The 69,998-nt window shown below is 55.9% G+C and overlaps 1 protein-coding gene and 1 pseudogene across 1 annotated transcript; both read left to right on the top strand.

Moving 5' to 3' along the window:
- Positions 1-18,601: 18,601 nt before the first annotated feature.
- On the top strand, positions 18,602-18,683 carry LOC129087823 (uncharacterized; annotated as a pseudogene).
- A 23,483-nt stretch (positions 18,684-42,166) lies between these two features.
- On the top strand, positions 42,167-47,622 carry BHLHE40 (basic helix-loop-helix family member e40). The gene is made up of 5 exons (XM_054594555.1): positions 42,167-42,511; positions 42,674-42,743; positions 43,011-43,118; positions 44,003-44,126; positions 45,366-47,622. The coding sequence occupies exons 1-5, from the start codon at positions 42,432-42,434 to the stop codon at positions 46,196-46,198; spliced, it is 1,215 nt and encodes a 404-aa protein (XP_054450530.1). The 5' UTR covers positions 42,167-42,431; the 3' UTR covers positions 46,199-47,622.
- Positions 47,623-69,998: the final 22,376 nt, after the last annotated feature.

Below are 69,998 nucleotides of genomic sequence, written 5' to 3'. Positions count from 1 at the left end.
TGACCCAGCCGCGGAGCAGCCACTCTGACAGCGATCACTATGAGTCATCAGCAGCCACGGAGAGCCGGAGAGCCGGGTCACACTTGGGGCTTTGTGGTTTGGAGCTGCCATCCTCCCGACAATTAGCACATTACAAGCTGAAGTGTGTCGGTCTGTCTCTGCTGTTGGGCCAAGTTTAAGGAAGGGATTTGTTTAAGGAAGGGGGAGAGAGAGAAGGGGAGTGAGCAGGGGGAGGCAGGTGGGGGAGAAAAGGGGGGGCGGGGGGGAGAGACGGGGATAAAAAGCGCAGAAGGACCCTAAGACCCCCCCCCAGAGCCTTCCCTAGCCAAGCAGGCCCGTGTCCTGCCCGCCTGGTCAGCCCCAGCGCCGCGCATGCCAGGGCTGGCTCTTCAACTTTCTTTAGAGACACCATTTCCCTGAGCTCCCAGGGCCAGTGACAGCCTGCTAGCGCCAGGCCACTCTCGGTGCCCGCCACCGTCCCCTTCTAGGACAGAACACAAAAGTCGGGAGACAAGGGCCGGTACAGAAAGCGCCCGTCCCCCGGCACCCCGGTCACGGACCAGCACACAGGAGACGCCGAGGGCCCCGGGCCGTGGCAGGCGGCCGTGGCCCCCCCGCGTGGCCGCCTGTCCAGGGCGCTGCTGTCTGACATCCGCCCGCCCTCCCACCGTTAAACCAAAGCGATGCCCGTCCCAACGTTGGTAGAAAGAACGCTGGCCCAGGACCCCCGGCAGTGCGCGGTACCCTCGGCTCCTGTCGGCCTGTGCCCGCGATAGCCCCTTCTGTTTGCAAAGCACTTGGCTCTCAGAAGTTGTACACAGCATCCTATGTTAACTCTGAAAGTCTCATCCCCCCTAAATTCTTGGAGAAGGCCCCTGCTCCGGTGTCCAGAAGCACTTCTCCTGAAAGCTTTCTGCAGACAATTACTCTTCGTCAGCCTCCTGTGAGGTGGCTCGTGTCTGTCACCCCCATTTGATTGCCAAGGAAACAGTGCGTTGAGCACTTTGCGGGGGGGCTGGGGGGGACCTGCCCTGAGTCAGGGACACGCAAGGGGCAGGGGCAGAACTCGCTGTTCCTGGTGGCCTCGCCTCCCTTTGAGCTACCGTAAAAGGACATTGGAGACTTCTGAGGAGCGGACGGAAGCCCGCCTGCTTTATTGGTTAAAAGTGACTTGGTGGCTGCATATATTAATGTTATTCATTGACGGACCGCCAAAAGCCATTCATTCACTAGATGCTCAGCCTAACAGGAACTATTTCCTTGATTTTCCACTGATTATAGCAAAGCACTTCCCTGTAAGCACGTGGGAGGACGGCTACCTCAGGCTCCGGAGTAAAAACGCGGCTTGTCCCTTTGGCCTCCGAGAGAGGACCCCTCCCTGACATACAGACCCCCCGTCGCGACCTCCCTGTGCAGCTGCCACCTCACGGCCCCCCCAGGCCACCCGGCCCCGACCCTGGCGGGAGGGCACGCACCCCTGCATCCTGCCCGACCCCTCGCCCCGCCCGTCTCTGTCCTGCTTGTCGTCGTCCAGGTTCATCAAGAGTCACCCCCCTAATGAGCCACTCCCTGCCTCGCCACCTCTCTGGGTCTCTTCCTTTGAGGGCCTTATCTGACACCAGCATGTTTCCACCCAGCTGGCTCGCCCTTAGGCCCCACTGCGTAGGTTTCCAGCTACTTACAGGCAAGGCAGGTTTCGGTCCTTCTCAAGATCGGGATGAAAACGCAGGGGTGGGCACGCTTTTGCTGCAAGGGCTGGGTCAGGAAGTGTCTTACGCTCCGCCAAGAGCAGTCCCGTGGACTCTCCTTTGCTTTTTCTGCTTCAGCCCTTTAATAACATACAAAGCATCCTTAGCTGCCGGGTCCGCGGGGGGCCCGGTTTGGTCCTCTGTCCTAATTTGCCTGACCTCTGGCTTAAGAGATGCTTCTCAGGTTGACCCCCATGGTCTTCAATTAGGTGGGAAACTACTTATTTTGTATTTGCAGAAATTTTGGTGTCATTGATCACTTTTTTTTACTGGTTTAAAAATACATAGCAACATTTGTAATAGAGAATGATTTATTCCCCTTCCTAACACTGCAAAAAGTCCGTGTGGGCGCACAGCCAAATGCGTTTTTATGCTCCTAACTTTTTGTACTTTACGGGGAAATCACATTCTTTTGGTTTTGTCCTAAAAATCCACATCATGAGAACGTGGGTGCGCCTGCACTCGTGCCCGAGAGAGCGCGAGCTTGCGAGGCCCCCCTCTGTGTCAGGGGAAGGGCCGAATTCTGCCACATGCGCGCTTTTTTAGGAAGTGGGATAATAAAACTAGCTCTTGCAGCCCTGATAAGATTGTTTTTTTAAGGTGTTGCAAAATCTTTCACTTGTTCCGTCAATGATTACTCCGAAGCAGGATCTTGGACAAGTTAATATTTCTAATGCCTGAAACTCGAGGAAGGAGCACAAAGAAATGATCCCTTCCAGGGCTCACTGACCTGGGCCGCTGCTCAGTACCCGCGCAAGGCTCCCCGCCCCCGGCCCCAGGAGCCCTTCAGAGGAACAAGCATTAAGTGTTTGGCAATTGCCCGCGTCACGTTTGTCAGCCATTGTCGTCCTCCCCGCCCCCCCGCCCCCGTTAACATATTAACCAAGTTGCAGTTCAGACGGTCGGTTTCCATATCAGCAGCTGTTTGATTTAATATCTTTTTCAGCAAAGGTGCCTTAGGGAGCCTTTCAGAAAACCTCGTGCTAAAATTTCAGCCTGTTTTTGCGAGGCAATCCAGCTGAGCGCGGCGTTGGTGGGTATTGCTGATAATTTGCCAGTGTGTGATTTAGGAAGCCTGTGAAAATGAAATAGTCTCAAAGATGTCACCTCTGAAAACCCCCAAACTTCAGTGGAATTTCATGGCACGTTGAAATGCACGTCGTGGTTTTATCAGCGAGCTGAGGGCTCACCTAGCTTGGGCAAGCACGTTTCACTGCCCCAGCTGGGTCCCCATGTGTGAGGGGGCGGGGGACAGGGCGCAGCCACCCAGCATGAGGTGACAGCATTAATTCCAGCAGATCCATGCTGCCCTTGGGCAGGGAAGCCATAATGTCTCAGATAGAAAGTTCTGTTAGCCGGGTGACCATTTAAGGAAGCAGAAAACAGCAAGAAGGAAGTCATAAAATTATCTTGCAAAAATACTCTCCAAAATTCAAGCTATTTGACACAGAATATATAGTCTAAGATAGTAGAGAATTTTACTGAAAATAACCTTACCCTATACAAGTAAATCTGATCCACAGTAAATTTTTAAAATGTCTTGTCTCATTAAAAGACTGAGCTTTAAAAAAACTGAATCTGAGAAAAAGTGGGCTTTAATGCTAGAAATAGCCACAATTTTTAAAAAATGTATCATTTGATGTTTACTTATACAGGGGCCGGCATAAATAACACCCCTTTTTTATTACAAAATCATAAGCATGTAATTCTGTAACATAACAGTATCACACTCAAGCACACCATATGACATTTTATGTGAAATGTTCACATTAAAACTATAAATTATTACACCCATACTGTTACGCTACCAATCACACTCAAGCAGGCATTGCTTCTGCCGGACGCTGGATTTTATATTTAGGAGGTGCCGTTTCCTATATCTACAGTGGCTTTTGAAGATGGAAGAATGCCACAAACTGAAGTTGTACTGAATTGATTTTTCTTTCTAAACTTTGAACAACCCTGGTGCTCAAATTGTGTTTGAACAAACCTAGCGGTATATGTTTGTTTGGTATGGTTTTGGAAGTAGGTGAGAGGTAACGGTAGAAAATACACCGTCTGCTTCGGGTTTTCATTCTTAGGCTCGTAGGGTCTGGATTCCGAGTCTCTCCTGAGCAATCATAGGAAATTGCCTCTTGTTTAGGTCGGAAATCATCAAATATTGGCAACTTTTTATAAGTGGTTGCTGGCTACGGCTTCTCTGTTACTTCTTTGTTACCCCTGTGACCCTCTGATCCTTGTCAACTGGCCGTGGGTAAATGGGGCCGTTTCAGGGTAAAAGTTTATTCTTGCATAATAGACTAAATAATAGTGCATCACAGATAGAAATAGGCGGTGGTAGATCATAGATACATAAACGATAGACCACAGAGAGTGGTAACTATATGCGATCTACTTTCTGGCTCCGGCCTCATGCGTCCACAGAAGGGTATTTTTAAAAATATTTTATTAATTTACTTTTAGAGAGAGGGGAAAGGAGGGAGACAGAAAGGGAGAGAAACATCGATGTCAGAAGGGTATTTTATTCCTTGCAGTGTTTTGGGAAAAATAACATAAACTCTCTCTTCCAAAGTAAACACTCTATGACAAGCACTCTTCAGCTGACCCCAGGGCAGGGGCTTTGAGCCTCCCCAGTGTTCCCCTTTATGAGCTGATCATAATGACAATCGCAGTCAACACTTATTGAATACCTTGCTAAGTGCCCGTGTCCGTAGAACATTCTTTACACTTCTCGCTTCCTCCTCAGAACAGCTCTATGAGGCAAGTATTAGTATCACAATGCTTCTTTTACAGATGAAATTTTGGGGAGAGCAAGACAGCTCAAAGCTAGCTTTTGAGCCTACACTGTATTTGATTAAGTGGAGGGAAGATGGAGAGAGAGACAAATCTTAGCCGGCCAGCCTGCAGACCCTCACGTCAGATTACAACCTTGGTGTCAAAATCTGGGAATATCTGTGGATGTGGATTGGTAGCAATCATACTTCTGATCTTGAACTTGAACTTTAAAATCTTACTTTGGGGCATAGCGGTATGACCCCAGGGCCTAACCTCTCAAGTCCGTCCTTATCCTTATCTCTAAAGTAACATCAAACGATCCAGCCCCCGAGGACATCCGCCATCCTCAGATGAAGGTGTATACAGAGCAGTGTGTCCTATTCCAGGGCTGGAGAGAATCACTCTTTGTTCTGCTTACATGTGGTAATCACTATTTTTTTTTTTAATATCACAAGTGAGATTTTTTTGTCACCATTAAGAGTCTGAATTTTAAACAGATTCTCGGACTCGGACTCGCCAGTTTGTTCACCTTCAGCACTTGTCTCGCTCCCAGAACTTTTCCAGAACTGCAGCCTCCACCAGGAAACTCCAGGAGCCTCCCCAGTTCAAACTGGGGCTTCCTCAGCATTTTGACTTCCCTAACAAAGGCACCGTGGCGCAGACAGGTAGACTGGCAAGCCTCTTCTATGTTCTCCAGTGCCACCTGGGGCCTAGCGCCCACGTCTCTCCAGTCACTTGTCTGTACCTCTTGGGGCGTGATTTCCTTCCTCTCCTTCCAGATTCGGTGGGCCTGTTGATGTGGAGCCTAAGAGGTCTCCCGAATCCAATTGTTGGGTCGTTTTTAATAAAAACCAACAGGGAAAATGAAGCAAGTACCCATCATGGGTGCTTGTCAAGTAGCCTTGACAGCCACACGAGCTTCCATCGCGGTCCCCCACTTTCGACCTGGAGCACGTTTTGTCACGGGTAAGGCCCATGTCGTGGGAATTAGGCGGGTTTTGCCTTGCATGTCCTCAATCATCCGCTTTAATTTTCTAAATGCAACTTCATCATTCCGCAGATCAGCGAGGCTCACAAAAACACAGCCCTTGAGACCATCAGATGCGACTTAGGTTCCTTGAGTTCTCGTGACTGGGGTTTTTCCAGCGTTTCTTGCACTGGGCACAGCTGGGGCTTTCCCATCACACGGCCCTTCCCTAGACGACGGGCCGGGGCTTCCTGCTTGACCACCGCCCTGCGGCCTTCGGCCGGGCGCTCGTTCCCGCCCGCCGCCGCGGGGGCTGCCCGGAGGGCCAAAGGGCTTGCCGCTTCTCACCTACAGGTTCGTGACACCCAGAATCCATAGAAGGCATTCCCACAGATCCGCTTTATAGGCTTAGAGTTTCTTTTCCTAAACTGTGTTCAACGAAAATAACAAATCTTTTGAATGTGAGATCCCTTGTAAAGGCACATGGAATTGCAGTAATTTACACCCCCTGCACATCCTCCATATTCTACATATTCTGCATATTCTACAGGGTCTGGCACAAATAACACACCTTTTTTATTAGAAAATCTTTTATTACAAAATTATAAACATCTAATTCTGTGACAAAACAATACGACACTCCAGCACATCCTGTGACATTTTAGGTGAGCTGTTTGCATTGAAACCATAAACGGCGACACCGTGCCGTTCCCCTCCCGAGCCCCCTCCGGCGGGCCCTGCCTGCACAGGGACGAGGGGAGAAAAACCAACGGAGCTACTGGCGCCCTCCAAGGAGCGCGCATCCACAGGGGCCTTGCTAAAAACCCTCATCAGCCGCAGGAAAACGATTTGCTTTTCTGAAGGTCTCACGTGCGTCGACAGAACAACTAGACAATGCTGCCTTAGTTCCCCAGGTTGTGGCGTCCTCCAAAGAAAGGAGAGCAGATTTGTAAAGCAATCGTTGAGACAGCTCTGAAGACAGTTGAGTCTGGGTTGGCAAGGCAAAAAGTCAAACAGCAGATCCAAACACAAGAAGAGAACTGTGACTAAAATAAAAGTGATGATATGTTCATGTAATATCAGCGTTCCAGTCTGTGTAAGTGAATTGAAGAACTTTCTTTGAAAGGTTCTGGTACTTTCTCACCAGTAATAAGATAGACCAAATAGCTTAAAACAATCTGTAGAGGTTGACTCAAGGCCCTGCTTTTAAAAACTGTTATCAAGGCAGATGAGGACTTAAAAACTGTCACAAAGCAGCGTTCGCAGACAGCGCTGACTCAGGCCATGCAGCCTGCGCCGCCCCTTCTGTGCCGGCTCCCCCCGTGCGCGCCTGCTGCCCCGTTTCAGAGGCCTTCCCCTCAGCGGGGAGCAAGGCTGCCCACACGGCGCAGCGGCCCGAAAAGGCGCCCGAAGGGAGGAGGGACTCCAGTGGGGAGGCCCCAAGACCCAGATGCCCCTACAACCCCACGACCACCTGCGCCGTGCGCCACCTGCTCGACTCTAGAGAGGCACCTGTCATGAAAACAGGGCATGGCAGCCATTCAAACGCACGTTTCTTTCCAAATCACTTTTCTCCAGATTAGCTAGTTTACAAAAGGATGTAACTGGTTAAGGAGAAAACAGGCTTGAATGAGCGCACCCTGGGAATGGGCTTCTGGGTGTCAGAGAAGCATTAACTCGAAGGAAGGCCAGAACAGGGGCTCCGGGTGGAAGAAGCAGCTGCCTGGGGCGCAGTCACTGAGGGCAGCAGACACCGACGTGGAGTGTGGGCATTTGCACTTCGCTTGGGTCAGGTAAATCTGCCCGTCCGCTCTGCGGGGCCCACGGGCCCTTGAAGGATGGACATTTGAAAAGTGGGTACTTGGACTTCAGGGTGCACTTGGATGCTTTCACTGGTGTGGCTGCAGAGAGTTCAGGGCGTTGGCTGCACAGGAGCCCGGCCCGCCTTCCGCCCTTCCCTCTGGCTGCGCCCAGGCTGCTGAGCAGAAGCCAGGTGCCCATCATTGGGTGGCAAATAGGGACTTTGCTCGGGCTTCTGGGAGGCTTAGAGTCTCTTTGTTTTTCCTTTCCTTTTTTCCCCCTCACTTCTGGCAACTAAGGAGAGCTATTGGGCATCTGCGTCCGGCGGTTCATGCTATTTCCTTATCCACACATATTTTTCCTTTCCCCAGACTCACTCCACTTTAGTTCTTAGCCGGAAGTTGTACCCGCGGAAACTGCTCCCAGCCCCCTGTGGAATGCAGCAAACAGGCAGGCACAAAGCACAGAAGAACGTTAATACAGTGGTCAGGAGAAGCGGAGGCAGACGTCACCCCCTAGGTCATTAGCCCTGGAGACTCCAGCTGAGTGAGTGAAGAGCTCGGGTACTCGGGGTACAGGCTCACCAACTCAGGGGAAGGAGGACCCATGGAAGCCCTGGGTGAAAGCGAGGTTGCGCGGGCGGCTATGCTACGAGTGCACGTCCCCTGGGCGTCACTTCCATTTCCTTCATCGAACTTCACAGTCATTCTTTGAGCGTTTTTCTTTAACTACAAAGCAAACACTGGAAGCCATTTTTTTAAAATGGGCTTCATTTGGCTAGATTGTTCCTACCAATCTCTCCTGGCATTTTCTATAATGTTTCATCACATTTGGATCATCGTTTTAGGAGAGATGGTAGAATGCAGTCTTCATCAATGGTTTCACTAGGCGGTTGTTGAATAAATCTAGCTAATTTTGTGGCTGTCTTGAATGCAGTTCTGCACCTCCCGGCTGGAAGAGTAGGGCTGCCTGGCTAACCTGTCCCTAACACACCTGAGGAAATCACTCAGCTGCGTCTGGCCCCTGATCTCGAAACCTAAGGGCATGCAGCAGCTCGTGATGATTGGTAGGGCTGTAGAATTCATTCACCCTCCGCTTCCCTAACCGGTAGCTCGTCTGATCCTCACAGCACCCCAAAAGGCATGCAGGGCAGTTGTTGGACAGGCAAGGAAATGGAGTTTCAGAGAGTAAGTCTGTGCTTAAGAACTTAGAGCCATTAAAACAGAACAGCTGAGACCAGAACAGCGCGCCAGCTCCAGAGATCCATCTTACTGTAATTTTAGCATCATACATGTCTGCGGGACTCTCCTGTCTCACGGAATATGTGAAAAAGGAGAAGAGCATCCCTTAGTGGGAATGTTGGAGTAGACACCAGGCTGAACCCGCTATTGGTCTGACCCCTCTTCGGTGAACTTCTGATCTTGTGAAAAATGTATCACCTGACTCCAGCAAATGCAGCTGATTGGCAGCTCCAGGGGGGCAGATGTTGGTGAGAACAGGCTGAAGCAGCACTACCTTGCTTTTTTGGGGGGGGCGGGTGTTGCTTAGCAACTGTTGCCCAGGTGGTTCCACTCTGTAGCATATGCTCAACCTTTCACTAAAGGTCTTATTTTTAAAAAAAATATATCCAAAATTTCTATTATGAGCTTCCTAAATCCCTGTTAAATGAAAATGCAGAATTTTCTTCCCTCTTCTCTGCTGACATTTCAAAATACCATTTTCCTATTTCACTTCCTACCTTTAGAGAAGAAACAATGTAATGCAACACAAAGAGGCCCGCTGGGAATTTGAGAAAACTGGGTCTTCCACCTTGCTCACCTCATTCTGTGACCGTGAGCAAGTCACTTGCCCCCTCGGGTCTATTTCTGCACAGGAAATCTAGGGGTTTTCCTATCTAAGCTTTGTGATCTCTTCTAACTCTCAAATCCTATGATTCATCTCCAACTCGGGTTTCTCTTACCCAACGTTTGCTATTTGTTCTGCCGGGTGTTTATTCATTCTTGTAAGCCTGGCTTGATTTTTAATTAGTAATCATTTTGCTCTTGCGCTTGAGGATAACGAGTCACAGGAGCCCATCCGGATGGCCTCTTCTTTGTTCTCCATGTGAACTTCATGTCATTGATCACAGACTAACAAGTGTTCTAAACATCACCGTGCTTAGCGCCTGCGTTAGCTTAGAAAGAGAAAAATCGACTCGTATTTTCTTAAACAATAAAAAAGACCTACCAACTCCTATAAGTAGAATTAAGCAATAGTGCCGGTTCAGGCCACGCCTCCCAGGGCCCGCCACCCATCTGTGATTTTGTTGACACTACCAGGCTTTGTTCACAACTTTTATCCTCAAACAGCAAGAGGAGGAGCGGCTCTCTGCCTCTAGGAGGACTATCTCGCCTGCCCTGGAGCCGGGGCGCTGGCCCCGAGAACCCTGAAAAACGCTCTGTTGCGTTTTTTCTAGTTGCCTTAGGCCCTTGTTGGCCTAAACTGGGTCACACAATCATTCCTGAACCCGCGAACGGCTGTGGCCTGAGCAGAGTGGTTGCAGACTTAGACGGAGGTGTCTGAACCAATCATGGCGGGGGCGGGGCTACGCTGAGGCACCGACCAGTCGGAGCCCCGCCCCAGAGCTGGAGTCCAGGCCCTGACCAGCGCCAGGGCTGTGCTCGGTGCGGGAGGGGATATTGGGGCGTCCACCCGGTCGTTCCTGCCCGCTCGGGCCCGAGGACGCGGGGCGGAGGCGGCCTGCTCGGAGCGCCGCGTGCCAGGCACGCACTGTGCGTTTGTCAAACTGCATCGATGTTCAGGTGGTGGCGAGGGCAGAGCCCAACACAGAAACAGCGCTCAGGTCTCCTTTCCGCTCCTGTCTCCTGTTCTCTTCGTGGCTGCTGTTCACGATCTCTAACTTTTCCCGCTGTTTATATTTTATCCCTCTTATTTTTAGCCATAGTTTTACTTAGTCTGATGATAACCAAATATTTCCTGAATAATAAGTCTCTGAATATGCATATTCTCTAAATATGAATATAAACCTATTTGCAAATCTAGCACTTAGAGTGTTGTTGGCAGGACTCTGAGAATCAGTTTTTCTTTCTTTTTTTTTAGTGGAAAAATGTACTACAGCAGAAGGATTTGTTTCCCACCAAGCACAACCAGCTTTTTTAATTTCAGGGATTTTGATACTTCTCTATGTGCTTAAATACTTATAAAATATTAAATAAGTAATAACAAATCAGCTCTTACCGATTATATAATCCTCTGCCACGGAAGAGGGAATTTTGGACAGACAGGCCCACCCAGGAAGGAGACGGGGTGGACACATTTTTTTTAGCCCTGTTGCTAAAGCGGGCCCGGGGCCCCTGGGTTTGCTCCGCTCTCCTCCCGTTCCAGGCCCTCGGGCAGCCCCGGGACAGGAGGGACACAGGGCACTGGGGTGTGGCAGGAGGTGACTAACAGGTGCATGATAAGGGATAGGATAGGAAGCCCCCTGCATAGGTTTAGTAGCAACTGTCCTCAAACACAAGACAGTGGCAACAGGCTGATCGGGGCAGGAAGCAGGGCCGCCCACTTCAGCGGCTCAGCCCAGCCCCTTACAAGGCCTTCCCGGGCCCGGGCATCTGTCGAGTTCAGCCTCATTAGATGCAGCCCCTGCCCCTGAGGAGGGGAGGTGGGCAAGGACACAGGCGGTTACAGTCCAGCTGGTCAAGTAGGCGGGGAGGGTGAGCCCAAGGTGCCACGAAGGCATGGAAGAGGGGCACGGGGGGAGGGCGCCCCTGCCGGAGCGCAGCCTGGCCGCCCTGGCCAGTGCCGTCTGGGGCTGGTCGAGGAAGGCTTCCGGGGGCAGGGGTGTCTGAGCTGAGATGGGAGCGGGGAAGGAGCGGGGAGGGCAGACGGGTGAGGAGCACCGCCACCGTTGCTGTCTCCGGTCGCCGGGCCGGCAAGGATGCAGGTACGCGCTGCTCAGACTCACGCAAACCTCGGGCCCTCAGGGTGCCAGCGGCTGCTTTATCCAAACCCAGCACCCTGAGTCTGGCGCATGTGCCGACACTGGAAAGTTTAGGGGAGGGGAGTTTACACTCAGAATGTGTCTTGGGGGTCCTAAGACAGACCGCCACTGTGAGCAGAACAGAGACAGTCCCCTACAATAAATAGTAAGTCCTTCCTAAGGTCCCCAGAGTTCATGTTTGGCAGCCCTAAGTACCTCTGAAATAGTAGAAGAAATAGATTGGTGACTATCAAAATAACTTCGCCAACTATGTGAACTTCGAGAAGCTGCCCTAATGCAGGAGGCTTCCTCTACACAGGCTTTAATAGCAGCCGTTGGATCTCAGCAAAATCCAGTCCGTGGACCAAGGTTCAATGTACACTGAGGGATGTCTTGCCAGATATGAAATGAGAGCATAAAAACACTGGCATTTTTAAAATGTGTTAAATTCACATAATTTTTGAAGCCAGTCCTTGTCACGCCACATCATTATTAGAAAATCTGGAATCGGATTCCGTTGAATCACTGGTTACCAGGTCTGTAACGTACATCACAGCCCGGCCCGTCTCCTCTGGGCTTACAAACCGCTGGCGCTGGGCTCTCAGGCTGCACACTTGAAAAGATAAGTTGCGGACTGCGAAGTCATTCCCAGAACCATTTGTGAGATAAGTGCTGGTAGTTTCAGCAGCCCCCTTGAAGAAGGGACAACTATTACGGAATAAACCCTTCCCCCAGATGAAAGCTTCCTCCGGCGTTTATCAGAGCTTCCACAAGAGCAGGTGAAGGGGTGTTTTGGGCAGATAGTGTGCGAGGGATGTCCTCTGGGCTTGTAAGCGTTTGTTTCTGTCGTCGTTAGTTTGTCTTCATGAACCTGAAGAGGCAGCTCTGTCTCCGCTATAGACGTCACGTGTGGGACGTCTCTGTGACACTTTTTCACTGTAAACTCTGTGCCTAAGCAAAACCCTCCCCCTATTTCAACTACATGGGTCAGAGTTTTGTTGCGGCCCTTACGATGAACACAAGTTCCCCACTTTACCTTTGGCAAGACAGAATTGTTTCAAATCTTTATTTTTGCAAGATGAGCTTCTTTGCAGGCCAGTAAGTGAATTGTGCTCCCCTTTGCGGCGGCCGCTAGTGGTAGACGTGCAGGGAGAGGTGAGCTCCGCTCATCAGCGAGCGCGAGCGCCCCATCTCTGTCCTTCCCTGTCCATGCCCCCTCTGGTGAAGCACGCTCTTCTCACCGCCTATATGACCAAAGACGTGGACAGTTACGTTTTTATAACAGAAGCCAGGCTTGTTGGCTGGGTTCGCGAGGTGGGTGAGTTAGTAAGAGTCACTGAGGAAGGCGTGTGTCAAAACATCATCCTTGCTGTCCAAACCCTGTTTGGACAAACTTGTGCTGCCACCGTCCGCTCTGCTGCTGTCGCTGCTAGACGGACAGCATTCGTAGGTGGGAGGCTCTGCCAAGATCAGCAGGCCCGGGAGAGGAGGCCGCTGCGGAGCACAGCCGTTGCCACTGCCGTTTAGAACATGTGAAGCAGTGCGCTCAGAACCAGCCGATCCATACCGTTTTCTGAAGCCACTCATCGAAACCAAACAAAAGCATTTTTGCACCTGTGTGCTTTTCAAACGACTTATGCAAGTATAATGCGTATTGAGAGCTCCACATGCTGATTATGGCAAGACTTAGAAATAAATGGAAGTTTCTGGCATAAGTCTTTTCTCCTGAGCTGGCCCCTTTATGTCTTTTTGTAGCCAGTACCTTGCTGTGTATCCATAGAGGAAGTGTGAGTCATTACTGAGATTTTGTTCAGAGAAGTCCGGTTATAATTTTTTGTGTTGTAGACACGATCCTATGAAGGCTGCCGCAGCTAAGATACTTAAATTCAGTGCGAGAACAGGGAGCACTCATTTGTCTCCTCAGTATCAAGACAAGTCCATCAACAGGGTGGGGTTAGCACTCACACACACGTGCATGGCTCATGCGCACAACACCCCCCGCCCCAGATACATGGCAGCAAAGTGCCCCGTGAATGGTTCCAAAAAACGTGTCTGGCCCGGGATGGAATTTGCCAAAAAAGGGAAATGCAGCCCTTTTTGACCGAGTCAGGGTTTTGACATCTACACGAGGGAAGGCCTGCGATTTCTTTGCCTTCCCCAGGGGCTGCTGCGTCCCTGAGGAACAGGTGATCAGACCTGGGACACCCAGCACGTTAGTTCCTCAGGGCGGCCGGAACACAGCGCCGCAGGCTGGGGTGGCAAAGCTGCGGACACAGATGTCCCCCCGTCCAGGAGGGCAGAGCCCCAAGGTCAAGGTGTCGGCAGGGCGGGCTCCTCCTGAGGTGGAGAGGGGCCTGCTCTGTGTCCCCCTCCCAGAGCCTCCTCGGCCCATCGGTGCCTCGCCGCCACCTCTGCCTTCACCTTCACGCGGCGATCTCCCTGTGAGTCTCTGTGTCCGAAGGTCCCCTCTTTATGAGGACACCAGTCGTCCTGGATTAAGACCCACCCAAATGACCTCATTTTAACTTGATTGATTACATCTGCGATGACCCTAGTTCCAAGTAAGGTCACATTCTGAGGTCCTGGTGGTTAGGGCTTGAGCCTAATAATTTTGTGTGGGGAACACAATTCAACCCGTAGGACTGAGAAAAAGTGACCTGGGCACCCAACAGTTTTCTTGGGTGGTGGAAAATGAAGGAAACAGCAATAAAATAAAACATAATAATAAAAACAGAAAAGTCCACTCATCAAGATGAGGATCCAGGTTCCAGGAACACTGGTGGGGCACCCGCATGGAGTCGGCATTCCCTCATCCTGGGATTCACAGAAATTCCCAAGCGTTTTGATTTCTGAGAGGAATGAAGCTCCCATGCTGCCTCACAAATGCAAACTAATAATGTCCACAGAGTGGAGGGAACAATACCACAGAGTCGCAAACTGTCAGAGTAACCAGGAGCTCAAAAGACCCCCCACCCCGCCCCGGGCATGGATGAAGAGGCTGGAACCCAGGGCAGCTGCGTGAGTTAAGGGCGTGGGGCTGGTCAGCAGCAGATTGGAGACTGGAACGTTGACCCCTGATTCTGATTTCTAACCCCACGGCCTCCCAGCATTCCCAGGGAAAGCAGCTGACGTGCCGGACTCCTCCAGGCTGTAGACGTCACCCGGTCCAGCGCGGGCTGGCTTCTGAGCTGCTATTTGTCCTCCGGGTCGTCTGAGCCACTAGCTGGAGATGAGGCACACGAGGAAGGAAGGAAGCAAGTGGATTCTGGGCCCTACGCCTCCAAATCCAAGTCTTGGACATCCACTCGCAGTGAAAGGAGCGGCTGCTTCAGAGCCTGGAGGGGAGCGTCCTGGGGGGCACACGTGGAACCGGGATGGAGCAGAGCGCCCGCGGTGGGAGGCAGAATTGCCTGCCAAGTGCTCTGCCGCAGGTATTTAACCGGGACCAGCCGCACCTGCAGGGCCGCCCTCGGCTCCACAGACAGGCCTGGGAGCCAAAGGACAGAAACGACCGTGCCAGGAGGAGGCGCGCTGGAAACCTAGGATGGGGGACGTTCCGAAAGTCCACTTGCTTAGGCCCTTCAAAAACTCAGCAGTATTTTTAAAAATATATATGTGGGGACTGTTATACAGAAAAGAGACTTAAGAGAGATGACCACCAAAATGCAGTGTGTAGACTTTGATTGAATCTTAGGGGTTTTTTTAAGACCGTTTAAAAAGATATTTCAGAGACAAATAGGGAAATTTGAATGCGGGCCAGATATTTGATGGCATTTAGGGATAAATTGTTAAATTTGTGTATGATAATGGTGTAATTAAGAGAACATCCTCCTTCTTATGGGTGAAATGTGAAGTATGCAATTTCATATGATTCAGCAAATATATCATCATAAAGATGACAAAGATTAACAATTGGATAAATCTAGGTAGTTATTATTTGAGTTTCCTCGTACAATTCTTTCAACTCTTCTTTGTGTGAAGAAATAGGGTTAAGTCCATATTTCTTTGCTGGAGTATTCCCATAACAAAAGTAAGAAAATGATGTGAATGAAAATATAGGCCCTATTTCCTCTGACCACTTTTATTGTACCCTACACAAGAGTAGGGCTCAAGTAAATGTTTTCTGGTTTTGAATTCCTATGACCAATATTGGTGATAGTTAAATTGTCCTTCAGTAGGAGATGAATTAAATAAATTATGGTCCACACATACAATGCAAAACTAAGCAGCCACTTAAAATAATAAGGAAAGTATATAAGTACCCATTTAGAAAGATATCCAAGATATATTGTTAGGTAAAAAAATGAAAGGCAAAGACCAGTGTGTATTGGCTAACAGGTTAAAATGTATATATCTGTATTCCTATATAATTGTATCTTTATTTCTTTCTAATACATAACTCATCTCTAAAGAACACAGAAACCTGTTATACCTATGAAACCCCCCGCCCGGCCAAGAATGAGACACGGGTGCTGCTCCTGCACCTCAGTCAGCGCTGCACCGGAGGCTCTGGCCACCGCATTCGGGCAAGAAAAAGGAATAAAAGGCACAGGGATTTGAAAGGAAGAAGTAAAGCTACCTCTGTTCACAGGTGACGTGATCACATGCAGGGCGGGCAAAAGTAGGTGTATAGTTGTGAATATGCAAACCAGAGTTTATTCTTGCACTGCTATTTATTAGTTACCGCATTATTTCTTTGTATTACAACTGTAAAACTTTAACCCACCTCATATTTTGAACTTCATTTAAAAAAGCTCCCTGAAAACTATTAAGAGCAAAGTTGCAGAATGCAAGATCAATATGAAAAAACATCCTTTGTATTTCCATACACTGGTAGTGAACACTCACTAGGAAGGCTATAAAAAAAATAACATAAAATAACAAGTGTCGACGAGGATGCAGGGAAATGGAACCTCCATCTGTTATGGGGGGAGGGGGTAGATGTAAATGGCGCAGCCACTGTATGGACATCTTCACAGGTTTCTACAGAGTAACAATTGTGATATGACCCAGCCATTCCCCAGGGGCGCACGGTCTCTCTCGGCCGAGTACATGTGCACGCGCGAGCAGTTTCCAGAATCACTGAAGTCCGATGAAAACACGCTGCTTGATGTGGCCAGGCCACCCCCAGACCCGCCGAGGCAGCCTCTCAGCCGCCCTCTGGGCAGGCCCCACACACGGCGCGGGCACTTGTCAGCCACCGCCTGGTGAACCCGCTGCAGCCCAAAGTGTTGGGAGGCGGGAGAGGAGGGGGCGCCTTCCTTGTGTCCTCATACCTGGAGCTTCTACCTTATTCCAAGGGGTCGGCGGTTTTTAGGGGCCCCTTCCCAGGACACGCCTGCCCTGTGGCTCACCTTCCCCCCTCCAGGGGAGCGATCCCTCGGGGTAGAGCAGGGCAGCGCGGGAGGCCGACGCCAGCTGCATCTAACGCCTAGCCGTGGGCCGCAGTGTGGGCAGGCCTTCAGGCCCGGGCCCGCCGCAAGGCCGGTGCAGGCTGGCCGCGGGGCGGGCGGGGGCGGCACCCTGGGCGCTGGCCCACAGTGGCCGGTGGCCGGAGGCTGCGAGGGGCCCGCGTGCGTGTCGGGAGAGGGGCGTCTCGGGAGGTGTCGGAGTGTTCGTTAGGGAGTCTACGTCACAAGCCGCCCTAAGGCTTGGTGGCTCACAACATGGTTTATTATGTTTCACGGTTTGTTGTTGCTCTGGGCGTCCCGCTGGTCTCACGTCAGCTCCCTCGTGGCTGCCGTCAGCGGTGGGTCAGCCGGGGCTGGGCTCGGCTGGCCACTGGGGGGCCGGGCTCTCCCCTCGGCGGGCCTTCCGGGCCAGGGGCCTTCTCCGTGTGGCGCTTACGTTCTTCCCAGAGGCAAAGGCCAAAGCTGCAAGGCCACCTGCGGACCCTGAACGCGCAGGCTATCACTTCTGGTACCTTCGGCTGGTCCGCGGAAGTCACTCTAGGCCAGCCGAGACAGGGTGGGGCAGGCCCCACCTTTTGACGGGAGTACCTCTAAAGTCTTTCCCCTGTGTTTCAGTCTACCACAGGGAGCACCGTGAAGACCCCAGGCACCCAGCGGAGGGGCGCCGGCCGGGGCGCGGGGCAGAGAAGGCCGCTGAGAGGGCGTTCAGAGACGCGAAGGTAAGTGCCACCTATTTCAAGTCTTCCTTGGACCCTCGGACCCTTGTACCTATTTCAAGTCTTCCTTGGACCCTCAGACCCTTGTACCTATTTCAAGTCTTCCTTGGAAGGAGGGAAGATCCGGGGGGCACACCGCCCCATCTTTCACTGAAGCTGCCGCAGCAGTCTCCGTTGGCTAGTGAGAAAGTTGGAGCTTGCATCGATCCCAGACTGAGTAGAGCCACATAAAAAGTGGGACTGACGTGCACACAGATTGCCCGCTGGTCGGGACGAGGGTGGTTTCCTGCTCGAAGCGTAAAGGTCTACTTACCAATGGTCATCCTGGCTTCATTTTCACACTGTTACTGTGCTTTCTGCACATTTTATCTTTTAATATGTGTCCCGTGACAAAGGCGCCATCACAAGCCCCAGTGTATTCCTGAAAACGAGGCTCCCTGAAGCTTAGCGCGCTCTTCAAGGTCACGGAGCTAGTCGTGGCGGAGCCGCCGTCAGAACCCGGGGCACCAACCCGGCCCGGTCCTCGAGCGCTGCGAGCGCCCGTCGCTGGTGACGACGATGGCGCTGGGGGGACGGCCCCCGTTCTGCCGAAGCCGAGACATGCGGTGGTTTTCGTTCTGCTTCTCAGAAAGAACAGACTGTGTAAGGGGGACATCCAGCGAACTCCACGCTGTCCACCCTGCGCCCGGGGGCGTGTCCAGGGAGAGGGACTTGCGGGGTGCGCCGGCGGGTGGCCCCTGCTCAGGGCTGGACGTGCTGTCCTGAAAGCCTTCTATGAAACGGCTCTTCTTTTCCTGACCGCACCTGTGGAAGAGAAATGACCTTGACGGTAAGTTTTGGAAACAGCCAGGCGCCAGGTTAGCAAACACTGGCGAAGGCGCCCCCTCTCCCATCATACCTGTCAGGGCCCCGTGGCCGTGGGAGGGACAGACGCCTCTCTGATGGTTGGAGAATCAAATTCCTCAAATCCCCCGTGCTGCCTTCTGTCTGCCCTTGGGGCGCACCCGTTTACCTGGGGACAGGCAGGCAGTCCAGGGAACAGAAATGTCTCCGGAGCCTAGGTAAGCCCTGCTTGGACACACAGTGAAAAAAGGCGTGCTCAGAGATGGGGGAAACTTGAATAATTAAGGGCTTTTTAAAATGGCTTTAGATGCTAATTCCTTCTCAAATAGAGTGATTGAGAGCCTTTCAAAAATGTAACTGTCAGCTTTGTGCAGTGGCAGTATCGTAGCCAGTGAGGTTTGTCCGGGGCACGATTATTGCTCATGGAGAAATGTTACTGTCGCAGACAAAGCAAGGCCCGTCGGCACTGTTAGGACAGGCCCTCCTCCCGTTCTGCTCCGTGAAGCGGCTTCCCCATCGGGCCAGCACAGTGCCGTCTGTCTGCCAGGCAGCGCTGCGTGCGGCGTGGCGCCCACCCACTGACGAGGCATGTTGTTCACAGTACCAAGCCCAGCGTGCAATTCAGTGGCTTAACTGTATCCAGCGGAGCAGCCATCCTCGTAAATGGCTGCCGTCTAGCTCCAGCTCCCCGAACAAGACCCTTCTGCCCACGTGAGGTTGAGCTCGGTCCCCAGCCCTACCCTCAGGCAACACCACGTCCAGCTCCTGCCTTTAAATGCCTGCCTCTCTGGACACTTCATGCACACGCAACTGTGCTTGCCTGCGTGTCGCTTCTTTCACTTAGCGCCACGTGCCTGAGCTTCAGCCCCAATGCAGCATGTGTCGTAGGTCAGCAGTGTGCTTCTTCAGGTACTGGGATTCCATTGCGTGACATGCCACATTGTGTCTATTTAGGTACCAGTCAGTAGACATTTAGGTGGTTTCCAGCTTGGGGCTCTTAGGAAGCTTCTGCCAGTGCTCGTCTGCCGGTCTTCATGTGCACACACTCTCATTTCTCTGGGCAGGTACCCGGCAGCAGAATTGCTGGCCCCGTGGTAGCTTCATGGGTCGCTGTTTGAGAAACTGCTAGAACACTTTGCAAGGTGAGGTGGCTGCTCTTCAAGACGGGGAAGAGCATTTGCTAGGAACCAGCAGCTCCGTCCCACACGCCCCAGCCTGTTCTCCAGCGGCTCCAGCCGGGGTCACGGGTGTGAGGGAAGGGTTATGGGCAGGATTACAGGGGTCCCCACCTGGCTCTGCTGGGGAGGAAAGGCATCTGTCTGGGGGCACTTTCTAAGAAAAGCCATAATGGTACACAAGATTTAAAGGGACAGAAGAACATTCCCAGGCAGGTGAGCCTGCAGGAACTGTTTAGTGGGCACGGAGCTGCTGGTTGGAATGATAGAAAAAGTTGTGGAGATGGTTGCGCATTAGACTGAATGCACTTAGTGCCACTGAAGTGCACATTTAAAGATGGCTAAAGTGGTGAATTCTGTGTGTTTTACCACCATCTTTTAATCCTCATCTGAGGACATGCTTATTGATTTCAGAGAGGAAGGGAGGGAGAGAGAGGGAGAGAAACATTGACTGGCGGCCTTCTGTGCGCCCCAGCCGAGGACGGAGCCCACAGCCTGAGCATGTGCCCTGACCAGGCATCGACCGCGCAGCCTTCCGGTTTACAGGACAACGCTCCGACCTGCCGAGCCACACCGGCCGGGGCGCATCGCCGGCTTTCCAAAGCAGAGAACCGCATCTGGTCACGTCCCTGCTCGGCATGAACCTCCTTCCCACGCCACTCAGAACCGAGTCCAGGTTCCTCCCCGCGGCCCATCAGGTCCTGCGCGGGCCGGCTCCCGCCCCCTCCCCCCTGCCTGTGCCTGTGTCATCCGTGGCCGCCCTCTTTCTGGAACTTGGGGCCTTTGCTCCTGCTGGGCCCTCTGTCCGGGAGGCGGCCCCGGCGCTCCCGTCAGGTCCCGCCTCCATTCACTGGGCGGGGGCGGGGGCGGGGGGCCCTCCGCGTGGCCGGCCGAGTCTCTGGCCTCGCTGGCACAGCAGCGGTCCTCTCCTCCGGTCGGCGCCCGCCGCGCGCCCCGCGGCGCGCTCCCTCGCGTCGGCGGTGCCCTGGCCGCAGCCCGGGCATGGGCCCGGCACCGCGCAGGCCTTCGAGAAGCGTTTATTAAATACAATGAATAAGTAACAAGGGCTTTCAAGTGTCAAGAAATGAGGCTTAATTGCGCTTTTAACTATGTTAAGCTTGCATTTAAACATTCATTTTGAAGTTGGTTTTCTAATAAAAAAATAATAGCGCTCATTGGCCCTGGTTAGTTTCACATTAATAATTTTTACAAGACTCTTTCCCACATACAAGTATGATATGGGAAAACTTTAATCCTGGGAGACTTGTTTCCCTTCTATCAATTATCATGGTAAAAAAACCACTTGTAAGGGTCAGGCACAACAGATGAAGATATTTCTTAAGCTCCTTTACACACACATTATAAAAACAAAGGTCATGGAAAAAGGAATCACACACCCTTCTGACTAAATATTTTCCAGAGTAAAACTAGTTCCTTTGCTAAAAGTGAAAATAACGAATGCTAAATTCTAAACTTGTGCTGGGGAGTGGACGGGAAGCGTCCTGGGAGTGACGGGAGAGAACTGAATCCACGCGCTGCGACTCCGGGAGGCTCGGGGAGCCTGAACTGCCACGTGCGGGCCACGGGTCCGGGCGTCTGGCTCTGAGCACAGGCTGACACACAATCATAGATTTGCTTAAAGCATTATGAGGGGTTTCCTGTGACTGTGTCCTCGCGATGTATTTAATGCGTGGTCCAAGGCAACTCCTCTTCCGGGGTGGCCCGGAGTCCCCACAAGGTCGGACAGCCCGGGAAGACGGAGGCGTTTCCAGGACGAAGGGGCAGGCGGCAGTGCGCAGGCGCGGCCAGGGCCGGGGCGCTGAAGCCGGGGAGACGCCCGCCGGGCTGGGCACCGCAGCGCGGCCCGGGCTGGAGAGCTCCGGCGGCCGGGACCGTCAGGGCCGTTTCAGCAGGGCTTACTACAAGGGGGGAGAGGAGAAAAGAAGACAGACATTTTAACCGAGAAATCCTCAAGCTTACAAAACACAGGCAGCAGATCTCACAATTTGTCGCTGGATATCAGAGCGTCCCCAAACTTCGTGGCGCGAGACGGCAGCCGTCTGACTGTCGCTCACGAGCCCGCGGGCCGAGGGGCTCAGCCGGGCGGCCGTGTCGTGCGCTGTCAGCTGACCTGGGCAGGCCGCATAATGTTACTTTTAGTTCTCGTAAAAGTATCGAACCATGGGAAACCTGAGCGTGTAAATATTTTAGGATGATATTCTAGTGAACCACTCTGGTTTGATTTATCCAGACTGCTTTAATCAGATCCTATCCCTATATTGATAAGAAAGTAGGTCTAGGACATTCATGAGAACAACCGATACCACCCTTTAGAAAGGATGAGCAAGACGTGTAAAACACGCTCTCGGGGACGCGGCCCAGGGCCGCGCGCCGCTCCCGTGAAACACGGCGCACCTGACCCAAGCCAATTTCACTTTACTATTTTGTGTGGGGTGGGGGACATTTTACTTGGTAAGTACTTTAAAATATAACTCTTTATCACAGTACAATAAAACTACAACATATTTTAAAGGCCTTTACAGGTGAAAATTAAAACAATCTCTTTTAGACAAACACTTAAGTGAAAGTGGAAATAAGAACCACAATAGCAATATTTCTAAAAACTAATAATAATGAAAGTGCCATATAAGAGGGTTCATGGCAGCCATTAGCATGTTCAGAGGGAGACTCTCAGCCTTAAATATTTAGAGTCGTGAAAACAGAGGAAGGAAAACACGTGAATGACACTCCAACTCAAAAAAGCTAATGCAGCCACAACCAAGTCAACCAAGAAGGCTTCAGGGAAGAAGTAATACATACTAACTCAGAAATTGGTGGGGGGAAAAAATAAGAGAACCAATTAATAATCCAAATGGAGGTTCCTTGGGGGCAGATGGAACACCCGCTAACCTAATCAAAAAGGCAAAGGAAAAGGCATAAATATACAAAAAAGAAAAGTGAGAAATAAGTTTTAATATGAAAGAAATTTTAAAAATCATGAGAGACCACGTTGCACAATCCTACACAAATAAATTTGAAACTTAGATGAAATGGATAATTTTCTAGAAATACTATTTTGCAAAATTGACCACAATAGAGAGAAAACGCTTAAGCAGAGAAATTTCCATACAAGTATTAAAGAACATTTCAAAGAACTACCCCCTGAAAAATCATCCCACTCAGTTGGTTTCGCAAGGAGATTCTACCCAACGTTCAAAATGTGAATAATCTCAATACTAGTGAATTTTTCCAGAGCATAAAGAAAAGGAACTTAAATTTTGTGTAATGCAAGACTAACATTATACTTAAAGCTAATAAATATAACACACCCAAAAACCTAAAGATCACTTATGAATATTGATTATAAAAATAAAACAAGCAAACAGTACAATCTCATGATCAAATTAAATTTATATCAGGAATACTAAAATGGTTTGATATTAGGAAATACATTAATATAATTCACCATATTAATTAATGGAAGAAGTTACATAACTGTTTCAATAAATGCTGAAAAGGCCTTTGAAACAATTTAACGCTCATTCCAATAGTAGATAAAATAGGAAGATAAATATTTCCTTAACATCATAAAAAATACCTAAGTCCAAAAACCAGCTTCCTGTTTAATTGGAAAACACTAGAGACATTCCCACTAAAATCAGGCACTTGGCAGGAGTACCAACTATCTCTGCTACTAAACACCGTTTTCGAGATACCAGCCATTGAATGACTCAGAAGGAAGGAGTTTGTTACAAGAATTGGAAAAAACGGAAGTAAAACTATATTTTCAGATAACATAATAGTATACCTGCAAAACCCCAGTGGTGTAATAAAACTAACTCAGCAATAAAATAACTCAGTAATATAGCAGGACATAAAATTAACTTACAGAAATCAATAGTTAAAAGGGATAATGAGAGCAAAAATCCCATTTACAGTCGCAACAAGAAAGATAAAATAGGTATTAACAAGAAATGTATAAAAGGCATAGGAGGAAATTTTGTATGAGCATTTCTCCAATGTATGAATGTGTTCTTCCTGGGAAGACAGCCACTGCTTTGGCAAGGCGTGACCAATCATAAAGATACCACCCCGCCCTGAACTATCAAATGTAATTCCAATAAAAATACCAAAAAGTCTTTGTTCCTGGAGAGAGACCAATTGATTTTAAACTTCATATATATTTTTAAAAATAAACCGCACAAGAATATATAGAAAAACTTAGAGGGGCAAGAGGAAAGGACTAGCTGTAACAGGCATTAGAACACGCTATAAAACATCTAGAGTTAAAACTGTGTGGTATTGGAACATAAATAGACCAGCAGGGGAAAAAAAGAGGAAGTGCAGAAATAGACCCAAGTCTATATGGAAATTTAGTGTTAGACTTGACATTCAGGATAAACACCCAGAGGTGCGCTTGGTAGGGCTAAGGGCAAATGCAGCTATTTTTAGAAAATTAGATGTTTTTAGATATTATCATTTCCTCACCCTCTGGCAGCGGGTATTGTCATGCTTTTGAATTTCTGCCCTTTAAACTGATGAAAGGATCTCAGTATAGTTTTAATTTGCATTCTCCTTTATGAGTGAAGCTTAATTATCTTTTCATTTGTGTAAGAGCTATTTTGCGTATTTCATATCTTTTTTTTATTAAGGGATAATTTACATACAACAAAACGAAGAGATCTGAAGTGTTCCATTCGGCGAATTCCGATGATTGACTACGCCTGTATAACCGCTGCCCAGCACAGATCTAGAACATTTTCATCTCCCCTAGTCCTCTCGCGTTCCTTCCCGGCAGCCCTCCGGCCACCCCCAGAAGCCCCGCCCTCTGATTTCTGTCTCCCCAGAGCACTGGTCCTTGTCCTTGTCCTTGGACATTGTGTGCACAGAACATACAGTGTGCGCCCGATTCTTTTGTTCAGCACGATCTTTTCAGATTCATCCTTGAATCCGCGTTGAGCATTAGCTCATTCCTTGTTATCATTGACTACTAGGATTCTAGTGTGTGGATACGACACAACGTTTGCAAAATTAAATTTTATCTTCCACGTGGATTCTCTCTGTGAAAGAATGGATCGCAAATGTGTGGTGTTGGACTGGAATTGGACCCCCCTGTGTGAAACCGTAGCTTTAGCATCTAATAGGTACAGATGCAGACAGAGCTGCAGATGCGCGTGGGTGTGCGCCCGCGCGTCCATCAGGAGCCGCGTGACAGCAGGGCTCCCGCCGTCAGCGGGTGACCTCGTAGCTGTGCAAACATCACAGAGTGCACGCCCACTCACCGGGCGGCACACACCAAATGTTTTTCATGTGAAACAGGAGCCTTCCACAAATGACTGACCGACTAGGCCGGCGTGGACCTGCGACCCTAGACCCCAGGAAATAAAAACTCACTGTCCTCAAGGTCTCTTCCCGGCGAAAGGGCCCTTAATAAGGGGGAGACTTAAGGAGCTTGGCCACGGGCGGGGCGTGGGAAGGGGCGGATAATTCTTACCACGGTACAGTAAAACCACAAGGTATTTGAAAGGCCTTTACAGGTGAAAATTAAAACCATCGCTCTTAGACAACACTTAAATGAAGGTGGAAATAAACCACGACAGCAGTATTTCTAAAAACGAATGATAATGAAAGTGCTGTATGTGAGGGTTTATGGCAGGGATTAGTACGATCCGAGGGAAACGCACAGTCTCAAATACCTACAGTCCTGAAAACAGGAGGGAAACACGTGAACGACGCTCTAACTCAAAGACGCTAACGTGACCCCAACCAGGAGGCCTCAGGCGCACCCCGTGGGGCCGGCAGCCGCAGTGCTCGTCTCCCTGCCGACCCTCCCGGCCGGCGGCAGCCACTTTTCCTCCAAGGGAGGGCCCATCTCCACGCGCTTCTGTTGGGCTTGCCAACAGCAGCGCGGAGCTCGGGGAGGGGACTGAGAGCTAAGTGGCCCTGACCTCCGTGAGCGGGGGCAGGGAGGGGCGGCCCTGCTGGGGCCCTCGGGCCGGACCCCGTGCGTCTGCAGCCCGCCGTCCAGGCGCAGGCTGGGTAGCTGTGCCGTCCCGTAGGGCGGGCTGCCGGCGGGGTGGAAAGAGGCATCCAGGGAAAGAAAGCCCCTCCTATTCCCGTTGCTCCGTCGAGGCAATTTCCAGTTTGTATTTGGACCTTTTTTGCGGCCCTCCCCTTCGCCTTAGCCCTTGGGGGTTAGAAGCCCCGCCTCACTCACCTCCCTGTTCCCAGTGCAGAGTAGGTGCCTCGTCCGCGCTGGCTGGACGGATGGATTGACCCCCGAGAGTCAGGAGGCAGGGGAGACCTCCTCGCCCTCCCCTCATGCCCAGGTGGGAGGGCGTCATTCAGCAAAGAACGGGTTTGATGACTAAGTCCCAGTCGCAGCCGTCTGGGTTAGTTCTTAACCCCCTGCCCTGAATGGCCCAGGAGACGTTCAGAACTCTTTCTTTAAAAAAAAAGAATCCAACAAACACTTTTGGGAAATGGGGAAATGCAGGCTGAGGCAGGGCGGTGGGCTTTCTCGACTGCAGGAATTCGCCGAGTCTGGATAGGCCGCCAGGCACGTAAACCAGGGGGCCCAGCCGCGGGGTGGGGGGCCTTCCTGTGCGGGACCAGCGATGTTTCGCGGCGCCTCGGACCGCGGGTTCCTGCGGAAGGAGCGGAGGGAGGGAAGGAGGACTTAACGGCAGGGCTGGACTGGGCGCCGAGGCGGCCCAGGGCCCCGCTGAAGGAAGCGCCCACCTGCGGGCGCGGCTTGCGCAGCCCTGAGCGTGAGGGCCCCGCTTCAGGGTGCGCCCCGCGCCTCCCCTGGGACAACCCCTCCGTGACCACAACGAGGCCGGTCCCGCGGCCACTCCTCGCTTGCCCTATTTATGAGGGTCATTGTCGAGAAGATGACAGCAAACATTTCAGGGCCTCCTCTGCCACGTGGTGGAGCGGTCCCAGAGCCCTCCCTGGCCTTGCCCTGGGGGCGAGGCCTTCCCTGGAGCCCTGGCCAAGGCCGGGGCGGGGCAGGCTGCCCCTGGGCGCTGCCGGGCGGGGCGGGGCGGGGGAGGAAGTCCTCAGGGATGCGGCCTTCAGCCTTCGAGACAACGGAGACTCGGGATTTGCTCCTGCCCAGGACCCTGGCTGGCTCTGCCGAAGCTGAACGAGCGAGTGCGCGCCTGCGCGTGAATGGAAGGGGGCGGGGGCGGGGGTGACAGCGGTGACGGCGGTGACGGCGGTGAGGCAGCAGCCACCGGCCCCTCTCCCGGGCCTCCCTCCGCAGCGGGGCTCTGCCCGCCTCGGCCTCCCGTTTCCCCTGTGCTCGGGTTCCTCACCCAGGCCCCTCCCAGCGCCAGGCCCAGTTTGATCGGAGACCTAATGACTAAGTCCGGGCGGGGCGCCAAGCCTGGGAACAAACTGTTTGTTCGAGAGCCCGCCATTGTCCGCTGGCCTTCCTCCCTCTCCCATTGTCTTCCTTCCGGCTGCTCGGGCCTGAAGGGGTCGCTGGAAGGTCCACGGCGCCAGCTCAGACGCACTGCACGTGCTCCGGAGGTCGGGCCGCTCTGACTCCTCGCCCTTTTTTTTCCTTAAGTAAAAAAATTTCCAGGCAAACCCAATCCCGATAAATGTGGCAAAAGACACGGCTTTGAAAGCCCACTGGCATGGTAACCGTGCCCAGTCAGACGGCACGCCGAAACACTCGATGCTAAACACAGCTCCCTTCGCTGGGCTATTAACCTCACCCGGCTCTCACGCGAGCACCTGGTGACGGCGCGCGCCCGCCCCAGGCCGGCGCGGAGGGGTCGGGCGGCGCGGCGGCCGAGTGCGCAGGGTCGCGCCAGTCGCTGGGCACGCGCTCGGCCCCGCTGAGCCCGGACCCGGACCCGGACCCGGGACTCGCCCCCGCGCCCGAAGGCTGGGCCAGCCACCGCGCCTCGGCGGCCTGGGAGGCCCGTGTGCCCCGCCTTCTGTCTTCAGCATTTGCGTCTCACTGGGTCAGACCTGTGTTCCTGTGATGACTCCACGTTTCAGTTCAGGGGTCGGTCACCACTGAATGCTCTCTGTAGTCCCGCGGTTGGGCCGAGGAGGACCCGCGCCACGTGCCCAGTCCTGCGTCCCACCCCTGCCTCCCGCCCAGGGCGCGGACCACGGAGGTCCCCGCCGTCCCGGGCCATGCCGCCCGCGCGTCCAATCGGGCGCCGCTGACTGCGGCGTGTGGCCGCGGGGAGCGACGCGGCCCGTCTCTCGGGGAGGAGGCCCAGGGTCCGGCCCTGAGCCCTCGGTCGAGCTGGGGGAGCACGGACGCATCAACAGTCCCGTCACGCGAACGCCGTCTCCTTCGAGGGACGTCCCTGGCGTCCCCTCGGGGCTCTGACAAGGCAGCCCGGCTCCCCTGCCGGCTCGAAAGGTCTCTTGCGCCCGACGCCCGCTCGGCTCGGGGCGTCTCGGTTGGAGGAGGAGAAGACCAGTGTGGGTTTTCCCCGCGTGGGGGCTCCTCTGCTTCCCAGCTCAGGAGGGCGGTGCCGGGGCCTCCCCCAAGCTGTGTGGCCTGGCGCCGGGCCCCCAAGAGCTGCACACAGACGCTAACGAGGCCTCCCTCGGGCAAGCGACCGGGCCCCACGTGACCCAGCTGGTGCCGGCGGCGCACACCCTGAGTCTTCCCGAGTCGCCCCAGGCGGTGAGGTGCCTCGGCTTCGAAGGGCCTTCCTGCGGGCAGAGTGGACTGGGGACGCTGTGGTGCCGCCTTTCTGCGGGATCGAAGGCGGCCGAGGCGGACTCGCGCAGGGAGTACCAGCAAACTCCGCGGCGTGACCACGAACTAGCCTGCGGGTAAAGCGGGGCCGCCTGGGCCTCCACTGCGGCCTCGTCTGTGTCCCTGCCCCTCGGTCATGATCTTCAAATGGCCTTAGACTTGGTCCTAGAACGTGTCCGGCCGCTTCCCCCCTCAGGCTCCGCCCTCCTGGTCCCCTCCACCAACGGCCCTCCTCCTGGCCCATCTTCGGTGGCTGGCGCCCTCCGGCTCCTTCAGCCTCATCCTTAAATGCTCCGCCCTTGGGGGGCGGGGGCGGGGGCCTCCTCATCCCTCACCCCGTGGCTTTCCCTCCTGGTGCCTTGTTCGGGCCCTCGAAGGCACTCAGCCAGCTCAGGGGTTGATTTTACCGGTTTACTCATTCATCGTCCCTCTCCCCCCCTCCAGGAGGGTAGGGAAACAGAAAGGTACTCCCTGTGAAGGAACCAGTGGCCCCCCCAAATCCGCATGTCGAAGCCCTAACCCCAATGTGATGGTATTTAGAGGTGGGGGTCTTTGGAAGGTAACTGGTGTCAGACGAGGTCACGGGGGTGGGACCCTCACGATGGCATGCATGCCCTTAGAAGAGGCACCGGAGAGCAAGCTCACTCTCTCTCTTCTCTTCCCTCCCTCCCGCATCCCACCCCCACCCCGCCCCACCCACCCCCACCCCGCCCCCCGCACCCGGCCAGCAAGAACCCAGTGAGGAGGCCGCCTCTGCGAGCCGGGAAGCTGCTCTCGCCAAGACCCCACCGCGCTCGCTCCTGGCCTTGGATATCCAACCTCCAAAACCGTGAGGACACACATTTCTCTTGCCTAAGCCTCCCAAGCAGAATAATATGACATTCAACAAATCCTTGTTGAGTGAACAAACATATACTCTCCCGGATACAACCAAGAGTTAACCTCATTGTGTAATCGGAACGGGCAGGGGCGAGTTTGACAGTGTCGGTCGGCCAGCATCCAGGGCTGTATTCGTCAGGCTGCTGTGACGCGGGGCTTGGTCAAACACGGCTTGTCTACTTCTCTGTGCTGGCGTTATCACAAATCCCTATTATTGCTAAACTTTACTGAAAGTTACGGCCAGGCAAAGTCCACACGCACAGCGGGCCCTCGGACCCAATGTCTTAGCTAGCCAGACTTGTCCGTCAGACAGCTATTATTTCATTTTAGTATTTTTTTTAAATACTAGCCAGCTGTTGGAATTGTTCAAAAGTTTCAGCACCATGTAGACAAAACCACAGAGTTCTCAACACCTCCATGGAGCTTGGAGCTGCGTGATTCTTTGTGGAATGAGTGTATTCAGGTTAATTCTAAAAATTTCCACTTTTCTTAGACTCTAAGAGGAGATACTTTAAGAAAATGGGTCTAATATTTTTCAGTTGTCACAATTCTTATAAACATTAATTAATAATCCTCAGAATAATCTATTTATCTTTTTATATACTTAAAATCGAGAACTTAAGATTTTCCTCATTTATTTTTACCAAAAAAGGCCTGTTAGGTTATTAGACAGCTTCATTGGGCTGGGGTTAGACAAATAAGCACAATGTTACCTTTTTTTGGGCAAATGATTCTGGACTGGAAATGGTTCCCCTGGTGGCAGGTCCCAAAGGGCAATCGTTACTTTGTACACAAAACACAGCAGTCTGAGAACCCGGGGTCACTTCAGGACATTTTGCAAAGAAAATTCTGGTTTTACTATTAATGTCCAAATCATATCAATGCGAGGGAATTCTCAGATATGCTAAGCAATTACTGACTTTCTACGAATAAAAGTAAATAGTAGTAACAAACATTAATTGAGTCATTACTGTGCGCCAGGCTCTGTGACAACTATTTCTAACACCTGATGGAATTCGAGCCTCTCAGGAACCCTGCGGGGCGGCGGGCGCCCTCGCCCATCCTCGGGAGAGCAAGCCGAGGCCCGCGGCGGCTTGCACAAGGCTCTCGTGGCGTAGGTCTCGCTGCACTGAAGCACGGGTTCTAGCCACCACCCATACCCCCCAACTCTCTTGGGCCTCGTAACCTAACTGCTCCATCCCCAATCTTCGTGACTCTCTCAGGAAAACCGTGGCAGTCGGCTGGCAGTCAGCCTCAAGCTGGTCCTCACCATTAAGGACAAGAAAGGGGCCCTTGCTCTAGAAAAGGCAGTGTGCGCGCCATGTCTGAAGACACTTGGGTTAAGTCCTTCAGAAGAGAGCTTTCCAGTTAAAATGCCCTTGTTTGTATGCCAAGAAATGATCATGTTGAATAATTCTTATTGACTCTTTGAACAGTTACCCTAAGGGATCACATGCAGTAATCAGTTAGCCTAGTTCAAGGCACTCACATGCTCCCAAGCAATAAAACCGCCACCCCGGACTGTAAGTACCACGAGAGCATAATCAGGAAACTTTGTTCACATGGCCTGTGTCTGGGACACAGAAAACTCTCAGCGCATGTTTCTGATTAATAAATGCTGCACTTCCTTAAATTGTCTTTAATCAGGTGTCACCGAAACTTGACCCCCCTCTGCACGTGTCTGGTAACGTTTTGTTAAAGTGCTTCGTCGCCTTCAGCTGGTTGATAATCGTTCTCACGATTTCCTCCTAACAAGGTGGTCTGGAGCCCTTGTTTCAGATCGGTGCTACATCGCTGGCACAGCAAGTGAAGGAAAACGTATTCTCTCCCCAACTGACGCATGAACGAGTTCCGTAGATCACACAGAACCAACAGCCAACATCAGGGACATAACATTCCAAGCAGTGTCCTGACCAGTGTGGCTCGGCGGGCTGGGCGTCGTCCCACGAAGGGAAAAGGCCGCTGGTTCGCCCCTGGTCAGGGCCCAGGCCCGGGCTGCGGGTCCCGTCCCCAGTCGGGGCCCGTCCAAGGCATGGCCAGTTGCTGTCCCTCTCTCACATCGCTGTTTCTCTCCCTCTCTTTATCCCTCTCTTCTCCTCTCTCTAAAAATAAATAAAACCTTTTTTAAAAATAAAATTCCAATCAGTAAGTCTCTTCTGATGAAAACAAGCCAATGAACTTGATCGCTGGAAGGGACAGAGATGTGAGGGTTTGGGTGGGGGTGCGGGGCGGGGGGGAGCCCCCTCTGCTCCTGCGGCGTGGTCGCCACGCCTCGCCTCTGGCTCCCACGGCTCAGCTCCTGGGCGGGCCCCTCTCCCACACCCTTCCCGCCTTCCCTCCCCGCAGGGCCGTAGGCAGGGCTGCCAGAGGCCTGGCTCCCGCTGGCGTGAACCGGCCCTGACCCCAGCCCCCAAAATGGAAAACGCCACCCCCGCCGCCACAGAGGCCCATGGGAGGGGTCCCGGGCCCGCCTCTCCCCAGATTCCCTCAACCCAAAATGTCCTCTCTCTCTGCACCTGCTGTGCCCGTACACCCCATGCTGCGTCGTCTTGGCCATTCTGGACTGTAGGTTTTACTTAATTAATTCAGTTGAAATCTTTCCTGTCTCATTGAACTCGCCTCAGTGCACACGACTGTGGCCCACCGCTCTGGCTCCCTAACACTGCAGGGTTAGGACCCTCGGGCCTTGGTGGTCGCAGGTCCCCGGCGTGATCTGGGGGCTCGTTAGAAGCACAGAATCTCATGCCCAACCCCGGACCGGGTGAGAGAGCAGCTGAATTTTAGCAAGATGCTCAGACGACCTGGACACAGTAAAATGTGAGAGCCACTGGTCTCAGACAGGAGCGTGTGGATGTTGTCCAAAGAAAACAGCACAGTTTGGTGCTGTCCTTTCTCTGAGAATAAATGTCATTTGCTGCGTGCCCAAAGCGTATCTTCCCCCCGACCTTCCCCCCCCACCTCTCCTCCCCCCTCCCCCATCTGCTAGACTACAATACAAACCTTCGCCATCCTCTATTTCGTCAGCTCCCTGAACTGGCTTCATCTTTTGAATGTTCAGTTCCTACCAGTCAGTTGTTAAGAGGGAGTTATCCGGGGCTTTCTGGTCATGAGTCACTTGTACAGGGCGACTAGAGACCCGTTTCTACCCTAACCACCAAAACAAGCCAGGTTCAGCCCAAGTAATCATCAATTTTTAAGACCCATCAGAGCACTGAGGGTCCAAAGAAATCTAAACGAATGGATTCGGGAGAGCGGCAAGCTTTACCCAGGAGAGAAGAGCCCCACGCGCGGCCACCTCCGGTGACAGGGCAGGAGGAGGACAGGTCTGTGACGAGGAGGACAAGGAGCCTCGGCTGGGCTGCGGACAGGCTGCGAGGGCGGCCTGTGGGCCGAGGAGGCGCAGCGCCAGGTGTGTCTTCGGCAGCACCTGAACTTGCCCAGGAGCCCCCTCGGGGGCCGGGAGAGCCCACCGAGGCGGGGCCGGGAGGAGTGCTCGTGGGAGCTCCTCAGGGCACCCGGGGCTGTCCCTGGGTCCAGGGAGGGCTCCGCAAGGCGCACAGGGCTGGAAGAAATCCCCAGGGGCGCAGAGAGAGGACAGAAGGCAGAGGGAAGGGGCAGCCGCCAGCTGGGCAAGAAGCAGGGGAGGCCTCCCGCCGCACTCGAACCCGTCAGCTCGGGTTTGGAGTCCAGGCAGAGCTCGGGGACCTCGGCAGCGCAGACCTGGCTCTGCTGCCGGGCCAGTCCCAGCCGCGCCCTCGTGCCTTTGGGAGCCGTGAGAACTGAATCAGACACCGGAGCTACTCAGTTCCAGGCCAACTTTCAGGTCCAAAGGGCTCAGCCGCCCATGGAGGAAGGGGCTTGCCCTTTTTGGAGGTAAATATTATTTAGTGTGCATCCTACTTTTCCTTCCTATGTCATATGCAGCATGCAATAAAAGGATTCAAGCCTATGGAAAAGCAAGAAAATGTGTCTCATGGTTAATACAGAAAAGAAGCAGTAGAAGCAGATCCAGACATAGGTTAGAAGTTGAAATTGTCAAAGTGGGATACAAAATACCTGTGATATAAAAATCTTAAAAGATCTCATGGAAAGCAAGGCAATAGGCATGACGAGATGGGGGATTTCAACAAAGTAGTTGAAACTAGAAACAAAGAACTATTTGGAAATGCTAGAAATGAAAAAAAAACAGTATTGAGAATAAATTCATTATATGACTCAACGGCAAAGGAAACTGAGCCTCTGACAGGGGTTTGGGCTCACTTCAGACAGCCCCACCTGCATGTGAATGGTGTCCCAGAAAGAAGAGAAGAGGGGCAGCAGGGCAGAAGAAATTGTTGCGGTCTTACTGGCGAAGACTTACCAAAGCGGATGGAAAATATCAGCTCACAGAACCAAGAACCTCAGCAGATCCCAAGCAGAACAAATACAGAGAAACCACACCCAACAACTCATAGCCAAACTGCTGAGAAGCCTTGGTGAGCACCAAAGCTGGGAAGCAGTCAGAGGGGGGAAAAAACAAACATCTAAGGGATTAATGGTACGAGTAACAGGTGACTTTTCACTGGAATCCATGGAGGCCGGAAGACAAACAGAACATCTTCAAAGTGATAAACGAAAAGCGCTGGCCAGCCAGAACCCCATTCCCACAGAAAAATGTGCTTCCAACACAAAGATGAAATAAAGGCATCGTCAGACAGACAGAAGCCGGAGGACTTCACCCCCAGCAGCCCAGCACTGCAAGGAAAGCCAACAGAAGTTTTTCAGGCTGAGCAGGAAGGGCCCCAGAAGGAGGCTCTGACCAGCAGGCCTACGTGACGAGCACCCGCAACAGGAACGGGTGGGTCAGTGTCAGAGGCCCGTTCGAAGTGATGGATCTACATCTGTATCTCTTGCTCTGTGGGTAATATTTTAAAAGGCTATGATGGTTTAAGGCAACACCCACATTCTATCTGTGTCGAAATAAAGTGTGAGGTAAGAGCATAAAGGCTGAGGGGGAATAAGTAGAACCGCATCGCTGCGAGGGTCTGACACGTCCATAAACGTGGACAGCGGTTTTCTTAGCGTGCGGTCTGAAGGTAGACTGCGAGAGCCTGGAGATGCGCGGCGTACCCTGCAGAGCCAAGACTCCCAAGCATGGTCCCCAGACACACAGCAGCAGCAGCAGCGGAGATGGCGACTTCTTACCTCTATCACAAGCCTACAGAGCCGGCAGCCCTGGAGGGCTGGCCCAGAACCCGTTCTCATCAAACCTCCCGCTGTTTCTAATGCATGTTAAGTCTAAGAACCTCTGCCCTGGAACCGCCACCCGCATATATGACAAAGAATAGACCGAGAAACAGGAGATAAAATGAAATGATGAAAAAAATCGCAATACACTCAAGAGAAGGCCGGAAAGTAGGTGCAGAAACGAAGAGTAAGTGGGATAAATAGAAAGTAAACACCAAGATGAGAGATTTAAACCCAACCATATTAATAATTACCTCAACTCTAATTATATTAAACCCTCCGATAAACAGGCAGAGATTGTCAGATTGATATAAAAGCAAGATCCAACAATATGCTTTTTTGCAAATATAAAATTCAGTTATGAAGACATGGGTTGAAAGCTCCAGAGTAAAAAACATATAATATGCAAACACTAAATATAAAAAAGCAAATGTGGTTATCAGACAAAGTAGACTTTAGAATATTATTGATCGTAAATGTGTATGAAATTAAGAATAGAGTGCCAAAATGCATAAAGCAAAAACTGACAGAAATGGACAAAATCTGCCCTCATAGTTGGAGAGATTTAAACATTCCTGTGTCAGTAACAATAGGACATATAGACCAAGAAAAAAACAGTAGAGAGAGAGATTTGAATAGCACAGTCAGCCAACCTAACACAATTGACTGCATACAACGTGGCAGAATACACATTCTTTGCAAACCCACATGGAACATTCATCAAGATAGGCTATATTCTGGGCAATGAAAGATGTCTTAATAAATGTCAAAGAATTAAAACCTAGAGAGGGCATCTTCTGACCCAATAGTAATAAATTAAGAATTAATAATAAAAAGATACCTTGCAGAACACACCTATTTGGACAGCTGAAATAAAAACTAGCGACAATACCAAAGACTGGTAGGGACACAGAGAAACGATGTCTCTCACACATTGCAATGGGGAGCACAAAGTGGTACAGCTGCCCTGGCAAATAATTGGTCAGTTTCATAAAAATAAAATTAAAAAAATTCAAAAACCTAAACACACACTACTAGAGGACCTAGGAGTTTTTCTCCTGGACATCTATCCTGGAGAAGAAAACTTGCATCCACACAAGAACACGTCCTCATATGTTCACAGTAGCTGTATTTCTAGCAAAGAATTGAACAGCTCGTGTTGTTCCGAGGATGAGCGGCTAAACAGACTACAGCACGTCTCTGTCATGAAATATTCCCCGTCATTACAAAGGAAGCTCACTGTTGATATGCAAGCCCTGGACAGGTCTCAAAAGATCAGGCTGCGGACTGGGGGGTGGGGGGGAGTCAGTCTCACAGGTTACGTGCGATGAGACCCCACTTACATAGCATTCTTAAACCGGTAGCAGCACAGAGACGGGGCGCAGGGGACTGGTCGGCAGGCATGGGCAGGGGGAGAGGTGTGGTTAAGAAGGGGCGGCATGAAGGGACTTTGTAGTGACAGGACCGTTTGCATCTTGATTGTGGTGGTGGTTACATTAATCTACACATGTCATAAAATTGCATAGAATTATGCAACAGACACACAAATGAGTTCCTGTAAAACAAGTGGAATCTGAAAACTGTCTAAACTGTACCTGTGTCAAAGTCCTTGGTTAACACCGTGTATCACCTTTATAGGGTGTTAGCGTGGAGGAAAATTGGGTGAGGGATGCATATGGAACTTCTCTGTGTTATTGTTGTAACTTCCTGTGACTCTAATTTTTTCAGAAGAAAAAATTAAAGAAAATTCACAAATATCTGGCAATTAAACAACACTCTTCTAAAAACCCTTGAATCAAAGAAAAATCACAAAGACTGTTAGAACAGATTTTGACCTGAATAATACTAAGAAAAACACAAAAACCAAATATTGTGGAATGCTGTGGAAGCAGTGTTTTGAGAAAAAAAAATTCAGCATTCAATATTTATAATAGAAGAAAATCAATAATATTCCCTTGGATCACAAGAAACTAGAAAAAGCAGAACAAAGTAAATCTAAAAAGACTAGAATATATTCTATATAGAACATAATAGAATACAATAATATAGATATTCTGATCAAATATAAAGTGAACAAACAACCCAGAAAATCAGCAAAATCAAAATTTGGGCCTTTGCAAACATTGCTAAAACTGATAAGCCCTTTAGCCAGGTGACCAAGAAAAGAAACAAGCAAAACAATTAAAGAGTGAAAAAGGGGATTATCATTATAGATAGACATTAAAAGGATAAAACTTTATACCAATGTACTGACAAATTTAAATAGATGAATTTCTTGAAAAACAAGTATTACCAAAGCCAACAAAAGAAATAAAAAATTTTAAATAGCCTGATACCTATTAAAGAAAGTGTGTTCATAGTAAAAATCTCTCCAGCCCCCAACACAAATAACACAGGCTCAGATAGTTTCTGCTACTATTTGAAAAAGAAACTGTCCCAACCTTGCATAATCCTCCCCAAATGTTACCTAATCAAATCTAGTGGGGAAAAATAAGGACAATGCATTACGATCAACAGAGGCTCATCTCGGGAATTCTAGGCTGATTCAACTCTCAAAATTGTAAGTCATGGTATTCACAGAATTGAAGAGGAAGACCCTGTGATTGTCTCGGCAGACGCAGAAAGAGGGTCTGACGAGCGCAGCGCCCACTGATGACCAAGGGCCTCAGCACCAAGGGCCTCGGCACGGGGACAGCAGAAGGGAACCTCGTCCCCGGCCCCTGCTGGGGGAGCCTGCAGGTTCGCCCCTCCCGCTGGGCGTGGTCCCCTCCTTGGGCACGTCTCCGCCACCGAATGCAGCCAGGACCAGCCATCTTTTCAGAAGCGACTAAGGAGGTCTCCAGGCGTGCGGGTGCCCCCATGTCTTTTCTGGGGGTCGGGGGGACAAGCCAAAATGACAACACACTCTCCAGTGTCCTGCATGTTTCCAAATTGCAGGTCAGGATTTATCATTGGGGGTAAACTCAGGAAGTCAAGACCAGGATGGTTTTGGGGTGGTTGCTTTTTTTTAAATAAAATTGATTTAATAAAATTGATTTCATTGTATTAAAATGTCAGAATGCATCTATCAAGAAGGATTGTCTGGTGGAATTTTTTTTCTGCAATGCATTGGATTTGCTGGGTCCTAAGTGGCTCAACTCTTTTTTGAAGTGGCCAGTGGCTCCTGGAGAGTAGGAAAGACCGGGGAGCGGCAGCTCATGGCTGTGGCCCGGCCCTCGCGTGCGCGTGCACGTGCCGTGGCCGTGAAGGAATGGATATTTCTTCCTGCGCGCTGGGGTAACACAAACCTGAGGCGCCCTCTCCTTTTACTGGGGTTGGATATGTAGCCAACAAATGGAAAAGTGTGTGTGGATTTCAGAGGGCTTTATAATGTATTTAACAATATGAAGTTATTTTTTTCTGTTTTTTGTTTTTTATCATATTTTGTGTTTCAGAGAAGAGGCCTTAAGGGTTCATGCCTTAAGTTTATTTACAAACACATCTAGTATGTTGAGTTCAACAGTTTGATCCATTTTTCAAAGAGGCTGTACCTCTTAAAATGCTCCTCTTTCTGTTTCATGGATCCTTATTTTTTAAGCAGCTGGTGTCTTACTATAAAGGAAGGTGCAGCAAGTCCAGATCCAAAGTACAAAGTCATCGTAGCTAGTAACTGTCACTTGCTTTCCACCGAAAATGGCAATTTCTTCCCTGGACCTCCCTCACAGTGGCCCTGCGGACCGCAGAGGCTGTGACTCTCCGACGCTCTGGCCCAGCACGTCGCGACACAGGAAGACACTGGAAGCGGATAAAACGGCGCCGTCACACGGCTGAAGTTACGTTTGTTCCTGTGTCTTTTCTGGAGACTTTTTTTTTTTGCTTTTTTTAGTATATTTTATTGATTATGTTATTACAGTTTTTCCCGTTTTTCCCCTTTACTCCCTCGGCCTGGTACCTCCAGCAATCCGCCCCCCACCCCGCCCTGCCAGGTCATGTTCATGGGTCGTGCATATAATTTCTTTGGCTATGGAGACATATTTTAAAGGGAAATGATTTTCCCAATTCAACTCTTCCATAGGTAAGATTTTAAATGAACGAATCTTGACTTCAAAACCAAATTCTCTAGAGTTGTATGAAAATAAAAAGTTTTGGAACCATACAGAGAAAGCATCCCCATGAATCCTAACAGCTGGAATAAATGCATTAGGATACACAGTATTATTTATTTTTTAAAAAAAATTTTAAGTTCACCAGAGCACTACTAGCAATAGGTTAAAACCCAAAATATTTTGCAATGTTTTAAACTCCAAAGAACCCTGTTTTATAATCAATAAACCTAATCAGTAAATCTTCATTAGCACTTGCTAATTTCACCGGTATAAGCCATGTGAGCGAACTCAAAAAAGAGGCATGAAACAGTAACAAGAACTGCCATAGCCATGTTAGATGGAGTTGTAATGAGCTACACTCTCTGCGACCGCTAGGAAATTAAGGGGTTAAAGAAATCTGAGGGTTGCATACACAGGCAAAAACTGACCCCTGAGCCGGAGGGCAGTGGGTCTGCGCCGGGCGCTGGATGGGCAGCCGCACAGACCCTCTCCAGCACGCCGTGCAGGCCCGCGGGACGCTGAGGCCGGAGAGGGGAGGAGAGAGGAGCCTGCCCTCCGCTTGCGCACAGTGTGTCCTCTGCGCACTTAGAGGCCACAGAACGGAGGGGGGACTGTAAAGTGTCAGCACTGGCCAGCGCTGAACTACGCCGTCCTGCTCGGAGCTGCGTCGCGCAACTCCAGAAGGGGCTCCCTGGGTCGGCGGCGCGCGGCTCCCCCTGGAGCTGAGCCTGCGCGGCGCGACCGGGCGCCGGGAGCCGGGTGATCCGGAACCAGCTTCGCTGCCCAGCCAACGTGGGTGGACGTCCAAGTCTAAGGCCCGGGTGCGTGAGCCGGGGCAGCTCGTTGGGCCTCCCCGAGCTTCAGCCTCCCTGGAACCCCACTCGGTGCCTGGCACGAACAGGCGCTCAATCAGCGCGTGTGCAATGAATGTAAAGAGTCTGAGAGGGTGGCCGGGAGGACACGGATTGACGGGTGCAGTTCTTACATACAGTCCAAATGCGGGCGCACAGTAAGCACCAAGCAGGTATCTACAGAAGATGGCAAACTGAAATATTAAGAGCTTCACGGTGGAAAGGTGCATGCTGGGAGGGAATTATTTTGTTTAAATTAATAGTGATCATAAACTATGGAGAGAAGCAAAACCTAAAAATGATACAATCTGGATACAACAGAACTTTGGTCAAGCAGGCATAGTTCTTGAAGCTTGAGGGGACACTTGGAGCAAATAAAAAATAGGAAGTGAGTATATTTTGTTATTTCCAATGGTAGGCCAGGTGAGGGCGAGAAGTACTGGTAACTTGAGGAGGGTCTGCGTTGGCAAGAGCCCCGAACCGCGGAAGCCGAGACGCTCCCGGAGTGGGGGTGGGGGCAACTGAGCGGACACGTGCTCCTTCCTGGGGGAGCGGCTCCTCTGACGCAGTCAGGCCAGCTCTCCGCTCCGCAAGGAGGCAGGTCGCCCCGGGCTGCCAGCACGAGCGCAGCAGGGCAGGCCGCCGCCGCCCGCTCGGCCCGGCCGTGCCGGGCCCGGCCGCCCGCCCCCGGCAGGAAGTGGCCGCGTAGGGGTCCCCTTGCGCGGCGGCGGCGCCGGCCGGAGCCAGCCGCCGCAGCGCGCCCTGGCAGCGGGGGCGCCGCCGAGCCGCGCGGAGAGGTCCTGCCAGTCCGCGGCGAGAAAAGCAGGCGCTTCTCACACTTGCTAATGAGCCCGACGCACTGCAACATAAACAGGAAGCGCGAGCTCTCCAGCGCGCCCCGGAGGAAATCACTCCCAGCGCGCCCAGCGCGGGTCTCCAGGTGGTCAAGGTCACTGCCATTTAAGATGACACGCCCGCCCTCCTCCCCGACACAACCCCCGCCGCCGAGGACCGTCTGCGCCCAGCCAAGCCGCGGTCCCGCTTTTGGCCCGTCCCGCAGTCGGGTCGCCGCGCGGCGGGGGCAGACCCGGGCGGTGGGGAAGGCTGACAGTCACCGCTCCGCTTCCCCGGCGGCGGTGGCGCGGCGCGGCGCGGAGGGCAGTGAGGTCCCGGCCCGCCCCGCTTTAGTCATGAATTTCCACGGGCTCCCCCCTCCGGCTGCAGCTGCGGGCTCGCGCCGCGGCCTCGGCCCCTCGGCCGTCCCCGGTTCCAGGCTGAGCGAGAAGGTCACCGAGACCGGACTTCTCTGGGGACGGGGGCGGGGGGGCCTCGGCGGGGCCTCGGCGGGGCAGGCAGAGGCCCGGGGCGCGTGGAGGCCTTTGTGCCCACAGCTTCTCCCCTCCTCCCCTACCCAGGCACCTCAGTTCGTAGGAAATAAAATTAAAAAACAAAACCACAAAACCGCAAAAAAAAAAAAAAAAAAAAGCCTTGTATTTTTTTTTTTTTTCCTCTGCCAGCCAGTGGCCCCGATATAATTTTCCCAGGCTGCCTTCCCTCCATTTCCCAATCTGTCCGACTCCCAGAGGTTCCTCTGAATTCGGAGCAGACTCTGCGTTGGATTTCCCCGGTGCTCCCGCCACGGGCACGGCGCCGGGCCCGGAGTGGGGGGCTCCAGGAAGCGTGTGCACTGAATGAACGCGCCGATCCACCGTGGCAGGCACAGCCTCCTCGCGTCCCTCTCCGCCCCCCCAACCCCCACTCTGCGCGCAGACCGCACACAGCGCCGCCAAGTTCCTGGCAGGCGCGGAGGTGGCCGACCCGGCGGGCACACCGCGTCCCGGGGCTCGGTCCCCGGGCCTCGCACAGGGCCGGCGGCGCTGCGGCCCGAGCCCGGCCACGTGAAGCGTCCCGCCCCGGCCGCTGCAGGGCAGGCGTCGCCGCCGCGGTTGTGTAACGCTGCAGCCGGAGGGGAGGCGACCCGGGCGCCCAGCTCCGGAGGGGGCAGAGGAGGGAGGGGACACAGGGCGCTGCGTCCGGTGTCTCTCCGTGCTTGACTAGCGAAGTGAGGGTGGGGGGGGTCACCGGGGCACCCGGGGGGTAGCGCCCGGCCCATGGGATGTGCCCGCCAGCGGAGCTCCGGGGAGCGGGGGCCGCCGCCGCGCACACCCTCAGCGGTCAGGTGCGCGCAGCGTGCTCGCCGGCGGCCTCGGCTGCCCCTGCGCTTGGCCGCCAGCCCGCTTCCCATGGGGTGACATCCGCCCCGCCCCTCGGCCCCTCCCACGGCGGGCAATTCCTGGACGCCCTGCAGCGGAGTGGGGGCAGGGAAGCCGGGACGGGAAGAAAATCCAGCCTCTGGGGAAGGCAGGGGGCCCGGCGACTCCCTCCGCTGCGCGCCGGTTCCTGCGAGCGGCCGAGCGGGGGAGGAGGAAGAGGGCTGGGCCGGAGCGAGCGAGGGGATATTCCTTTCCCGGCTTGAGTCAGACGCTGGCGGATCCGTCCTCCTCCGTCCCCTCCCAGGAGACGGGAACTTACTTCATTTCCCTGGGGCAGGTTCGCCCACGTTTCCACCCACCCCCCAGGCTCCCCTTCCAGCCTCCGCGCCCCCCGCCCGGCTGGGCAGGACCCCGGCCGCGCTGCCACCCCCTCTTCGGGGAAAGGCAGCCGCACCACAAACACCTGGGGGCCGGGGGTGGGGGCGGGGGCCCCTCGCAGCCGCGAGAGCGTTGTCCAACACGTGAGCCTCATGTGATGAAGCCGGGGGAGGGCGGGCAGGTCGCTCCTTCCCTCCCCGGCGGCGGCCAGACGTGCCTGGAGTCACAGGGTAGAACACGTAGCTCCAACCCACCCACTCGCTCCCATTTAACCCAGCCCGCAGCCTCTCCGTGACTCCGCGGCTCGGCCCCCGGCCCCCGCCCTCCCCGCCCCCCCGCCGCGCTCCCGCCCGCCTCCCCGCCCGCCCCACTTCTCATTCACTTGGCTCGCGCGGCGCAGAAGGCACAGGGAGCACACACCGCCAGGCTGCGCGCAGAGCCGGAGCCAGGGGCCGCGGAGACACTATGCACGCCCCGAACTGAAGCGGCAGCACCTCACAGACGCAGCTCTCGGCCGCGCCGCGGGTTTCACGGAGCTCAGCCCCAGAGGAAGCCCTGCGGAGAGCGCTCCGAGACCCCCTCCAGGACAGTCCTCGCCCGACGCTCTTCTGCAGCCAGGAGCGCACAGTGGCCCCGGCTCGCCGAGCCATGGAGCGGATCCCCAGCGCGCAGCCGCCTCCCGCCTGCCTGCCCAAGGCGCCAGGACGGGAGCCCGGAGACCTACCAGGGTAAGTGGCGCCCGCGGCTCCTCAAGCCTCATCTCCAGCCCTGCGCCCTGCACTGATCTCGACTTGGAGCACCTCTGGGCGCCTCCGGGGGCTCTCAACTGCCAGGCTCTGCAGCCGGGGCGCACGCAAACTCACGACCCTCCCTGGCCCCTCTCCCTGCAGGATGGAGTTTGCCCACATGTACCAAGTGTACAAGTCGAGGCGGGGAATAAAGCGGAGCGAAGACAGCAAGGTAAGCGTCCTGCGCGCCCCTGGGGACCCCAGCCCCTAGCAGGCGCTGAGTTTCCAAGAAAAGTTTTCCCACTCGGAGGCTGGAGGGGTTATGCAAGGTGCGGGCTCGGCGCCCCTCCTGAGTGGCGTGGAGAAGAGGGGACAGGAGGGGGCGGTTCTGGGCGCGACTGTGCCGCCCCGCCCGGGCCCCTCCGCGCCGCGCGCTGGGGAGGAGAGGGCTGCTCGCCCCCTGGCTCCGGCGCCCACCGCCTCCGCGTGCGCCTTGCAGGAGACCTACAAACTGCCGCACCGGCTCATCGAGAAAAAGAGACGTGACCGGATTAACGAGTGCATTGCCCAGCTGAAGGATCTCCTACCCGAACATCTCAAACTTACAGTAAGTGAGAAGCTGGCGGAGCTCCAGGCCGGCTCCCCAGCCCAGGGGGCGGGCGGGGGTCACTCGCCGCCTGCAGGCCCCGCGGGGAACTGCAGAGCAGAGGGCTAGGTCGCGGACGGGGTGGCTCTGCGTCCGGGTACCCTGCCCCGGCGCCGCTGTTCCTTGGTAGCCTCACGCAAAAGAGGCCAGAGCCGCTTGGGCTCCTCCAGCTTGGCCGCGGCACCAGCTGGCCTCCCCGCGCCTGAGTTTTAGGCTTTCCCTGCCGGGGGTCCTCGGCGTTCTCCGGTTCTCCTGACTTGAGTAAACCAACACTCAGCTTTTATTTACCCCCTTTTCTCACTCTCTCTCTCTTTTTTTTTTTTTTTTAAACAAGAGACTTGTTTTAGGATGTGATTCTCACGTCCTTAGCAGTAGCCAACAGCTTACTAGCTTGGCGGCCTTTGCTCGGGGAAAGGGGAAAATAAATAGTATGGGAGGAGGAAGCAAAAGCCTGGGCGAGCCGGGGTGGCGAAAGGGCGTCCGGAAAGCAGCCGGGGAAGCCTCAGTCCCTCCTCCACTGACACCAGGCAGGGAAACGTTGGCCCGGATTCCCCTGAGGACAGTCAGCTGCGGCCGCCAGAGAGGTGACCTGCCAAAGCCTTCTCCTGCGGCAGCGGCGGCTTCCAAAACGCCTCCCGCCGTAGGTGGCCCTCCGTGCATGTGCCCCGAGGAGGAATAGATAATTTTTAAAACCTATGATTTTAAAACTCAATGTAGCCAACCAGGAAGGGACTAGCGCAGGATCGTGGTTTTTTTTCCCTGAGAGACGGTTCTCACAGCTAGGAAGCGTCCCGGAGGCGGGACCTGTCTGAGCTCCCTGCTGACGGAGGTTCTTTTGCTTCCAGACTTTGGGCCACTTGGAGAAAGCAGTGGTTCTTGAGCTCACCTTGAAGCACGTGAAAGCGCTGACAAACCTAATTGATCAACAGCAGCAGAAAATCATGGCCCTGCAGAGCGGCTTGCAAGCTGGTGAGTTTCTGCGCCGGGCTGGCGTCTCCGGAGAGTTCTAGCACAGAGAGAGCCCACGGGCCGGCAGCTGCTCCAAGGAGCCCTCCTGCAAGGAAGGGGGAGGCTCTGCCCTCCTCCAAATGTCGGGCTCTTCCTGTGGAACGGTGCTGTGTGCCACCTGGCAGGGAGGACCTGTTAGTCAGATGGTAAAATATTCCCATGGCATCCTGGCCTAAGAGCTTCTGGGTTCTGGGCGTTTGGCCCCCCGGCTCTTAAAATGGCAGGGCCCCTATAATTGGCCTCGTGGGTGTTTTACAGCTGGTTTCTCAGACCCCTCTCACTGGGAAGGACGCGCGGGCAGGGCCACTGTTTTCCTGTCTCTCTGCTTCCTCGTGGCTTGGTGTGTGGTAGGATCCTGGCCAGATGACAGAGGAGTTTTTCCCGCATTTCATGTGGTTCCCTGAATAGCCACTAGGTATCTCGGGGAATTGCGCAACCTGGCGAAACCACTGGAGTTTCGTCATTCGCTTCTCCTCCCTTCCAGAGAATCACACGCACCTCCAAACCCTCTGGACTCACTGCTTCCAGATAGCGCCGCAGCGGCGCGGGCAGCGCCCCTGCCCCCCTCCCTCACACCAGCCCCCTTGGCCCTCCCGCCGAAACCGGCCGGTGCTTCCTCCGGGGTCCCTGCCGAGAACAGAAGGCTGATCCCACCTCGTGTCTTGGGGGTCGTGGATGCAGCGCCCAAAAAATGCTTTGAAATAGGTTCTCCTTTTGCAGACGACAGCGGGACTGTCCCTGAAAGTAAGATTACCTTAGGTGACATTGTTCCTGCCTTCTCCCATTTTATGGCCATCTGGCCTCCGCCCATCTTGCCACAGCGAGACTGGCGTTCTGTCCACCGGCTCTGGTTTGTAGACACACTAGGACGCTCACTGCTGTCACTCACAGTGAAAACTCAGGAACGACCCACAAACTCAGGGAGAGGGGAAACACTCTGTCTCTGTTCATCGTGGTCCAGCCACTTCTGTGACGGGGTGTCATGCGGCCATCGCACTCATTTTATCTCTGGGCGATGGGAGATTTTTATTTTATTATTTCTTGCCCTTTTTCCACACAATCCACCTTTCCTCTGGCCATGTTACGTTCAGCGTCGGGAGCACAGAGGAGCAAGTGTGTTACCAAAAAGGGAAGCTCGTGGCCCCGGCAAACCCGGGCCCCCTGACCGCCCCCCCGCCCCCCGCCCCTGTGTCCATCCAGGTGAGCTGTCAGGCAGAAGCGTCGAAGCCGGTCAAGAGATGTTCTGCTCGGGTTTCCAGACGTGCGCCCGGGAGGTGCTGCAGTACCTGGCCAAGCACGAGAACGCGCGGGACGTGAAGTCTTCGCAGCTCGTCGCCCACCTGCACCGGGTGGTCTCGGAGCTGCTGCAGGGGGGCGCGGCCAGGACGGCGTCGGAGCCGGCCCCCAAAGCCACGGACTTCAAGGAGAAACCCAGCTCCCTGGCCCGAGGCTCCGAGGGCCCGGGCAAGAACTGCGTGCCCGTCATCCAGCGGACTTTCGCGCACTCCAGCGGGGAGCAGAGCGGCAGCGACACCGACACCGACAGCGGCTACGGGGGCGAGTTGGAGACCCGCCTCGGCAGCGAGCGGGGGCGCAGGTTTGCCGCGGGAGACCGGATCGCGGCCGTCAAGCAGGAGTCGGAAGAGCCCCCCGCCAAAAGAAGCAGGGGGCCGCTGTCTGAGGACGAGGGCCGCTTCCCCGCCGGGGACCCCGTGGGCTCCCCGCTCCTGGGCCCGCACCCCCACCAGCCCCCCTTCTGCCTGCCCTTCTACCTGATCCCGCCGGCAGCCACGGCCTACCTGCCCATGCTGGAGAAGTGCTGGTACCCCACCTCCATGCCCCTGTTGTACCCGGGCATCAACGCCTCCGCCGCGGCGCTCTCCGGCTTCGTGAGCCCCGACAAGGTCTCGGGCCCCTTGCTGGTGCCGCAGAGACTGCCTTCTCCCACGCCGCCCCACCCGGCCCTGGACTCCTCCGCCCTGCTCCACGCCCTGAAGCAGATCCCCCCTTTAAACTTAGAAACCAAAGACTAAACCCTTTAGGGGATCCTGCTGCTTGGCTTCCCACCCTCCCTTCTTCCCCCGCACCCACCTCCCCCCCTCCCAAGAAAAGTGTGTGTGTGGGCACAGCCAGACGGTTCCGGGTGTGCGCCGAGGTCAGCTGAGGCCCCAGTCGACCGCTGGGGGTGGGGCATGCGTGCGCACCGTGTGCTGGTTTGGGAGGTGAGAACCCCTCTCTGGGCCAGGGGACTCAGGAAAGGCCGCCTGCGCCAGGAGCCCTGGTGGGGGGCGGCTGAAGCAGACCTCTGGGCTTTTCCCCACCTGGAGAGGAACCCGCTCTGATAGGAATCAGCTGGATTTCCATGCACTTCAAAGCCTTGGTTCTGTGAGTCAGCCTCCACGTTGGGAGCCAGGTCTGTGGCTTTGAGAAAAAGGTACTTTCAAAAGAGGGCTTTCCAAAGTGCAGTGCCCAGCCCGCCCTTCTGACCCCACCCTCCTCCCTAGTGCTGTCCCCGTGACTCACCGCACAGGGAGAGGGCTGCAGACTGAGGTTTCAGAAGGTGGCAGGGTGACTGGCGCTGGCCAGCGCAGCAGCGTTGGGGGGGTCTGCTCTCCCGCCCCTTGCTCCACAACAGAGAGTAGTCCCCGCTCCGGCTTTCGGGCGTTGGCAGCGATTGGCTTACTGAGGAACTGAAAAGGGCCCCGGACCAGCCCAGCTGCCGGGGGGCGGGGGGGGGAGGCGAGAGGGGTCCCCTGGGGCCCGGGCACCTGGTTCCAGGTCTCACCTAAGAACAGAACCAGGGAGCCGGACCAGGGCCTGAGAGATGCGGACGCTGAAGGTCCCAGAGCGCACCAAGCCGAGCAGCCGCTGCTACTTGCAGGAAGCAAAGCTAGACCCGGTTTTCGGCTCTACTCTGAAGCTCCTTCTTGCCAAGCTTAGCTCAGAGGACCTGCCCAGCCCTTTCACAAGATCCTCTGCGGGGCGAGGCCCCGAGCCCAGCGGCACGTGGAGGACCCTTCCTGCTGAAAAGGGTTTTGTCTCCTCCAGAGAAGTTTTATTTTCGATCCAGAGTCTGTCCCTGGTCCCTGCCCCCAGCCAGCCCCGCACCAGCTTTCGAAACACACTATGCCTGACCGCCGGCCGTGTTTAACGCTCGCTTTTCCTGTTTTTATTTTGGTATAAAGTCGTTGCCTTTATTTGTAAAACTGTTATAACTATATATTATATAAATATATTAAAAAGGAAGCTGTTTCAGATGTTTATTTGTATAATTACTTGATTACGCAGTGAGAAAAATGAATGTATTCCTGTTTTTGAAGAGAATTTTTTTCTCTAGGGAGAGGTACAGTGTTTATATTTTGGAACCTTCCTGAAGGTGTGAAATTGTAAATATTTTTATCTATGACTCAATGTTAAGTAGTTGTTTAAAGTACTTAATAAAACAATCCTTTTCCTGTGGAAGAGAAAGATGGTCCCTTGCATTTCGTCAAATAGCTTGCTTGTGAGCGGTGGCCCAGTCCCCTGCCCTCCCCGCCTGTCTGAAGGAAACAACTGGTCTGTCTTGATGTCTTGTCACTCAGCCTCTCCCTGCCTTGTCCTCAGACAGAGTGAGCTTAGTCCGTTTAGTAGGTAAATATTTGCTTAAGGTTTGGTGGTGGTTTTTTTTTTTCAACTAACCCTTGCTAGAGGTTTATCATCACCCCAACACTCCTTCCACAGCTAAGCAGAAAGGACATTTTTCCCCGGGTCTGCCTGTGTCATGGTCCTAGAGCGTGACAAAAACCGAAGGAGGAGGGCGCGGGCTCCATGCCCGGGGAGCTGGGCGGCGGGGCGGGCGCACGGGAAAGAGTTGCGGTGACCGTTGTGCGGTGACCGTCGAGGCCAGAGCAGCCACTCTGCCCAAACAGTCTAAATTTTTCAGGTCCGGCAAGGTCCAGTGGATTTGCCATATCCTGTCTTAGAGCTGCTGAAGGCAACATCCCATAATTATTCTCTACATCCTTCCTGGACTTCCTCCCCGTGGGCGTGTTTCTGCGTGAACGCATATTGGCGTTCCGTCCTTCGCCAAGCGCTCTTCTGAAAAAGAAAAAAATTACGTGGGAAATGACCGGCCGAATGTTTGTGCCCCACCCGCCTCCCTCCTGGAGGTGTCCTGGTGTTTCCTGGTGTTTCCTGGTGGCCCGTATCTGGCTCGCCACGTTCCAGGCCCCACCGGATCCCAGTCTTCCAGAACCCTCTGTGGTCTGGACCCCGAGCAGGGAACCTGCCCCAGACGGTCATCACAGCCAGGCAAAGGCACCGCCTGCCTATCCTGACTGTTGGCTTCAAATGTCACCTTCCCGGTCTCCTAGGAGCCAGCAGACGACAGTGGATAGTTGCCTGGCTTGTGTGAGATGCGGAGGTCAGGGTCTGGGAGGCACAATTGTCCCCAGAGGTCAGGGTCTGGAAGGCACAATTGTCCCCAGGCAGCACGGTGTCTTGGAAGGAGCCCCAGACCAGGGGGCAGGAGGGGAACGGGTGGGCTCATCAGGCAGACGGGGTCTGCCACCTGCCATGGAGAAAGGCCTGCTTCTGACAAGGAAAGGAAGGCTCCTGAGCCCTCTCCAGTGTCAGGCAGCAGGCGCGCGGCCAGCTCTGTAGGTGCCCCTTTCTCCCGGAGCCCCGGGCGGCTTCCAGCTCGGCCGCCTGACGAGCGCCTGGATTCCTCCATGAATCACGAGGCCTTTTTAGGTAAAAACCTGAACGTGTCAGGTTTATCCTGGGGATGGAGCTCAGGGTGGAAACCCAGAGCGAACTCGTTCTGCGTGCCCGGCTCCCCGGGGCCCGTGACTCAGGGACTGGCTGCCGGGACAGAAGGAAGTGGTTGGGGCGACCTGCGCTGCAGACGTGTTGAGGGTCCAACACATCGTCAATGGAGAAGCCCCTGCCACCCCCTGCCCCCGCAGACCCTCTCCTGGGGCAGCTGTCCCGCTGCCTCCTCGCAGCAGCTTGAGTCTGCCCTTGACCTTCCTCTAGCCAAGCTGTAGCAGGTTCCAAGTGGCTCCAAGGGACATGGGGACAAAGAAGACCTCTGTTTGAAGGGGAGGTGGGGGTGGACAGGGGGGTTAGTGTGAGGGGGCGAAGCACTGGTTTGGGGCCCGGGAGAGGTGGCAGCAGGCGGGGGGCGGAGGCGGCCCGGCAGCGTGCAGACAGGGCGTGCCCCTCCGGGCCTGCCGGATGGTCTCACCCAGCGCTGACCTGCCTCCCTCGCCTGTTGACACAACGTCACGTTTCCGACTGCAGCCCTTTCATGTGCAGCCCGAGGCTAAATGCGGCTGCCGGTTCCTGGAAGCAGACGTGCCTGGCATCGCGTCAGCAGAAACCTGATCCCCGGGGAAGCTGGGCACGGCAGGCCCGCGGGATCGCGGGGCCCCCAGAATAGGGCCTGGCAGCCCGCACGCCCGGCAGGAGGGAATCCGAGCGCCGCCCGCCAGCAGGGGCGGGGTGGGCGGCTGGGCTGCGGCAGGGCGTGGGGCTGGGGCCTGGTGAACCAGAAGCTTCCCACGGCCGCCGCTCGTCGCTGAAGCCTGACCACTTGGAAGCACCGTGAGAGCCCAACTGTAATTCACATCTTGGAGATAAATGAAAGCAGGCTCGGGGAGGGGAGGTAATTTGCCCAAGGTCACACAGTTTTTGATTGACAGAACCATTAGTGGGACGGTGAATATGATGGATTGTCGCTCCTTAACGGGATCCATGGTTCTTGTTAATAATAATAATAATAATAATAATACTGATGCTACTAACAGCAAACACGATGGTATCCCTTACCATTTATTGACCAGGCACCCTTCAAAGTGCTGCACACATAGTGACTGCAGGAGGTAGATGGAATTAATGTTCCCCACATATGCTTAAAATGTAGGCACAGAGAGGTTAAGTAAGTTGCATAAGGTCACACAGCTCCAACAACGAACTGGACTTTAAACCTAGGTCATTTGACTCCAGGGCCTCTATGCTTAACTACAAAGCCATGTTGCCCTTGTCATTAAATAATAGCCATGGTAATAATAATAATAATAATAGTAAAAGCAGTAATGACTGCAACGGTTCCTGCCCTCCTGTGGATGCTCTTCCTGTGCCAGGCTCTTACGTGCCTCATGGGCTTCAGCTCTGCTTCTCCTGGCACCTGTGCCAGGCGAGTATTCATGGGCCCACTCTCCAGGTCAGAAAGCTGGACTCAGAGAGGGAACCGCCGCCTCCGCGGTGATACAGGTGGACAGGAGGGGCCGTGCCCTTGCTTCTGCGGGGAGCAGCGGTGCGTCGCCTCAGTTGGCCCTCCGACCAGCCCCGTGCTGCGTGGGGGGGCAGCGGAAGCTCAGAGGGAGATTCGCTGCTGCCCGGCTCTTCCTTTATTTGCCTCTCTGCAAAGGGCCCCACACACCTGCCCTGTCCAAGAGGGGCCTTCCTCCAGCTAAAGAACGCACCCACCGCGCTCTTGGGGCAGGAGGGCCCGCAGGTTAACAGGGCCGAGGACCACAGTCTGGGTTTGAGGAAATTCCATATCAAAGAGTCTGGGGTGGGGGCAGGGCCCGCTTTTCTCACATCTCCCTTAGAAGAGGGCAGAGGGCGGGGCCGGGGACCGCAGCTGTGCGCCCGCTGGGGCCAGGCAGTTCTGAAGGAAGAGGGCGGGGGAGGAAGAAAGGTGGCGGAGGAGACCAGATTGAGTTTCAGGCCCCCCAGCGGGCAGGGCACCCGGGCTAGCCGGGGACCAGCCCCTGCAGCGCCTGTCCCTCCCAGGCCCCACTGCCACCCTGGCCCTGGCCCCGCGCCCCAGCTCTGGCCCTGTCCCCAGGGTTGGCTGGTGAGGGGTAAGCAAGAGGCCGCCAGAGCCGGGGAGGAGGGCCAGTGTCTCAGGTTGGAGCTTGCCGTGCAGCCAGCCCTCCTGAGGCCGCGGACCCCACCGCCAGGCGCACTGAGACAGGGCGTGTTGAGCTCCTGAGCGGTTTCCTATAAATACTATGTGTTAACCGGATCGGCGTGTTCTCCTGCCACGTGGCACAGGGGCGGGGGGCTCCGGGTGTCTCACCCCCTTGGCTGGGGCGGCTTCCTTCTCCTCTGTCGTATGTGTTGCAAGGGTTTGTTTGAACACAACTCCCATGGCTAAACCACAGCACAGACGTGTCCCGGAGGCGCCCGCTGCGGCCCCTTCCGCGCACGGGCTGCACCTTGCCCGCCTCCGTCTCCAGGGCCCAGAGGGAGGCCGAGGCCACTGGGAGCCACCACCCCCTGTTTATCCCGGGCCATCTGTTTGGCCCGGCTGCCGCAGCAGAACATGAGCCCGGCGAAGCCGCTCCCATTGGCTGAGGAAGCCACCGACACGCTCGTCTCGCCGGCCATCCAGTCTTGTGATGTGGCTGGATTTGGGCCCAGGGGTTCCTTCCGCTATAGACGAGCCCCTCCCTTCCTGGAGGAATCTTAGCAAAGACACCGAGGAGGGACATCGGGGATGAGTCTCCGGGAGGCTGGGCAGGGGTGTCAGCCTCGGGCTGCGGCCCCCGAGCTGGGGACGCTGGCCTCTGCTCTGCCTTGGTCCCAGGCCTGCTCCCCCACCCTCCGCCCACCACTGAGCGGGGAGGGGAGACACCTGTGATCACTGATTTGCCGGAAGAAGGAAGGGGCTTTGGGGAGCTGCAGAGCGGACGGCACGTGGGGGTAGGAAGTGTGCAAGGGTCTCTGGGGAATTCAAGTGGGAAAAGGTGGGAAGAATATCCCCTCTCCCCTGCAAAAAACGGTGTGTTTTGTAAAGTTTTCATTAAAATATCCAGTTTTTTCCATCTATTTTTACTATGGAGAATTTAAAACTACGAAGTAGACAGAAACAACAAAAAGAAACAACCCAATTTCGAAGTGGGCAGAGGGTTTGAGGAGACATGTCTCTAAAGAAGATGCACCCGTGGCCCATGAAAAAGGCCCACGAAAAGATGCTCAGTGTCAGTCATCGGGGAAATGCAAATCAAAACCGCAGTGAGGTGCTGCTTCACGCCCACCGGGACGCTGCAACGGAGGAAAAACAGAACGGAAAGTAAGAGTCCTGGCGGCTCTGGCGGATCCAGGCCCTCCGGGCGTCGCTGGTGGGAATGGACAGGGACGCGGCCGCCATGGAACACGGTTTGGAGCTGCCTCAAAACGTGAAGCGTCATCGCCACGTCACCCTGTAATTCCGCTGTTCGGCCCCTGCCCAGACGAATTGAGAACGGGGACCCCCACGCGTGACAGCACTGTGACCAGGACACGGGCCGCCGGGATGTTCGCCAGCCGACGGACAGAAAAGCCAGCCACGCTCTACTAGACTGTAGGTTCGAGAGGAACCAAGCGCCGATCCGGGCTTCAACAGGGACGGTCCCCGAACACTTGATGCTCAGGAGAAGAAGCCAGGCACGAAAAGTCCCACTCCCCGCAGTGGGCTGGCGACATCAGCAGCGTGAGCCTGTGTCATCCTGGTGACTGTCACCAGACTGCCGTCCACGGAGCTGGGGCGGTGCCTAGTCCTTTAGCAATCCCGGGGCGCTGCCGGGCTGGGAGGCGGTTTGCAAGCCAGGTCAGGAGTCTGGGAGCACGTGCATCTTAAGGAGTCCACTTCCAGGGACCACCCTAAGAGGGCTATTGATCGCCTTTGCAAAGATATCGTCTCTGTGTCCTTCTTAGTTTAAACACACACACACACACACACACACACACACACACACACGAAAATCAGAAAAATGGCCTAGAAGACATCGGTAGAGTGACTTGTTGCACATGCGCAAATGCCGGAATGCCCAATAATGCGGATCTTGTTGGGAAAGCGTGTTTATTATTTATTTACTGTGAAGGAGGAAAAGTAGGTCACAAAATAGTATGTTCAGAATGACCCTATGTTTCAAATAGAGAATCACATGCTCTCTGCCTCGGTTGCCACACCTGTAAAACGAGGACAGTAACCTCAGCTCACTGAGTTGTCGTGGGAACTAAAGAGTTAAAGAGTCCAAGAGGCTGAGACCAGGATCTGGCACAGAGGAAGCGTCAGACGAGCGAAAACTCATGTTGTCATCATCATTACTATTAATTATATTATATTTGCATAAGGAAAGATTCTGGCAGACAATTTTTACCACCTTAGCAGGACTGGAATTACTGTTACTTTGAGAATTTTTGCTCCTTTTTATTTTCTTTCCTCCTTCTTCTGCTCCCCCTCCTCCCCCTCCGCGCCGTCCTACAATGAACACGTGTTGTTTCTGTAATGTGTAGTGTATCAAGAAGGGCCAAAACCAGGACAAGAACGGGATTCTACCGTGGCCTTGGCAGCCTGGACCCAGCAGAGCCCAGGGGAGGGCGTGGGAAGCAAGAAAGGGCAGCAGGCAGTTTGGGTCGCCAGCTCAGCCTGGGACAGGGCCAGCCCTGCCCACTAGGAAGAGGGCAGCTCCCTGCCACGGGCCACGGGCAGGGCCTGGGGAAGCTCCCAGTCCGCGTGTACAGCCTTCGAGGGGGATCTACCCATGAGAACGATGGCAAAAAGTGCACGTACGGGCAGCAGGTCACGGGAGTCCTCAGCTGGGTTTCAGCTCACTTCCTGCCGTGCCCCCAGTACCCGTCCCGAGGCGGAACAGAAACGCAGTCAGCCTTTCCTGAGAGGATAAGTAAATCAAGGCCCTGCTGTGTGACCTTGGCAACGTTCTTTCCCTTTCCCGAGTCCCCGGTTCCTCCTCCACCAAATGGGGAATTTGTGATCTTGCAGAGACTGTTGTGAGTAAGAAAAGAAATATCTGTACGTGGAGTCTGCAGGACTGAGCCCATACCAGGTGCCATGGGGTGCACAAGCACCTGCTGGATAAGCCAGTGAAGAGTGACACAGGAGCTTATTCACACTAAAGTGTCAATGACTGACATGCCCTTCTTTCCTAAAAGAAGCTTGTAGAGGACAAAGGGAGAAGCCAGACGCGATCTCGTTCGCACCTCGGGCTCTGCGAAGTGCTGCCCTGGGCACTCTGCATCCACTATCTCGTGTCATTTCCGTTTTACACGTCGTACAGAAATTGAGGCTCTGCGGGATCAAACGACTTACCCAAGGTCACACAGCAAGCAGCTGGCCCAGCCAGGACTTAACCCGACTGACAGTCCTTGCTTAAGAGCCCTGGCTGTCACCACGGACAGTGGCACGCGGAAGGAGGAGGGCTGGGGGTCTCCTGGAGACGAACCCCGCACTCAGTGCCCAGCGCTGCCCAGGGGCTGCCCAGCCGGGCTCAGGGCACCAGGGAAGCAGGCCCTGTCCCCGCTTCCGTCCCCATCAAAGCGGCTTTTTGATGTATCAAAGAAAAGCATTGAGACCTCGCGAAGAAAATCAAGACCTGCCTGGGTTTTTCTACATTCAGCTCAAGTTCAGTGTTGTTCTCTGTTGGCACTTCCTCGGGGCAGAGAGGCCAGGATGTTCCTGCCTCTGGGTCATCGAGGCTTATTTGTCCCTCACCCGGGCCTGCAGCAGGCCTTGCCCAGCCCCTGCTGTGCCAGGTCCCCAGGCCGGGAGGGGGCGAGGGCAGGGCCCCGCCCCACCACGCCACGCCCACAGCTCCCTCGGGCCTCCCTGGGCAGCCTGCGGGTGTTTCCCGAGGCAGGGCCCGCTCCCTGACCCCGGTTTCTCACGGACCAGCCTTTCAGACAAGGCCCTCACTGTCCAGGCGTGTTCCAGGCCACCGGCGCACGTCCCAGCCAGCCCAGGCCTGCTGCGATGACTCAGCCTTTCACTGGGGAAAACTCGGTGACTGGCCTGCAAGTCACTTTTTCCAGCTGGGCCCTCATCCTGGGCCGGGTGTCGGGAAGCCTCCACTTCTCCCCAAGAGACTGGCTGCCTCCAGGGAGTCCCCAGGGGTCCCGGGAAGTAAGGGGACTGGGATTTTGAGGGGAGCGGTGGAGTTGCCTCAGCGGAGCCAGGAGAAGGTCCCTCGACGCACGCGCCTGGCCTCCCCAGCCTCACCGGAGGGCAAGGCCCAGCCGCAGTGGCTGAGCCTGCACCTTCCGCACAAGGGAGCCCCGCGCGGCCACCACGGGAGCGGGGGCTCCGACAGGCGCCCTGGGATCTGCCGCAGGCCTGCTGGCAGGAGGCCCCGGGGGCCTGGAGCTTGGGGCGCACTTGGCCCCCTACCAACTAGAGTGCGTCCCTGAAAGCCGATGCTCCCCCGGGCACAGGCGGGCGAGGTTACCTTCCGTGAACCTGCCCCCTCCCCCCAGCTCGATGCCAGGGGTCCGGTTTCAGAGCCGTTCACTTTACTGTCCCTTCTGCCTCCCCTCCGCCGTCTCTGGGGTTGGCGCGGCCTCCCCTGCCCAGCAGGCTCAGGCAGATGCCCCCAGCGTGGCGGGGGAGGGGGGCGGCGGGAGAGGCGGCGACCGGCTAGTGAGGGTGCGCGAGGGCTGGGGTGACGCAGGTGGACCCCGGAGCCTGTCCTTTCTCTTGGGATGGAACACCGGCCTCTTGGCCTCCGAGACCCTTGCTTAGAGCGCCTCTTGGTCTCTGTGACCAGCAGGATGTCTCCCCATCATTCGCTCGTTCATTCAGGCTGCAGTACACAGGACAGTCCCGCACCTGTCCCCGCGAGCGGGCATCTGAGGGCACACAGGTGCTCCCCGGATTTTCACACCAGTAGAAACCACGGTGAACAGGAAGGGAGAGCATCGAGGGGGGCGGCCGGGCTGGGCGCGGCTGGGGGCTCGGGGGCTCGGGGGCTCGGGGGCGCCGGCCCAGGGGCTCGGACCGGGAGCAGTTACCTGGTCAGGGCGGGGAAGGGGTGAGACTGGCGTTCGCTCTGAGTGAACTGTGTACCCCACAAAAGGCGCTGAAGCCCCAACGCCCCAACACCCCCGACTGTGACCTTATTTGGAAATAGGGGCTTTTCAGCAGCCACCACGTTAACATGGGACCCTCGGGGTGGTGGGCACCCACCCACCGTGATGGGTGTCCTTATAAAAAGGGGGAGTCCGGGCACAGGTGTGCACACAGGGGGCACGCCACGTGGACGTGGAGGCAGAGGTCAGAGGAGGCCAGCGCCGGGACAGGGTCGGCAGGCTGCGGGCCAGCGAACTCCGGAGCCGGCGGGGGCGGGGGCGGGGGCGGGGGAGACCTGGGGCTGCCCCTCCCCCCAGCCTCGGAAGGAAGCAGCCTGCCAGCTCCTGGGCCTCAGACTTGAGCCCGCATGTGTCTGCCCTTAAGTCGCCCCGTTGGTGGCCCTTTATCACCGCAACCCCAGCAAACGAACGGGGTTCCAGGCAGACCTGCACTTGCAAAAAGAGGGCGCGGCGGGTCTGAGAAGAGACCAACCCCTCATCTCTCCTGGGGGGAGTGGACCTGCGTGGGCGCCTCAGGTGACAATAAAACTAACAAAGCCATAAGCAGAGATGCACAGAAGGTGCGAGATGAGCCGGGCGTTGGGGGGCGGGGCGGCTGGAAGTGACTGGCTCTGTGGGGTTTTCTGAGGATGAGGCCTGGACCCTGAGAGAGACCCGTCGATGTCCACGGCGGCGGGAGGCCTGGGCTCCAGTGTGCGTGACCTTGGGCCACTTGCTCTCTGTCCGGCACCTTAGTTCTCCGTCTTCCCTGGGACGCTCCAGGGCCACAGAACCGGGGTGCCCGATGTCGCCATCGGGTGTGACGGGCACGGTGAGAGGGAAAAGAAGAATGGAAATAGCATCCGACATCATTGTCGCGCTGACAGGGCTCGCGGTCCTACCTGGGGCCATGACACACAGGCCGGCTCAGTGCTGAGCACGTCCTCAGGGCTGACGTGGGGCCGCCCCGGCAGGGTCCTGGCACCTGAGAAGGACCCCTGGTGGCAGGGTCTGTGGGGGCAACTCCACCCCCAGCTGCCGCCTGCCCAGGCTGATTGATCCAGGGAATGAACACATGACGCAAGCTAGACCAATCAGAACCTTTCCCTGGATTTTTGGGCTTGGATCTAGGGAAGAAAATCCAGCCTCCCTCTGAGGAAACAGGATGGTCTCGGTGGCCATGCTGCCAGCCCGTGAGAGGGAGCTGGTCGGTGGGAATGGAGCAAACAGGCAGAGGGGGAAAGAGGCTGAGAGCATGCAAGCACTCGGCTGCCCCGGGGCCAGGCTGCACGTACGCCTTTCCTGTACGTGCAAGAGTTACCCCCAGATTCATCACCCCCATTTCCCCATCATGCCTGCAATTATGAGAGTTCTGACTCATACAGGCCCCCACGGTGTAAACTGCCTCTAGAAGCAGTGACAGGGAACCTGCCCTCCGCCCGTGTGTGCTCAGAAGCTGCCCCTGCCCTCCCCGGGACCTCTCGGCGGAACAGAGGGGGCCGCCCGCACTCTGTCCCCTACCAGTCATTTGGGCCTGTGAGCCTGGTTTCACCCTCTTAGCTATGCACACGCTACAAGGCAGCAGCCGCCACCCCCACCTCCCCGCTTACCACTGAGGAAACTGAGGCTCAGGGGAGGAGAAACAGCAGCGTGTGGGAGCGTGAGCAGGCCTTGGGTCCTTCAGATGGTGCCCCCGTGTCAGCTGTGACCCCGGGCAGCTCAGGCTCTGGGCGGGGCCGGGGGAGCATCGGCCTCCCGGGAGTCCCTCAGTGCACGTCTCCCCCGGGGCAGGAGGACGCCTGAAGGCCGGAGTCTAAAGTGTGAGCTCAGCAAGGCCAGCCCCACCTGTGGTCTCGCAAATCCCAGGAATAGTTACACACACAGCGTTGGGCATCAATCAGACGCTCAAGAAGCGTTCGCTGGACAAGGATAACAAAGCACCTTGTGCAACGTGTGCTTGCTCCCTGCCAGGCACGGTCAGTTCTTGGTGTTTTGTGAGTATCCGTTCAGCTGACTGTTGTCCAGCTTTAGGAGGCTGGCACTACGGCGCCCCTTTTAGAGAAGAGAAGGCTGGCGTGGGAGAGGGGATGGGAGACCTCCCCGCACTTCCGCGGGGAGAGGCAGTGTGGCCTCCAGCCATCCGGCCCCCAGGCGCATTCACAGCCCCTGACCACGCGGCCTGGTTCTACACGGAGGAATGAATGAGTGAACCAATGCAGAGCAGGCGGCTGCAAACATACAGGTACACGCACGCTTGCAGAGCGCTTGCCCTTGGAGGGAGCAGACCGGGAGGAGAGCAGAGCTGGGGCGGGGGCGGGGGGCATGAGGCCTGAGAAATTTAAACCCCAGGAAATTCTGCAAAGAAGAGGCTGCGAGCGAGCCTTCAACTCGGGTGGGAGTCTGGAAGCTCAGGAGAAAGAGGCGGGCCCCTGGTCTGGACGCCCGGCCTGTCCCAGCAGCGTGGTGGCTGCTCTCCTGCTCCGGGAGCTTTCCCTGGGCTCTGCGTGCCACCCCTCCGGCTTCCAGAAGTCGCACCCCCGCAGGTCCCAGGCTGGTCCCAGCACCCTCCAATACCGCTCCCCGCCCCCCCGCCCCACCCCCCGCAGTTCACAGGAAGGTCAGCCCTATGGGTCTTCTTTTCAAAGCTGCAGAACCGTCCCTGGAGAACGACTAGTTTCTAAGGCAAACATTGACCTACACTTACGGCGTTTACAGACCCAGAGTGCTGAGGTCGGGGGACCCAGAGCTCCGGTCTGGGCGTTGGCGGAGACCTAGACCAGGACCAGATGCTCTGGGGAGGGGGAGGGACAGGCCCCCATGGGGACGGCGCAGACGGTCACTCTATCCGCTGGCTGGCTTTGCGGGAGGACTAGATTTCACTCCCTATCTGCCCCTCCCATCTCTGGAGCGCCCACTTCATCCAGGGGAGGGCGCGGGCTGCTTGTTGGCTTTGAGGCCCAGCCAACCACAGGACAAGAAGAGGCACATCCCAACTTCAAAGGGCCGCGGGGACGGGGCAGCGGGGCAGCGCCTGGCACCCCCGCGGAGACGCAGCGGCGGCAGGACCCGGCCAGCGTAGCGGCGGGCGGGCACGCCGGGCAGCGGCCTGCGGGCCGCAGGGGCATCTGTGTTGCCGAAAGCAGATTTAGCAGTAATTTATTGTCCACTCAGCCTCCTCTTCCTGAACGACTTCTGGGTCTTTTCAGGGGAAGCCCAGGGATGAAAGTCCTTCTAGAAGAAAATGGCCCTTAAAAAAATGCATCCTCCCTGTTAGACATATGAGAAGTTTAAGAACCTTCGAGCACTTCTTTGTTCCCGCAGCCCCGCTAAGCACTTTATATGCATGACCCCGCTTGACCCCCAAGACACCCTGATTTGGGAAGACTGATGCTCCTTATTATGGGCACTGGGGAAACTGAGGCTCAGAGGCTTTTTCAAGGTCACACAGCTGAAAAAAGCGGCAGAGCCAGGAGTCAAACGCAAGTCTCACATCAGACTGCGGGCTATCCCCCCCCTGATGTGTGGGAGGTGGGTGCCCACGTTCAGGGAAGCCGGGGCGCCCCACTCCCGTCTGTTCATCCAGCAAGCATTTCCCAAGCACCGACGACATGACGGGCTCTGTCTTAGACGCCGGGGTCCTGGCAGCATGTAAACGCTGCCCTCACGGAGCGGCCGTTACATCAAAGAACTCGGACATGGAAAGGCAGAGGTGGCCAGCTCCTGTTTACAGATGAAGCCACTGAGGCAGGTGTTCCTCGTCGTCCGTTTAACCCCGAAGCTACTCCTCCGTGTTTCGCTGCTCAGTGAACATTCCTTGAACACCTACGAGGGGTCAGGTGCGGTGCCTGGCGCGGGGGCCCCGGCGGTAGCCAGACAGACGCGGTCTGAGGCCCTGGAGGAATGTGCCTTCTCATCGATTGCCTCGTTGTCCTCTCACCTGCTGCTCCAGCTCCAGGAACCTGAGCCAAGCTGACTTGTACCCACCCCCCCCTCCGCCCTCCCCCTGGGAAGCCACAGCTTCTCAGACAAGCCTGGGACGGAAGGGACAAGCCAGCACAAGGGCTGGGGCGGGGGGCGGTGGACACCCTTTTGCCTCCCTGCCTGGATGGTGATCCCTGACCCAAGGTGTGTTAGCAGAAGCAGTAGGCGAGGGGTCAGTGGCTCTGAGTCCTCACCAGTGCTGTGACTCCGAGCAGGTCATGTCAGCTCTCCCAGCATCCCTTGCCTCACCCGTAAAAGGGAACGAGCGTGCTGGGCTGGCTGGCCGATTTGCCGAACTGTCGTGAGTTCCCGTGGAATGATGGCGCTGTGAGCCCGGGTGTGCTCCCCGAGTCCCGCATTCCCCCGGGAGTCTCCCCGTTTCCATGGCCACGACGCTTCCGGAGGCCTCTCGTAGCCTCCTGCTCAGCGAGGCTTCGCACCGCACAAACACCTGCAGCCTTTCAGGCGGCCCAGAGGTTCCTCGATCTGCAAAAGCTTCTGATTCTGGCCAAAAGGGAGAATGAGGGACCAGACTTACTCTTCTCCCTGAAATTGTTACAAAGTGCCCTGGCTGTGCCCTTGACACAACTTACAATCGACTGAGACACAGAGAGAGAGAAACATCAGTGTGCGGCTCCGCCTGCTGATGCATTCTTTGGTTGCTTCTTGTCTGTGCCCTGCCCAGGGATCGAACCCACAACCTCGGTGTATCGGGGTGAAGCTCTAACCCGCCGAGCCACCGGCCAGGACAGAACTCACATACATTTGTGATGAAAAATAACCCAGTGCCCAGTGAGGGGGAATTCCCGTTGCCTGCCATCCTGCCAAAGGCCCCCGTGACGCTGTCTCAGGCTGGGCCGGGGCTCTCGGAGGGTGTGGTTTCTGTCCCTCATCCTCGGCTGCGTCCCCCGGCCTAGAAGAGAGCCCGGCCCCTGGCAGGCCCTCGGAGAACGCTTCATTTAATGACAAAGGAATGACTGGGCGGCAGGCGGCAGTGAGGGTGATAGGAGTGCCATCCAGGGCAGGGGTCTCTTCCGGGGCCCCAGAGGTGACCCCAGGCTGGAGCCCGCCCGACGGACCCTTCTCAGGTCGGCCTGCGCGTGGGCGAGGAGACCCCCTGCCCGGGACCGCCTCCCGGGAGGCAGCCCTGTCACCGCGCAGGAGGAAAAGGAAAGCATTTAATCAGCGATAACCATCGCTGTGAACGGCGTCTCCCCACAGCACCCCCTCCCTTCAAGCCCCGGCCTGCTTACGGGAAGGCGCGACCCTGTGTGCTGCATCCTGAGCACCGAGAGATTTCATCACTGGGTGTCAAGGCCCAGGGACAAGTCATGTCAGACTTGGGGTGTTTGCGGGGAGCCGGGGGGGGGGCGTCGGGGGCGCTATCAATGTGATGTCACCGCGAAGGGCGAACGAATCTGTTTCTCCATGTGTTAACCCTCCTGTTCAGCCCATACAGTGATCTGGGTCATGCCCGGGGTGGGGGCGGGAGGTAAGGTTGCGAGACAAAAATGAAAACGATGGTGATTCAAATAATTATGAAAGTTACTGTTTTCTGAATGATGACTTCAAAAGGCAGAGCGCTGGAGCGGTCAGGGAGCAGGCCCTGCGCCCGGCGGCCTGGGCCCTAACCCTCAGCCCTGCCTGGAGCCGGCAGCGACGTGCCAGCCACCTGGCCTCCCTGAGCCTCCGCTCCCGCGGCTCTGAAAGAAGGTTGCTGCCGCTAGAGTCCACACAGTCAAAGCCCCCTGAACAGCACCCGCGACTTCTTCGCCTGGGGCCCTCCCCAGCCTTACCTTCAAGGCGGGGTGGAACTGCAGTTAGAGCCCTGAGCGGGGTGTGGGGCACCCCCTTATTCACTGCGTGGCCTGAGACAGGTGACTGGCGGCCTCTGAGCCTCGGCTCCCTCATCTGGCAAATGCTGCAAAGCAACCTTCGCAAGGGCGGGGGGCTCTGCCCTGTGCCCCCCATTTCCCCTGCAGCAGTCGTTCAATATTTCTCAAATAGATGAGTGACCCTGAAGTGGCCGGGGCCATCTCCCCAAATTGTCTGGCCCAGGGCAGAATAAAAATGGGGGGGCAGGTTGTTGAAAAATTGTCATTTCAAAGCAGCAATGGCTGAACCTAAGACCAAGCGTGGGGCTCTGAAGCCCAGGGCCCTCCATGCCTGGATGGGCCACGGGTCCTTGGGGCTGGCTCTGATCACTCCCTGTCCCCCGCTGGGGACCAGGGGAAAAAGTGAGGTCACGCAGTCAGGCAGTCAGCACGTGCTTGGCCTGGGCGGCCGTCAGTGTCAGCTGATACCACTCCTACCGTAGTTCACAGTCACCCCCAGCCCCGTGGGAGCCAGGTGTCAGACCATTGCCCGGGCGTGGGACCGGGACGTGAGGCCCTGCAAGGTGACTTAAAGACGCACGCCCCAGGGGCCGTGGGTGAGGAGGGCGGGATTTGAACCCAGCTCACTGTGCTGACTGTGCTGTGTGGGACTGGCAGGCCGGGAAGGAGGAGAGGGGGCAGCTGGGAAGGCGGGGCCCTGGGTCTGCCCAGCGGCCGCGTCTCTCAGCGCCAGCCTTCCCCCGATGCCTTGTAAGCGTGGGGCTTGTTTCTGCTGCTCCGTGCGAAACCCACAGGCCCGACTGGCTCCTGAGTGGCGCACAGTCTGCCTGTCCTGGGACACACGGAGAGTGAAGGCACCCGGGAGACACTCTGATTAAACCCAGCCCTGAATCAAGGCTGAGACCTGAGTGAAGGGGGCAGGGCGGGGCACAGACGCCTAAATTCGCAGATGGCTCTTCAGCCGGGGGCTCTTCAGCCGGGGACAAGCCTGTCCCTTGGCCGGGGTCTGGGACGCAGCTGTGGCCCAGGCTGCCCCTCGCTCTTGCTCCCGCTGCCCCTGCACCTCTCCTGGGTCACTGTGGGGGCCCCTCGGACCTCGGGAACCACCCCCCCCCCGGTCCTTCCCAGGTGCTCTTGCACACATCCAGCCCTCGCTCAGATGTCACCTCATCACCTCGGAAAACAGGCCTCTTCCCCTGGGGCTTTCTAGAACACCACGCCGCTCTCTCCTCGTCCTGCCGGCCAGTCGGCCGAGCCCATCCTTGCTGATTTGCTTATTCGTTTACGGTCGGATTCCCTTCACTAGAACTGACACAGATAAACTTGAGAGCGGGGCTCGACGGCCCGGCCTTCCGCCACAGCGGCCCCAGGGCCGGGACTCCGGGAATGCTCACTGAATCCGTGGACCCATAAATAGCCATAGGACCTCCGGGAAGCCATGTATGCTCTCCGAGCCTCAGTTTCCCCATTTGTAAAATGGGAGTAATAGCTACTTCAGTATAATCTTAATGGACATATGCCAGACCCTATGCTAGATTCAAAAATCTGGCAGCTAGACAATACTTGACAACTGTTAGTAGCAACTATTACTTACATTACTATCATTACTATGAGGACGAGACTTCATAGGCTGGGAGTCCCTGAACTGGGGAGCTGAAACTTGGATCCTGAGACGTCACCCAAAGGGCACCGTGGTGACTCAAGACAAGCAGACGCCGCCCCCCCAACCCCCCCCCCACCCCAGGGCCTGTAGCAAACGCAGCGTTTGGGAAGGAAAGCTAGCCTGCAATTCAGAGGGTTCCTTCTTTCTGGATCTCTCCCTTCTCTCCTGCCGATCCCACCCTCCTCCACCCCTGCTCAACCCCGCCCTTCCAACCACACTCTAAGAATAAACCCCACGCCCTGCGTGCCTTGGGTGTCACGGTTTCCTGCCTTTACGGTCACGGCTGCTCGGGCCCTAAGGGATTTTCCAGCTCAGGGCAATGCTGGCGAGAGCAGAGGCAACGTGACCGAGAAGAGCTAGCTGTGCTGCAGGCCCGCAGCAGGAAAGCCCCGCGGGCACCGGCAGGGCTGCAGCGGGCCCGAGGCGACCCAGGGCGCGGGGCCGGGAGCCGGCCAGGGCGCGGACTTTGCCCCTGCCCCGGCTGGCCGCGGCTTGCTCCCAGCACAGGCCGTCCTGGCTATCGGCCGAGGGCCTCCAGATTGACCTGGCCCAGAGGAAGAAATTCCACTTAGTGTCTGGAAAAGTCTATGGCCAGGCTGGACCCAACGGGATCCCAATTGAGGGAGCCACCCACCCCTGCAGGAAGGAAGCCCTGCTTTCTCTGCCTTCTCTGCCCCTCAGACAGTCACGGAGGATGGGCCGGTGTCCTGCGCTCACCCCGGCAGCCTCACGACACCCTCCCTGTAAGATGCCACCCTCGAGGGTTCCGCCCCCCCGCGGCTCTCCTAATCTCCCCTCCTGATCTCAGGTTCTTCCACACCTGTCCCCGGGCCTGGCTTCTAGTCTTGCTCTCACTCCGCCTTGCCCTGCGACTGAGCAATTTCCAGGCCTTCTCTGGGCTTCAGCTGCTGGTCTGTAACACGAGGCCCCAGGTGGTCCTTCCCAGCACTGCTGGTCGGGGACTCCAAGTTTAGAGACTCAGGCACCGGACTCCTCACCAGGAGAGCACGCGACCCCACCCCCCACGCAGCCCCCAGGACTTGATGGATTCACATGCAGCAGGACCGGTTGGGGAGGATTTGAAAGGCCCCCCGCCTGCCTTTCCAGCTGCGTGATAGGGGGCGGCCTCTGTGGAAGAGACAGAGGGCAAGATGTTTGGAGGACTGAAAGCGCAAACTTCCGAAGCTGGTGTTCCGCGACACCAAGCAGATTTGCATCTATAGGACGCCCTTATGAATTTAGAAGAAAAGAACAAGAAAGCGGAAAGTCAAAAGGGAAAAAACCATGGCCAGAGAATGACGCGCTCAGCCAACCTTCGCGTGTGCGCTGGGCTCAGACAGCTCGGGGACTCAGAACTCAAGGCGCTGAAGTGCAGGCGCGGGTCTGTCCACCGACGTTCCATGGCCTTCTGTGCGCCCCGCTCCCGGGATCCCCGTGCACACGTGTGTCCACGTGCACAGCCGCACTTCAGGGCTCCAGGGTCCGGCTCAGAGTCCGCGGGGCTGAAATCCAGGCCGGGCTCCCTGCCCGAAGCCTGGGCCTTGCCCTCATCCTCACCGGCGAGCCTCACAGGCCAACCCAGGCCCTGCCGCGGCTGCCTTGGCGCCGCTCTGATCCACTCAGGCCCCCGGCAAACGGAGTGGTCCCTTTTCAGTTCAAAAGAACAGCATCATCCCCCCCATGCACAGAATACACATATATCCACGCACATGCGTCCACACGTACAGACACGCGCGCGTGCGCGCACGGCCCTAACGCAGCTCTCGAGCTCCTTTGAGAACTGCCGCCGCCTCCCCCTCTGAGCACACAGTCCACACTGGAGCCCCGCACTCCCTCCAACCAGCCAGGCCGCCCGTGGCCCTTGCACGCGCCGCGCCCTCTGCCTGGAATAATGGCCCGTGGACGCCCGGGCCCTGCAGCCCTCAGGGTGGACTCATTCCCTGCGAGGGGCTGAGTCCTCCACCTGAGCCCACCCCCACGTGGAGTCACGCCCTCTATTCTGCACCCTCCCCGCCCCTGCCCTCCTCCAAAGCCCCCGTTGGAATCAGAATCCGATGATCACTGCTGACTGCGGCCTTTCTCCCCGGGGGGTGAAGCTCCCGGAGCAGGGAGAGCGTGTCTGTCTTGCTTTTGTGTCACCTCTGCGGTCTATGACCTGTTTCTCTGCTATCTATCCAGCTGCTTGCGAGGCGCTGTGACTGAGCGCATAGAGTCGGTGCTCAGTAAATACTCCTGCCCATAGGGACGACCATCACTCAGTTCGGTGAGGGCCAGCGAGAGGCGGTGGCGCTGCCCGAGCAAGGAGCAGGTGCCGCGAGGGGAGGACGTAGACAGCTGGTCCCATGGTCTCGGAGGCGGCGGGCAGGACGGCGGGGCGCTGAGGACACATGGGGGCAGCCCGGGGCCCGCATGGCCTGCGGAGAGGGGCCCCTCCCAGACACTCGCCCATCGCATGGAAGTCAGAAGTCTCGCCTTCCCCAATTTTCTGGGTGTCCCAGGGTGTGGGCAGCCACTGCGCTTTTGCCAATAACACAAGAGATTCTCCACATTTCCCAACGGGGGAACGTGAACAACGTCTGGGTCCAAATGGCATCACCAAACTAGAGGGCGGATTCGGGAAGCCAGGCCCGCAGTCTGCATCTGGCTAGCAGTTTGGGGCACCTTGTTCCCTCGGAAGCAGAGCCCGCCCTGGTGGCCCAGGGAGACTGAGGGGGGTGGGGGCTGGGGAGCGGTGGCGGGGGCACAAACGCCTTCTCCCGGCGGCCCTGCAAGGCCTCCCTCTATGGGCCAGGACGCACGGCCGCCACCCCTCAGGGTGGGACCTGTGAAGCCAGCCAGTTTCTCCTGAGTTAGTTACTTGCCAAATGTGAAATTTAAATTCATTCTTGCCCTGGCCGGTGTGGCTCGGTGGAAGCGTCGTCCAGTGCGCCACAGTGGTTGGGGCTCCACTCCCGATGAGGGCGCACACCTAGGTCGCGGGTTTCACCCCGAGTCGGGGCCCATAGGGAAGGCAACCAACCGCCGCTTCTCACGTCAGTGTTTCTGTCTCTCTCTCCTCCACTCTCTGTATAGTCAATAAACATATTATTTTAAAAACTTTGTTTTTAAATTATCATGGACATTTTCCAACTTACTCACAGTGAAAGAAGACAGTATAAAGACCCTCATACCCAATACCCAGCTTCCCGAATGATTAATTCATGGACAATTTTGCTCCCCCCCCCAAACTGGATTCATGTAAATCAAATTCCAGACACGCCACCGCGTTGCCTGTGAAGGCTTTGACTGCTCCCGTTTAAACGGCAAGGAATCCATGTTCATTCCGAGGGGGGGGGGAATGTTTTTAATTAAAAAAGAAAGGAAATCACCCGTATTCCAATCACGCGGTGTGGATTTGAACAGAGCGGCTTGGGCACAAGGAGTCGCTCGGGTGGGGTCTGGGGGTCCCCTTTGTCTTCTGCACTTGCACGACCCTGAGCAAGGCGCCCCTCCGAGCCTCGGCTCCCGGGGATGGAAAGTGGGCGCAGGAGCCTGTGTGTGACAGAGGGTCGTGAGGGGGAAGGAGGTGGCGAGGGCGGCGCGGCGGGGCGCCCGGCTGGGCCAAGGCCGCCAGCGCGCCTGGCCTTGGAGCGGTGCCGATGGCACAGCTGCTGCGCCCACAGACTCGGTGCAGGGCTGCTCAGGAAGGGAGGCGGCCAACGTGGGAGGGAGCACTTCTGCTCGCCTGCGGGGGTTTGGAATCTCAGATCCCGGGCCACCGCACACCACATCCAGAGGGCGACCTCAGGGCTGGGTCCCTGACTAACTCACGCACACTGTTGGGGGGATTTTTGCCTGAGAACTCCACACCCTGTGCTCTGGAGGGAAAGGAAGTGTGGCCTGGACACCTCCACTTTGCACAAGGGGAAACTGAGGCCGGCGGGGACGCCCCCGGATCCCAGGGCTAGCTCACGGCTGGGCCAGGCCCCGGTGTGCCGTGCAGCAGACAGGCTGCCAGCGTGGGGAATGCCAGCAGGAAGAGAGCTGAGGGCCTGCCAGGCAGGAGGCAGCCCCCGAGTGCCAGTTCACGGTGCAGTGAGGGCAGCTTCTAAGAATCGGGGCTCTGTGGCCTCTCCCCAGAGACTTGAAAGTCAAGCTGGCGAGGACCCCCGTCTCATAGAGACAAAGGTCACAGACAAGGTATCTGGCCACAAGCAAACAACTTCCCCCTCTGTTCTTGTGAATGCTGATAAAGGGCTTCCTTCCTCATTCTCAGGACCTGCGCCTCAGCCGCTGGCCCCCTCTTGTCACACTATCCTCCCCCCCGCCCTCCGTTGGCCGCCCCGGACTTGACCTTGCCCTAGGCTGCCTTTTCGACAGGATTCGGGGGCCACCCGACTCTCCTGGGCTCGGCTGGTTCCTTCTCTTCTTTCCGACACCTCCGGGCTTGTGTTTCACTTCTTGCGGTGAGGGGCGGGGGCCCGCGCGGCGATACGCCGGCACCTTATTTCTGGCAGCTGCGGTGGGCCCCGGGACCGAGGTGTCCAGTTCTGGTTCTGCCACCACGTCCGCCTCGCCACCTGGCCCGCTCTGGTTTCCTCTTGTGCACCGCGGGGAGGGGCAGGTCTGCCACATGGCACTGGGCGGCGGGAACTGTGACTGCGGCTCACACGAAACACGGCCTGAGCACCTACTGCGTGCGGGTCGGCCCGGGCTTGAGCTCACAGAAACCTTGCACAGGAAAACAAGCTCAGAGAGATGGGGCCCTTGCCCACACCCCGCTTTCCAGGGGCGGCGAGCGGGGGCAGATGCAAACCTGGAGCGCCGGCCCCCACCACCGCGCCGCACTGACTTCCTGGAAAGACACCCTGTAGGGCACCGCTGGGACAACCAGCAACGGGAGCCATGGACGTCCTGAGTCCAGCCAGGTCCCCGCCATCTGCACCTCTGCCCTGCTTGAGGGAGGGCTGCAGGCTGGACGCCCCGAAACCTAATCTTGCCGACGGGCCGGGGGGCGGGGGGCGGGGGGCAGCGGCCTGCGCTTTCGCTGGCACTCTGCCATTGTGCTGACGGGGGAGAGGGGAAGGGACCTGAGCAGGGCCACGCAGCCGGTCAAGGGCAGCAGAGGGAGCTGTGTGCGTGCTAGTCCGTTAGGCTGCTGGGCACCTGCTGTGTACCTGCCCGCATGTCAGGGTTGGGTGCGCAGTGGGCTCCTGCCCTCCCGGGGCTTACAAGTGCAGGGAGGGGGTGGGGGGTAAACTACGAGGTGACAGGTCTTTCCAGCTGGCTGGTCCCCCGACCCCCACGGGGCGGTTTCCTTTGTGCTGCAGACACTGAACTCGCAAACACCATCGATCCGCCAGAACGGACAGCGAAGGGGCTCTGGAGCTGGACCCTGTGCCTGCAGGCCGTTCGGAGCATGCTCCAGCCCCCCGCTGCCAGGCTCTCCCACGATCACCCAGCAGCCACCACGCCGGGGTGGGGGGATGGCAGGGTGGAGGGAGAGGCCCCCTGGGGCTTGGCGGGGTGGGCTGGGTGGGGCCCTGACTCACCACCCACCACCAACAGAGCTTTGTCTGAACACTTCCCCTGGGGCAGAGGGAACACCCATCTGGAAACCAAGGTGAAAAGAGGGCGGAGTACCTCTGGGATGTGAGCCTGGCACCTGCCTCTGGGTGGCCTCTCGCTCCGCCCTGCCCTCTGCTGCCCCAGGAGCACACCCTCGTTCCAGCAGCCAACCAGGCAGCTGCCGCAGCCTGCAGCCACCGCAATGGCGCCCGTCCCAGGCGTAAACCTCGGGCGCCCCTTCCCCCTTTCTCTCCCGCACTCTCAAGACCTGCCTGGGCCACCAGGGCTCCTGTCCTTGTCCCTTCAGCCTTCGCTCACTATGCTGTGAGGGAGGAGAACACCCTCCCCAACCCTACAACGTTTCTCCTGTTTCTTTGCTAAGGAACAGTTGCCTTTTTCTTTGGTTTCAAGACCATGTTCCAAGACTTTCTGCTCCCTGCAAAACATACTGGTTCTGTGCGCCTCAGTCAAGTGCATCTCAGGGGCTGCTTTGCCGGAAGACGTACTGAGTTATCTTCCTGTTGCCAAACGGATGGACACACGGTTCGTCCCACTGACCTATTGGTCTGTCCTACAGGGAGGCCCGAGCCATTTCCCTTCCTGCAGGCCTGTCTGCCGAGTCATCCCCTGTCCTGCTGGTTGTCCCCTCCAGGACGGAGGCGAGGGCCGGGGTGGGCTGGAGCGGCAGTGGGGGGCCCCACTGGGCGCTGTCTGCGGAAATCCTCACCCCTGAGCCTGGCTGGTCGGATTTCTGCAAGCCCAGACCGCTACGCGCTACTGAAAACATTCTCTTCACCACAAAAGTGTTTGCTTAGTCTTGGTTGGTAAGAAGGCACGAGGCAAGGGGGAGAGCGAAGGCGGGAGGGGAGAGGAGACACCCGGGGGCATGAGGAAGCGGAGACAGAGGAACGCTCCAGAGGGAGCCACAGGTGGGAGACAGGAGACACACAAAGAGGAGCGAGAGGGAGAGCC

Source organism: Pteronotus mesoamericanus, unplaced genomic scaffold (assembly GCF_021234165.1).
Source record: "Pteronotus mesoamericanus isolate MK-2021 breed Mesoamerican mustached bat unplaced genomic scaffold, CSHL_Meso_final scaffold_533, whole genome shotgun sequence".
Lineage (NCBI taxonomy): Eukaryota > Metazoa > Chordata > Mammalia > Chiroptera > Mormoopidae > Pteronotus > Pteronotus mesoamericanus.
The sequence above is the reverse complement of the archived record's forward strand: the minus strand, read 5'-3'. Positions and strand labels throughout refer to the sequence as shown.

Excerpts from the sequence above, each read along its gene's own strand:
- BHLHE40 (XM_054594555.1), top strand. The coding sequence starts at position 42,432 with ATGGAGCGGATCCCCAGCGCGCAGCCGCCTCCCGCCTGCCTGCCCAAG. Across the intron at positions 42,744-43,010 it reads AGCGGAGCGAAGACAGCAAG|GAGACCTACAAACTGCCGCA; the intron begins GTAAGCGTCCTG and ends TGCGCCTTGCAG. Across the intron at positions 43,119-44,002 it reads CCGAACATCTCAAACTTACA|ACTTTGGGCCACTTGGAGAA; the intron begins GTAAGTGAGAAG and ends TTTTGCTTCCAG.